This window comes from Anabrus simplex, chromosome 1, assembly GCF_040414725.1.
Source record: "Anabrus simplex isolate iqAnaSimp1 chromosome 1, ASM4041472v1, whole genome shotgun sequence".
In the NCBI taxonomy this organism is placed as follows: Eukaryota; Metazoa; Arthropoda; class Insecta; order Orthoptera; family Tettigoniidae; genus Anabrus; species Anabrus simplex.
Window position 1 is genome coordinate 130,836,294 of NC_090265.1, and position 72,089 is coordinate 130,908,382.

Genomic DNA, 72,089 nt, shown 5'->3' on the forward strand with positions numbered 1-72,089 from the left:
TTATCTTTAGGCCGGTTAGCTACCGAGGCTCTATGGGCAACTAGTAGATTGTGCTGCGTGTGACATTAATAGTACTCTCCGGGTTATCTGATTTGAAGGTGTTTTAAAACTTTTTCTTTAAATTTAGATCAGATATTCTAGGCGGAGAGAGAGATTGTGGTAATTACGTGAAGCTGAAAGGTGTTGTGGTTTCTAAACTTTCTCTTCTGCTGAGATTCTCCTACTTGTCATTTTTCTGTTCCGTTATTCATGGAGTTTAAGGTGATTGGGTAGTAATGTTAAACTGAAACTATTATCTATTCTTGGGTGAATTCTGGTGGATATACCTGTTGTTGATGACAAACCTATCCGGACCCCACCATCTTACTACGTAGAGGTCTCCGACTATGTTTTTTCCATCATCGTCCTAACCTAAAACTATATTCAGACATTACCTTAACCATGATTTTAATTATTTTCCAAGCCTTATAATTCTGTGTGTCGCTGATTTATCAACATTACTGTTGCCTAGTTCTACCTTTTTTTCGCAGGTAGTGTATTGTGCATGTCTGGTGACCAAATTTAGTTATGCTGCTAAATTGTTAAATGTTAATTGTGGTTAATGTTAGGATGATGGGAATTATTGAGTTAACTGATTCGTAGTTCTGCACACCTAAAATTTTATTTATTATGTAATTCTGTTTTCTTTTGTCACTTGTGATAAATTGTGGAAAGCTGTTTCCATGGTCTTTGGGTTTATGATTGGTGACCTTATGTTTGTGGTTAGTGTATTCCTGGTACGGATACTACTCCTTCCCCTTTAAACTGATGTATCTGTGAGTTTCAATGATGTAGTATCTATGTATTTGAGTGTGCCTGTTGACGGGCATGATTAATTATTTTCTTGCATCTTGCGGAGCATGCATTTGTAAGGTAAGTGTGATGTTATGCAAGTTTTAGGTATTTTCTCTACACAACTTAGTTGCCTTGTAGGGTTTGTGCTTTTAATTTTGGTATCCCTTATGTTTTTGGTACATTTTGCATATTTCCTTATGTAATGGTGCGCTCTGAGGATGAGTCAATTGATTTGTATGTGGAGGTATGTTTAAGGTAATTTATTGTAATGAACGTCATGTGGTGACTCGTTTACCTATTGGTGCCCTGTGTTCATTCTTGCCTATCCCTGGGTTATTTTGTGATTTCCCCAACTCGTGGTTTTATATAAAACACGAACTTGCACTACCTTAACGCTGAAATGAAAATTTAAAATTGTAAACAAAAAATTTTAAGGACTCATATCTGATGAACGATCTGTAATGTATAACTACTTGCTAAAGATTGAGATGCCAAAACTGCTAGTGGTTAAGCGGAAAAGTCTGTTTCTGGTTGTAAACATGCTTTGGGTAATTTATGAAAGGTAAAAATTTCCTTATAAACGCTGACTTGGTTCGAATTACATTGAAATTAGTAACTTCTGTTTGAAAATACGTGTGGAAGTGAAAAGGTATTAACTTCAGTGAATGAAAAGGAGGTTGAGCTTGTATCCCTTTAAGTCATGATTTTTGGTGGTAATTGCCGTACTCACTGAACATTGAATTGCTCCTGAATGGTGTGATTGATTAAAGTGATTGAAAAGAATTGAAACCGGGTTTACTAGTGGTTTTGATGGTTTTGAGTGCAGTGGTCATTGTCCCTTATGGACCTTGTATTTTGAAAAGTTAGTTCGTTTCTAGATCACTGTACGGTGAAGAAGATTATCATCTGCTTACCGGGGGGAGGCTGTCCCAGATGGGACACGATTTTAGCCTTTCTCCCGAACATTTTAGGCCTAGGTGACTCACCTTTGAAATTTGTTTCACTTTAGAATTTTATGTCTACTCTTTTAATTTTATTTTCTGTCCGACTTACGTCGCTAAGTTTAATTGCATCTACTCCGTCTGCGGAATTGTGCTCTATCGTCCATATATGATGTATTCTGCTCCTATTCTTGTTATCTGGTCCGGTGTTGGACCGGTTCTGAAGCGAGTCTGTCTCCCGGGGCTCGTTTGCTGTCCAGCCGGGCTCTGTTTCGCGTTGCTTATTGGCGTGAGGCCAGTTGATTGTCGCCCGCCATGAGTGTTGGAAGCTTGATGTGGTGGCTTCTCAGAAGAACGTGTATTTATCTCAACATGCCAGGATAGCGCGTGAAGGATCAGGGCTAACGCCCTGAAGAGTTTATGAATCTTATATTCTTATCTGGAGTGGACGTCCGCTGCTCACCTGCCTAATTTTATCTCTATGGATTTGTAAGTAATCAACATCCCATCTGACGCCATGCGTTAGATTCTACTCAAGGGAAAAATGTAAGTTATCTACTTCAAGATATTATTATTTTCTTTTTCCTGGAGCTGGATCGCCTCGTCTCAAAATCTTAATTAAATTTGCGGATATTGTTCTGTCCTACGAATAACTTTTCTGATTGATTTTCGTCCGAATGAAATTGGAAATTTGTTAAAGTGAAAAGTGTTTGGCGTATTTACTGCTCCTTTTCAAACTTCGTACTGCGGGAAGAACTCTACCGAAACCTGTTTATCTCTGCATTATTCTGCGAGAAACAACTTCATTGTAAATCTTAATTTTCTTGGATCATGTAAAGAATTTGTTAATTAGAAGAGAGGTAAATTTACTAATGAGTAGTCGTTTGCTGTAAAATTGAGACCTCGCGATTTTCTCAGGAAACCCGAATCTTCTTATTCTTTAATTTCCATTCTCCTATTCACCCTTTCTGAAAGCTATATTTATTCTATTTATTAAAAAGGTATTGTTTGGCTCTTGCTCTTGTTTGTTTCTATAGCAACCGTTGCCCTTAGTGATGTGTTGTTGGTATGATGTTGATGATTATTAAAAAAAGAGAGAAGGAGGTGATTGAAGTTGTAATTTGGCGGTTGCCTCATGTTTGAGCTGATGCCTTTTCCCCTTGTTTTTTAAAACTTGGAGTGCTTTCGCTCTGTATTAAAGATAATTGTGCTTGTGTAGATTTAACCCGTGTTTCTGGTGTTTATGTGTTTTACCCCTATTTCTTCAGGGTTTGATGATTAATTTGCAAAGGTTGTTCCCCAAAATTGGTGGTACCTGGCATCTTTTGTGAAGTGTGGTGAATTTTGGGTCCTGTTGGTGACCTGTCTGACTCAACCTTCGTGTTTCTTTTGGGTTTTGAACTAGTACTTTATTCCCTGTCTTACTCTTTTCCGGATTCCCCTTGTGTTCTGGTTTCTTCGGGAGAATCCGTGGCTTCTCATTATTTAGTCTGATAATTAATTAAAGGAGAAGAAAACCTGCAATACTTCGAAAACTAACCTGTTGGAAAACTGTTTATTTTAGGGGCTTTCTGCCAGGAAATAATTTTTCTCGTTAATTGTTTCTTTCTTTATGTTAATGTTATCTTTTAATTTTGAGGGCGTCCCTCTTCTCAGTGGAAAACATTTTGACTTAATCCATTCTTATTTAATTTAGTTTCTAACTTTTAAACTTAAATTTGATTTAGACGGTGCACAGTACGTTTAAGGAAGAACGAAAAAGGTATTCTTTCAAATAATTGTAAGGTTCTTACAAAAGAATTATTAATTAAATTTAAATTTTTGACAAAGTAATTTTGGTGTTTTCTTTCAAAATTAATTTATTTTACACCGTGCTTGTGGTTAAAATTCGATCCAACTATTCTCTGCTTAATGGGCCGTAGACAAACTCCCCGGTGAGTATTTTCTAATTTTGATGTTATTTTTTAAGTTTTTCTGGTCACTTGTTCTTTTTTACTTGTATCAGTTATCACCGGTACGGCTGGTACAATATTTAATGGAAACATAGAATGCAACCGACTACATAAGTGTGTTACGGGCCTTACAAAACATCTATGTTATTCACAACTGGTATGTACAAGAGCGTACGCAAGATTTGTTTTGATATCCAGCTATTGAGATCCATTCTAACATCGATTTGGGTTCTCGGTTAGTCAAACATCATCGGTAATTGTCTGGCTGATGCCCTTCCATTTCTTTTCATTTGTGTTGATCTTAGTAGATACAGCGGACGTGTTTATAATTATCTGCTCAGCTGGGGAGATCTCATATGATCGTTTTTCGTTATTCACGCTGTTTTTGCAATCTTGCGGGGAGGGGGGTGTGTGTGCGCTACTTCGTCCTCTGGCCTGGTCTCCTTTTCACTTATGTTCTTTCCTATACCTACATGTGCCTCTCTTCCCCGATTCTGGAGGAGTTGTTCTCTACGAATATCAACTTCATATATTGCTTCATATCTTCCATATATTTCATTATTCTGAACAGAGTGCTCTCATAATTTCCGAAGTTTTTCATATTTGCTTTACATTCATCACATACCCATGTTAATTTGCAGTTAGTTCGTTTTAAAATGTCGAATTACCCCGGCGTTAAACCAGTACATTTCTCATGATGCCAAGTTTCGTATCCTTCGCATTCCACCGAATAGCAATCACTGTCAAAATCGTTCTGCAGAAACCCTTATATCGCTCTGTGTAGCTATTTCTCTCATGTTGAAAACTGTCTAAGTGGCAGTGGCTACGGTGTAGGCTGTTTACTCTATGTATATCGCGTATTTACTAAACAACCTGATTCGGTGTTCGGCTGTTGTGCAGTGCACACGTCTCGCTCCGGTCACTGGTGCAGCGGCTTTTTCCCGTCTGTAGATAAGTAGAGTGTTTTATGTTTGTGTTTGTATCCTAGTAATTTTTCTTTTGTGTTTGTTTCGGTGCTAGTATAGTGTAATCCCCTTTTGGAGTACTATGTCTGTAGATAGTGGCGGTGGCCCTTTAGGAAGACCTCCTGATATTGGTAAAGATGCCGTGCGTGAGGACTTACACATGGACGCTCGTAATACTGATACCCAACGAGACAATTCTCAAGATACAATACGTGACATGGATCAGCGTCCGCACGTTCCTGTATCTACCTATTCTAACACTCATCTTGGCCCTTATATAGTATTTGTCGAATCGACCGAATCTCAAAATAAAATAGGACATATTCACCCTATGACTCTGGGTCGGATTTTCTACGAGAGGCAAATTGGTGACGTCAAGGCCATCCATAGGAAGGGAAGAAATAGGATCCAGGTTACTTTCATGACTAGTAAGGCTGCAAACGCCTTTCTTTCTCATCCCATTCTTAAAGAAAAGAAATTGACAGCTTTTATTCCGTCCTCGAATATTCAGCGAGTAGGGGTAATACGGGGAGTAGACACTACTATTTCCGAATACGACATTCTCACCTATTTAGACTCACCATATCCTGTAGTGAAAGTACAACGTCTAAATAGACGTTCATCCAAAGAAGGAAAAACTGAATATATCCCTACAGGTACTGTGAAGGTTGTATTCGAAAGTCAACAACTTCCAAAAAGTGTGTCCATTTTTAAAGTCATTTTAGAGGTCCAGGCCTTTATATTCTCTCCTTTATTATGCAAACGATGTCAGCGGTATGGACACACCGCTACTAATTGTCGTTCCAGGGAGCCGAGATGTGGAAAATGTTCCCATACTCACTCTACTGAAGATTGCACTCACCAAGTAGTTAAATGCGCTAATTGTGGCGGAAATCATCCTGCGGGAGCAGAACATTGTGAAATCCACAAACAACAGAAGGAAATTAAACGCATTATGAGTGTTGAAAACAAATCATATTTAGAAGTGAAAAACTATTTTGCCCCATTACAGTCCCTATCCAACCCCCTTCTGATGCCACAACATTTTCCTCCTTTACCCAATAGACCATCTCAATCGGAAGAAACTCTCCCTCGAAAGCGTAAATTTACTATGGTGGTTAGTAACCCTTCCCGCCCACCCGTTAAACCAGGTTATGACAGGGTATCATATCTCAATTTGATAAGTAATCCGAAGACGGTTCCAGAACATTCTGGCACTCCAGTCGTGCGTTTGATACCTGCTACTTCTAACGAGCCTGCATCTACATCACGGAAGTCAAGTTCCCACGGGCAACCTTCGGATTCCCACGCACCACTATCAGCATCTCCCTCTGTCACGGCTTTACACGGTAATTCCAATGTTACTTTTACCGACCAATGTCGCAACTTTTCTAAGAAAATTGAGGATTTAATAGCAGACGTGGGACAAAATGTCCGCTTGAAGCATTTGTTAAAGTCATTACAGGAATATACTCTTCTTTTATTGGAACACTGCACTCCTTCCAAGTAAAACATACGGCTATTGTAATAGAATTGTAGGAGCACTCTCCACACATCCGCCTCCGCCTAAATCGTGTCTGTAAGCTTACACATCTCTCTTGTCATACTCTTCTTGACAGTACCTTCTGTCCATGTGGCCGAGCAGTCAGTACTGTAACTCCCATCTTTTTTCACTGTCAGACATATGAACATCACCGTCGCGAATTCATAGGTAAGCTTTTTCATGAGGGTTACCAACTGCCGTTAAACTTTTCGTGTTTAGTGTCCTAACCGACTTTTCACGTTGTCGACTTAATCATCAATTTTTTCGTTGTATGTAACATCCATTTGTAACCTTTTCCTTTCCTCTAGGTACGGACTTGCACATACTCACCCTTATATGTGGTCCGGTCTTGTTTGTTTGTAGTAAGACGTCGTGACAGACCACACAGACGTGAAGAATTAGAACCCTGTGTCCCAGTGTTTTTGTGTTCTTCCCTGATCGTTTAGCCTATATATCATTGGTATTTTCCTACGTGTCATCATTAACCGTTGCAATTCGCTTCTTTACATAGCTCTCCCTCCTCTTTAGTAGTGTACGACCTTCTTCTACTGTTGGCACCTCTCCGAGACATTAATTAACCCGCAAACCAGTGACTGGACGTAGCGTCTTACGACGATGTCCAACAACTAACCAAGAAGAAGAAGAACTAAACAACCTCTTCTCCTACGACACCGGAATTCACCCAGATCAATTCCAAATTGCCTTACTACATACTAATTACAACTTACTCCATTAATTCTTTATACCTACTGTACCAACAAATACCACCATCACACTCTTCTTTTCGGCCATCATAACAAACCAGCAAAAACCATCTTACCATTATATATACATCAAGAACAGCAATACAAACAAAACACTAGGCCTAAATTACTTACTAGCTTTACTTATTTTTGACTCCTAGTTACTATACCTTCTTCTCTTTTATATATATTCCGCCATAAATCTTTTAGGCTCCTACTTCTCTCTTTATGTAGAACCTTATTTGATTGACTTCCTCGCTCTTATTAACATTCTCACTCTACACAACACATTCACTCAGACTTGGGCTTAAAGGGCCCTCCCCACTGGACTCTCCTCTTATTTCTCTACCTAATTCTCTGGCCCATATTTTCCTTTTCTCACTGTCAGACCAAAACTTGTCGTAACTTTGTTGCCTTCTGTTTCTTTCCTCTGGACTCAATTCCACATTAAGATCACTCAACTCACTGTTTTTATTGTTCGCACTCGTTCCTGGACTTGCCTTTTCTTAATGTCTGTCTTCTCTGACACTCGTTTCAACCTGTATTAATCACTATTCCAAGGACTGAAGTTTCGACACCGTGCAATTGCGGGTCCACTTACCATTGGACACCACCGGTGACTGACCCGTAATATATGCCGCAGACCTTGTATTCTTGCTTTAACCATATGTTTCTCCAGGAGTTTAAAATTTTTATTTCCCTCTCTTCCCAAGTCCGGCTTAATCCATATTTTTCCTTCTGCAAGTTTCCGGCGTTTCTGATTACTATGTCCGCCATTACTGATGACAGCAGCGTCACCTTTATAGGTCTGCGCCCCCTCATCTTGCGTACCCTCTCAACGTTGTCTATATCTACCTCAGTAAAGTTAATGTTCATTATTTTTTTGTATGACATCTACCACCTTATAGATAATGTCCACTTTTGCTTCTCCCTTATCTTCTTGTAAACCGTACAAATATATGGTTTTCTTCCTCCGTTCTAAATTGTGGGCTGCTATTTCTTTCTTCATATATATTACTTTCTCTTCCATATTTTTTATTTTCTCCCTTAGCAATACTATTTCTCCCTCACTTTTTTCCACTCTTCCTCTAACTTCGTTCGAATTTTCCTGAATTCACAGCCTCGTCTTCTCGTGTTCCTTGACTTGCTCCTGAATCATCTGCTTTAACTGTTCAAACTGGCAGATTTCCTCAAGTAACTCCTTTAACACTTTCTTTATCACCTCTGTGTCCTCTCAGTTCATATTTCCACTGCTCTGAGGGCCTGGATTCATTTCCACACCCCGCCCCCAATCACCAAGAGCACCGAGAGCACCGTTACCACCAATAACATCCCACCCTTCAATCCCAGTTCCACACTCCCTTCCTTGCTTCCTGTTGTATTCTTCTTCATTCTTCCCTGCCATCTACTACCCATGACGGCCCTGTATTGTTCTACGCCGATCATCTTCCTTGTCACACTCTACTCGCCCTGTCGGCTCCCCACTCTTGCTCCGCTCACCCGGCACACTCCACACAGCACGACCGTTCGTTCCGCTTACATTCGCTCGACTGGAATTCACCCAGTAGGATTTACTGTGCACCTCCAGGTCACTGCTTCTAATCACAGTTCATTAAACACGCAAACTATACACTACTCTGCTACTAATTCTATCACTGAATCTATGTAATTTCTCTCTGCTTCTCTTTACCCCTTGGGGCACTTAGTAATTAAGCATTCTGTATATTTACACTCTTTGCTGCACTGCGTTAAAATGGAGCTGGCCTTCTCACCACGTGTTTGTTATGAGACACGCAATTTATGGTAATACACCATAGAATTTTCGATTTCACTCACTACACTTGAGCTTACACTTTTAATATACTCTTCACTGCACTTTCACCTGTCATAGTTTCCTAGAACGCACTGAAATATTGTAGTTTTCGCGGAGCTACATTTACATGCTGCCAACCACCAAATCACCATTTTACCATTGGTTAACATAGCAGTTATTGGACATAATTTACCCTTTAATCTGGCCTTGTCATATGCGGACTTTTGGGAATATTGTTAATCACACATCTGTCAGTTGTGTCAATCAGATTGGAGATCTGTGATGGAGAAAGGTCGTCACTTATTTAAAATAATACCAGTGACTCCGAGGCAGGACCGTCGCGTGGGTGGGGCGACCGAGGCGGTCGCCTTGGGCGCCGCGATCGGGGGGTGCCACCGTGGTTAAAAAATATATGCATTTGTAATCTAATTCTATAGACGATTGTATTGGTCTCTGTGTTATACAATAATACAATGGATGCATGGCTGAGTGCACACAGATTCACTCTATGCACAATGCACTGTAATAACTGTGTATACTGAGCACCTCTGTCCTCTGTGGTAGAAGGTGATGAGGGTAGGAGTAGGATCGTGACTCATCGGCGCCGGCGAGTCGACATCAACACCCCTCCCCACACGCAGTCCGATTTGGACACAGTTTACACTTGTCGTGGTAACTTGGTTTTATATTGACATTGATATAGACACGCCGTCGGTGTTTACGCCAATTGCTAATAGTTTATTCTTCCGTGCGTTACGAGCTTCATAAATACTGAACGATGTTGTTGTGAAGTGCATAGTGATAGTTATTAGTGGAAAACTCAAGAATTATGTCGAAGAAGTTATCAGGGACGCAAAGGAGAAAGTTGTACAAGGAAAGTGAGTTACCGGTACTGAATGAGACGTTATTAAAAGTGCCAATTTTTTAAAAAAAACGAATACAACACAAAATGTTGCCGTGGCTGAGACCAGTACGTCTGCACCTAGCTGTCGTTTCTTCTCACAAAGTAACAGTCAAGAGGCCGAAGACACTTAATTTGTACCTGTAGACTACCTTCCCCTTCTGATGATACCGTTACAAGAGTTTGTGACCACAGTGATCGTGATAGTGATAATGGCTATAAAAGAGTGATAGAACTGTCAACAGACACTGAAAGTGAAATTGAATTTATTCCCAAATCGGAGCAGGTGTCGGTGATTACTTTAGATCCTGCAACGTGGCCAGCGCATATTATGCACATTCAGCATGATGAGTTGTTTTGAAAGGGCCGACTGAATATTCTAAGAAGACCATGATTATCCAAAAAGTTACGAAAATAGCCACTTTTCAAACCAATTTCGGTATTGGCTTTTGGAAAATGGAAAAAAAATATCAAGGCGATTGTTGATTTATTCAGAAAAATCAGATTCTGTCTATTGTTTCTGTTGTAGATTGTTTAATCCCTCATCACAGCCATATTTCTGTCAAGCAATGGGTTTTAACAACTGGAAAAATTAGCCAGACCGTTTAAAATCCCATGAGTTGTCACCAGACCATTTCAAAAATATGGCTACATGGTTTGAAGCAGAAGAAAGAATTAAAGGAGACACATCAATCAACCACCACATCATGAAGCAAATTGAAACTGAAGGTCAGCGTTCAGAAGAAGTATTGCGACGGTTAGTGGAAATTACTTTATATCTAGCAGAGAAAACATGGCTTTTCGTGGGTCATCTTCCAAAGTTTTCACAAAAAATAATGGAAACGTTCTTGGACTTGTGCAACTTTTACGAATATTTGATAATGTAGTAAAGAAACACAATTTCATTTATTAAGTATGTCAATACAAAATGAGTTAATAACTATACTAGGTGACTCAGTAAAGCAAAGTATCTTGACTAAAATAAAGGAAGCCAGATATTTTTCCGTTATCCTTGTTTGTACTCCACACAAAAATCACAAGGAGCAAGTTTCATTAACGATTCGCTACGTCACTGAAGATGATGACGGAACATCAAAGTAGAAGAAAGCTTTGTAGCCTATCGAGTTGTCAAAGAAACAACTGGAGAAGCTTTCACTGACTTGCTGTTCAAAAAATTGAAGAATGTGGTTTGAACATGACAAACTGTCGTGGTCAAGGATACGATAACGGCGCCAACATGGCAGGTGTACATAAAGGAGTTCAAGCCGGTGTACTGGCCAACTTCCCTTTGGCTGTGTTCATTCCTTGAGGGTGCCATAGCCTACACCTAGTAATTTCTGATGGAGCAAAATCATCAGTTAAGTCTACATCTTTATTTGGTATTTTACAACGCATCTTTAGCATCTTCTCTAGTTCAACGAGACGCTGGTGTGTAATAAGCGACCATACTAAAGCACTTACTTTAAAGCAAATCCGAGAAACGCGTTGGGAATTTCGCTCAAGTGTTTTTCAGGCTGTTAGATACCAATACGCGGAAGTTAGGAATGCATTGGTTGAGTTAGGTGACAAAAATGATGACCCTCAAACAGCCTCTGAAACTCAATGTTTGACTAATCCGATGGAAGACTTCTCCTTCATCGTAACTTTGATCTTGTGGAATGACATTCTTTTTGAAGTTAATTTGATCAGTAAAAGCATTCAAGGGAAAGTGGTAAACATCAGTGACTGTTCTGAAAAGTTCAATAAGTGTTTGGAGTTTTTAAACAGATTTAGAGAGAATGGATATCTGGACACAGTAATCTCCGCTAAAGGCATAGCTGCTGAACTTGTTATCGAACCTGTTTCTTCCGAAAAAGTGGTTCGTAAACGAAAACGCGTTTTTTTGTGATTCGTCTGAGGAAGTGCAATCTCACCTGAAGAAACCTTTCTGAGAGAGGTTTTTTATCCATTAGTGCATAAAGTTTTGAACTCCCTTAAGTGGAGGTCAACTGCGTTGAAAGAACACCATCAAGTGTGGGGATTTTTGGGTAATGTTGCTCAACTTCCAGGAAAATAAGATCTAAAACAAAAGTTGTTTGGACCTTGAAAGACATTTAACTTACACAACAACCAAAGTGTCTGATATCAAGGCATTGAACTGTATCTTGAACTTTTACATGTAAGTTCGATTTTGGATCATCGAAAAAACACAGTCACACCAAAAGAAGTATTGCGTATGATCAAAAACACAGACATTAAAGATTTGCTTACAAACGTCTGGGTCGCATTAAGAGTGTTACAAACAATACCCGTGACAGTTGCTAGTGCCGAACGAAGCTTTAGTAAGCTTAAGCTTATAAGAACTTATTTGCTCTCTACAATGGCACAGGAAAGGCTGAACTCTCTCGCGATTCTAGCAACAGAAAATTACACTGCAAAAAACTTAGACTTTAGAGAAATTCTGACAACATTTGCTCATGCAAAACCCACGCCAATGCCTTTCAATGTTTGAAGTTTGTATATAGACGGCAAAAAAGGGCACCGAAGGCAAGAACAAAAAATGAAAAATCAAAGACTGCATTTTGTATATAAATAAATCATATCTTAGTATTTGTATATCAAATCTGTTGTGGAGGATGGGTGGTCCGTGATGCTGTTATATATAATAGCTGCTTGTTTTTCCAGTCCGCAACCCGGTGGACCCATAGGTTTTGGATAATGGAGTGGCTCTAAACAGCTAGGATATCATCCCCCCGAACCAAAACTGGAACGAAAAAATATACGAGTTTTACCGGAGTTGGGGGGGGGGGGGGCGCTGATTTAAGCCTTCCCTTGGGCGCCTACATACCACGCGACGGCCCTGCTCCGAGGAGACCTTGGTTCATGATACGCTATTACACGTGACGTCATATCACACTTCTGATCCGAATGCGACAAATCTCATGCGCACTACTTCTTGCCTATTTCGAATAAAACTTATGGATTTGAAATTATGTTAATGTGGAACAGCAATAGGTACTATAAAGCATCTTCTTTGTCAATGTCCACTACTCGAACCGATTCGTAAATGCATCTTGACCCCCACCCCTTTTGTTAAAGAAAGCAATTCTCTCTCCCGACTCAAATCTAGTAATGGATCCTACCCCCTATATCGCTGAATCCGTTTCTATATCTTTGTCCGAAGCTAATATTAGATGACCGGATCAACATCGAGTGGCTAAAATGGAAATTTTCCTCCACAAATGGTGGGTGGGTGGGGGGGGGGGGGTTGCAACTACTCCCCAACACCCCCACCCTATGAGTTGATCCGGCCTCTTTGTGATGTAGATAGCTGCCTTGACGGATCACACAGGTGTGAAGTAGAGGTGTGACGGTCCAGAAATAATATGTCACTGCTCCAACTGTTCCAGTGACACGACTGGAGCAGTGACACGTTGCCGGTCCACTGACAAACCGGTCCAACCACAGATGGAGCTGAGGAGCATGGCTCCGCGGTACACGCTGCCGGTCCAGTGACAAACCGGTCCAGCCACAGATGGAGCTGAGGAGCATGGCTCCGCGGTGACTCGCTGCCGGTCCAGTGACAAACCGGTCCAGCTACAGATGGAGCTGAGGAGCATGGCTGCGCGGTGACACGCTGCCGGTCCAGTGACAACCGGTACAAACACAAATGGAGCTGAGGAACATAGCATATTAGGTTTACGTAGTCAGCGGATGCACGATTTGCTCTGTTCGATTATGTCATGATCACGCCTGTCTTATCTGATTCGATAATGGCACACTGGTGGTAGGTTGAAAGTATCAAAAATATTTTTTATCTTCAATTAATAAATATACACAAAATAATGTTATTTGTTTTACGTCCCAATAAGTACATTACGGTTTTCGGAGACGCCGAGGTGCCGGAATTTTGTTTTGCAGGAGTTCTTTAACTTGCCAGTAAATCTACTAATAATAATGTTATTTGCTTTACGTCCCACTAACTACTATTACGATTTTCGGAGACACCAAGATGTCGAAATTTAGACCCGCATGAGTTCCTTTACGTGCCTCTAAATCTACCGATACGAGGCTGACGTATTTGAGCACCTCAAATACCACCGGACTGAGCTAGGATCGAACCTGCCAAGTTGGGGTCAGAAGGCCAGCACTGTACCGACCAAGCTACTCCGCCCGGCACAATTTTATTTCAAGAAGTAAATTACAAGTAGACTTTTTGGAAAAAGTAATGATTACAAATAATTTTTTAAATGTAATCGTTAAAAGTAATCCGATTACTTTTACCCAGTTAATTCCCAACTAGGGAAATGATAATATTTTGTGTGCAATTCTTCTCTAAGATTCTGACATGTGAATGACCTATAATGTTGTTTAGAAATCGCCGATGATCATTTTGAAATATCTGACGTTTTAAAAAGTATTCAGTGTTGTGAATTTATAATGTTCATTGATCATATTCGCCAGATTAAATTATTAGTTATAGTATTAAAAGTGCCGTTTAACTATATTTTAACTATGTTAAGAAAAACAGTCATTAATAATAATCACAATAAATTATTATTATTATTATTATTATTATTATTATTATTATTATTATTATTATTATTATTATTATTATTATTATTATTATTTGTAGAAACGTTTTAATGCTGAAGTAGATTACTGTGGATTTCTTTCGTTCACATGAAATATTGATCACCATGCCGGTATGTGTCCGTCCTGTTCTTGTCACAACCTCCCTAATGGTACGGGACGACGACGGCTGTCACTGGACCGTTTGCGAATAGCAGTAACAACACTTCCCGGTACAGCAAACTGCGAGTCGCAGAGCAAGACTGTCACAGTTTGGTCACAGTAGCAGACAGAAGTGGACCGGTAGCAGCGAACTGAGAGTCGCAGCGCAAGACTGTCATAGTAGCAGTAGACCGGTAGCAGCAAACTGCGCGTCGCATCGCAAGACTGTCACAGTAGCAGTGGACCGGTAACAGCAAACTGCGCGTCGCATCGCAATACTGTCACAGTAGCAGTGGACCGGTAGCATCACGCGTCGCATCGCAACACTGTCACAGTAGCAGTGGACCGGGAGAGAAGAGTATCCTGGAGCAGGTTGTCACTGCTCCATTCGGAGAATAGGCGACGCGTACCGGTACGCCAGTACCGACACACCTCTAGTGTGAAGAGTAGAGCTAAATACACTAGAGACAATACACGACACTGAGCGAGATATCGAGGGACAGTGATTGGAGCTCTCTCTAGCGAGTAGACCTGAAAACTACTGATTCTGTCATAAGAGCACGTGTATTTGTGTGAAGTTTTTGATGTTATTTATACGTTTTCAGTGAGTTGACATAATTAAATAGTAGCGAGTGTCATTCCTTGATATCTCCTCTCAACATGAGAGGAAAGGTATGTGCTGTGTTTGGCTGCAGTAACTATGAAGTAGAGAAGAATGCGCTGTCTTTCTTTCGCTACCCTCGTGACAAGAAAATGTAAGTAATATTGTGTTTGCATTTATATTCTTCCAGTGACAAAGATATTTTTATAGTACTTCATAATCTTCTGACCTGCTCGAACCACATTTTAACTGGCTTAATACGCATATTTTATTGTATAGAGCAGCAGTTAACCTTCAATACCGATTTGTTGTTCTAGGTGTGATCTGTGGGTTTTGAAATGTCACAGAAGTGAATTACATAAGGTGTACGAGAAAGAAGGGACGTTACACTTATATAAGAATTATAAGATCTGTTCAGATCATTTTACTCTAATTGTACGTAAATATTCCTCAAAGCATCACTATCGACAACATTTTCATACTTTTCTTTCTTTTATCCCTCTTTTCAGATTAAAGCCGCGATTTTATACACTTTCTTTCTGTTAGTAGGCTTCATGTTAAGAGGAAAATTGTCCAGCTTTTAAATGTTAATTCATTGCATCATGTATAATGTGCCGATATTTTTATTGACATGTGTCTTAATGTAATAACTTAATACAATGTTTTTCAATGAGAAAAAAGACAAATCTAACCGTAAAAGTTCAGGAAAGGATGCTAAAGCAAAAAAAGTAATGCATAAATGAAAGATCAACCCATTTCACAGCAGTCCATTTCACATCTTGTTTATATGTCTAATTTCACTTTTTAAATAATAACCTTTTAAATAATTCTTCATTCATTTATTCAGAATTGGTTTAGCAACTTCGAAGTTAATATCTCAATAATACATTCTTTCAAGACGTAATTTATTTATCAATTTTCGTATATATGCATTTCCATTGGTATTTGAATTTAGCGCGACTTTTTAGGTCAAGTCACTACAAGCGCCACCGTCGAATTGTCTCCCATTTTATCAAGGCTAAATCCGGGAGTGTCGCGTATGTCTCTACTGTATTTGGTAGAGCCTTGTGTCCCTGTACATATTCTATCCCTGGTTCCTTTTTGTTTGTTTTTGGAACAGTATATGATACCTATGAATGTTTTTCAGTTAATTACTTATCTGCCCCCCTTCCCTCGCCCACTTTGTATCTTATGCTGATACTTAAGACATGTTTTATTTTCTTAGTGGACATTTCCAATTCGGTGTTGATGATTATGAGAATTGAGGGGTATCCAAGTTGAATTGTGTGTGTGGGAATTGTCTGTTGTCCCATAATAACTGAAAGCCTGGCCACTGTAGACGTTAGGGAATATCCACGATGATATGCAGTTTTACTCTATTTCCTGAAGTTTTACAGTGTATGCCGCGTGTAGCATCGGTTCTTGATAAGGGTCATGCACATTTCTACTTATTCTCTTTCGTACTTTTTTTTTTTTTTTTTTAGGTTGCACACGTGTTGCACACTGTACTTCTGCACTCCACTATCACATTCTCTTTGATCACATGTGTTCATGCGGTAGTAGCACGTACAGTGCATGACATTTGTTTATTGAGGATTTCAATTTCAAAGGATATTATAATTGTATTTGCAACGTTATGGCCAGATGTGAATTATCTTGTAAAATTGGGCCCTCGGTTTTAAATGCTGACCTGTCCGAACTCCATAAAGAGTCTGTTCGGTTACTGGACAGTGGGGCTGACTACCTGCACTTGGATGTTATGGATGGGCATTTTGTGCCGAATATAACCTTCGGCCATCCTGTCATTAAATGTTTAAGACCGAAAATTCCTGATGCTTTTCTTGAAACTCATATGATGGTGTCTAAACCCGAACAGGTATTCGTACTTTATTTCTTTTAGAATTACAGTGGTTTCCCATTTTCACACCAGGCAAATGCCGGGGGGCTGTACCTTAATTAAGGCCACAGTTGTTGGTTAATTTTGCATATAGGGATGCATTTTTCCTGGTGTGGAATTACATTTGAATGGTATATTCATTGTCTGTTATCTGTGTTAATAAGAGAGCTATTGTTTTTGAGACAAGTACTACCACCACCCAGATACATGTGTAGGCTATTTTTAATGCTGCAAGGATCTTCACTAATATACTTTCCTCTGATTTCATGTATTCTTAGCAGAAATCATATTCATTTAGCTATTGCTTTTTATGTGCAATTTCTTGACAGCCCTTTCAGAAAACAAGCGAGTATCATGCCACTTTCCTAATGGTAATAAAGAACAAGAAGCTTCTTCCAAGAAATTTTCCTGGTGTAGTCTGGTAATGGAAAATGGAATGACCTTAACACCATAGATGGAAAATTAAGTAGTAGAAATTGAGGACACATCTATCAAAGGATGTGTCTGAAGTTTGTTTGCCGGGCTGAGTGGCTCAGACGGTTGAGGCGCTGGCCTTCTGACCCCTACTTGGCAGGCTCGATCCTGGCTCAGTCCGGTGGTATTTGAAGGTGCTCAAATATGCCAGCCTCGTGTCAGTAGATTTACTGGCAAGTAAAAAAACTCCTGAGGGAGTAAATTCCGGCATCTCGGCGTCTCCGAAAACCGTAAAAGTACTTAGTGGGACGTGAAGCAAATAACAAAGAAAAAAAAAAGAAGTTTAAGTTGAGCAGTTTAATGTAAGCTGGCTCACAGAAAGCTGACACATAGTTGTCTTCTAAAGTGAAAAGTTGTGTGTATTCACACATGTTGCAAGACAGAACTGTGCAGAGCATTTTTCATGCCTTCATTTTAGAGTTACAACTTACAGTTGTGTAAATCATTGATAGCAAGAAGATGATAATTGTAGTAGTAATTTGTACAATAAGCACATAATATAAAAGCTAACATTTCATAAGTATCACTGGTACTATCAAAAGGAACCATGATGAAGCAGGTTCTTCATCTGCGGCCTCTATCCACTCTTGTAAAAATTATACTTGATCAAGTTTGGGAAGTGGGGAGCAGAAAACTAGAAGTGAACAAGTGCTTGCATTACATGCCATATATTGTAATCTGCTACTGGGATCAGAGACGTGTATGTAATGTGTTCGACAACATTCTTGTCTGGACGGAAGAAGTTGTGTTAAAGAACCTGTGTGTTACTATACCCAGTTCTGGAATCAACAATTAGGAGTATCTTCTCTTCTTTGACCATTTGATGACATTTTCCTTTTCAAGCATTTCCTTGATTTAGTTGAAGATGTATATCTTCTCCCTTTGGAACATCATTGAAAGTTCCATGGTGTTGTAGCAAAAGATGCATTGCTGCCTTAGGATCTGCACATTTCATCCTTGGAAATCATTGTAATTTATGATTATTTGCACTGGTCACAAGCATAGTTGCAAGATTAATTTACACACTCAAAGGCAATAAAGATACAAGGATAAACAACACCAAAAATGTTCAAGTCAGCTGCAATGGGAAACTTAGGGAGCAGTGTTATATAACTTTTGTATGTCAGCCGAAATGGACTTGTGACCTGCTTTCCGTGAGCCTAGTTTCATTTAGCTGCCTCAGCGTATACTCTGTACACTTCCCTTGAAAACCTCAAAGAACTTCTCTTTTTTTTTAAACTCTGTTCTGGTTTCCCATGATTAGAAGTAATCTAGATTGTAAAAGACCGAGCTCGATAGCTGCAGTCGCTTAAGTGCGGCCAGTATCCAGTAATCGGGAGATAGTGGGTTCGAACCCCACTGTCAGCAGCACTTAAGATGGTTTTCCGTGGTTTCCCATTTTCACACCAGGCAAATGCTGGGGCTGTACCTTAATTAAGGCCACGGCCACTTCGTTCCCAGTCCTAGCCCTTTCCTCTTCCATCGTCGCCGTAAGACCTATCTGTGTCGGTGCGACGTAAAGCAAAAAAAAAAAAAAATCTAGAGCATTTACAACAAAGAATGACAAGCATAAAACATATAATTAAAAAAACTATTGATGAATTTCATCTTATTTTAATATCTGCAATGACAGTTGAATAATAATAATAATAATGGCGTATATCCTCTGGAGAGGTCTGGTACAGGTCTTTCGAATGACGTCTTACAGGCGACCATTGTGTCTGGGATGATGGGGCCCTACCTGTGTTGAATTATAATGCTGAAGACGGCACGCACACCCATCTCTCGAGCTGTTGGAATTAACCAATTGAGGTTAAAATACTGACCGAGCTGGGAATCGAACCTGGGACCATGTAGACCAAAGGCCAGCATACCATTTAGCCATGGAGCTGGATATTAATATAGATTATTGATTGATTGATTGATTGATTGATTGATTGATTGATTGATTGATTGATTGATTGATTGATTGATTGATTGATTGTACAAGTTAAGTAGCACACAAATTGAATAACATGAAAGCAGCAAATAATTTACAAAATGGAATAAATATAAAAAGTCAAGGTAAAACAAAGTAGAAATCAGAATAGATGTGCAATACAAAAAAATTAAAAAAATACAAAAACACAGAAATGATGTCAAATATAAGTAAATGCATAAATTAACAAATGAAAAATAAAAACTAAGGACGTCCAGTTGTTGCAGCCACTGAATAGCCGTTGTTGAAGCTTTCAGAAAGTCATCAGTATTTCCGCGGAGGGCTCTGTGGGCACCTGAAGGTGATGTGTTGCATAGTGTGGAATTCACTATGGCAGTGACAGCTTGGAGAAGGTCGAAGAACCTAAGAATGCATCACAGAGCCACTTCTTCCATGCCCAGTGCGCACTCTGATAGTGGGACCCAAACACTCATTCTCTTCTTTTTTTATCTCAGCCTTTTCCTACATCACATAGTTTCAGCGTTGCTTTGGTAGATTCTTCTCTTCCATAAATGTCTATCCAATGCTTCTTCCCTCTTCCAACCTTTTCTTCTTACATCCCCTTCTACCCTGACTTTCCATCTCATTTTTGGTGTCCCTCTCTTCCTTGAACCTTCAGGTTTCCAGTTATTTTCCCCACGTAGTCCGCCCCTCTTCTCTGCACTTGTCCATATCATCTTAACCTACTTTCTTGAACCTTCTTTCTTATGGGTCCCACTTTCACTGATACTCTGATGTAATCATTCCTTTATCGAGCTCGATAGCTGCAGTCGCTTAAGTGCGGCCAGTATCCAGTATTCGGGAGATAGTAGTTTCGAACCCCACTGTCGGCAGCTCTGAAAATGGTTTTCCGTGGTTTCCCATTTTCACGCCAGGCAAATGCTGGAGCTGTACCTTAATTAAGGCCACGGCCGCTTCCTTCCCACTCCTAGCCATTTCCTGTCCCATCGTCGCCATAAGACCTATCTGTGTCGGTGCGACGTAAAGCAAAAAGAAAAAAACCATTCCTTACTCATTTCTTCTTTCTTGTAATTGCACTCATCCATCTTAACATTCTCATTTCTGCCACTTCCATCGTTTTCTCTTGGGCTTTTGTGATCAGCCAAGTTTCTGCACTAAAAAATATTGCAGATCTCACCACAGATTTATAGAGCTTTCCTTTCATCCTGCAACTGACCTCCTTATCACACAGTACTCCACTCAATTTCTTCAAATTCATTCATCCGTTATTTACCCTGTGTTGTATTTCAGCATCCAGATCTCCATCACTTTGTACGTCCATGATAAAAACAGAAAGGTTTCTCCATATTTCGTAAAGTTTGTGACCATTCAGCTGTCGGCTCTGTAAGACCACCGTATGACAGACTTTGAACCCAGGACCCTGAACAATACGTACTGTCGTATGTTCCTCCTTTGTCTATTTGGGAACCTAAGTGTGGATGAGTGCTTTCGTGTTTTTTAGCCATCCAACCTGCAATGTAATTCAAACCTTTGACCTCTAATTCAACAGGATAATATTCTAACTCATGACACATTGTTCTGCACTTCCTCAGCATTTGTGATGAGAGATATTCATCAGAGGTTTCTATTCGCTAGTTCTTGTGTTTCTCTATTTTTCTGGCATTATTTCCGAGAATAATAATCCGAAAATGATAAAGAAGCATTCAGTGGTGTGGTATGGTTGTATAATCCTCCTCGAGAACGGATCTGGGAAAAATTCTTGAGTGAATCTTGGTTCAGTCGGTGGGTTAAAATTTACTTCATTCCTAGATTCTGAACTTCTGAGATCAGATATTTCAAGGGGGAGATAGTCACAAGAATAGCTTTCTCGAACACTTAACTCTTTTCCCCTTGCAGGTCATACTGTTAATAAGGCCACACATTTTATCTAAAATTTCATCTTCTTGTTTTAACTGAAGACCATACATATTTTTGCTAGGGACTTAAGAAATCGCCGGACTGTAGGAGTTCATGAGATCGTACCAATTATTAACATTTTCAGTGAATTCACTTGTGCTTTCAGCAACAGTTTCATCATCTCCCAATTTGAAATTACATGATGCTGTAGTTACAGTGTGTGACATTAATTCTGCAGCTTTTCTTACATTCATCCTTTTCTGTGCCCCTGCAGTTTAGATGACTGACATCGATTTTGTGGCATCCTTTAATTTCGTGGCTGTCATTCTTAACCAGAGCTTCCACAGATTCCTTTGAGACAACTTCACCATCAGAAAATTCAAAGCCAGTGTCGAGAAATCAATTCCTAATTAGTTTCAACAAGTGAGGGGTATCGGGAAAGAAGTACACTTTTTCTGACGTCCGTGGGTTCAAAAACCATGTTTTTGATTCATTGATTCCATATGCTTTCCTCAAGCCTCGATTTGCTGCGCCCATGTCACAGACACATGCCATTACTTTGTACCCTATTTCCGAATGACGAGAAACCAAATTATCCGGTATGTCTTTTGTCATCTTTTTATCGAAATCTGCATAAATTACTTGCTTCCAATACTTAAACAGTCCTCTTTACAGCTTGTAGTTGTGAACTGGAGCCTATAATTTCATCCTTAAGGAGGTCATATTTGAAAGCACTTTTAACGTGCATTTTGTCAAACTGGAGGACTGCAATTTTCTCGTGGTCTATACGAGACAGCAGCAATCTTCATCATACGCAGAATATCTTCCAGGATTCCACTTCTGTTTCGCATGTCAATTTTTGAAGCCCATTTTTCCTGCATTGAAAGTCATGGCAGAGGGTAATGCAGTTTTTGTCTCATATAAATGTAAGTTTTCTTCCCTAGATACCTTAAAGTGAAAGCCGCCGATATGTCTTCATCAGTCCAATTAATGTGTTTTTGCTTGTTTGTGAGTTCGATTTTCAGTAAAAATTCCTTTCAAACCGTTCGCCAGTTTTGTATGGATGCTCTGAATAGAATTTTTTAACCTCCTACATTTAAGTAACTCCTTACACAAATTATAGGTATGCGGCTTTGATGGAATTTGCTTTGTGCTATCTCTAATTTTAGTTTAAGGACATTGCTAGTTTTTCTTTCATCTGTTTTTTTAATCTTTCAATTTCTTCAATCAGGGCCATGGTATTATCACAGACCTAGCTTGGTGGAGTGCCTGGAGAAGGTGGTAAACTTGAAATAGTCGTGTTATGTTTTGAATCTTTTAACAATTTGTCAACCATTTTCCTATTGCCCCTCTAGACGTCGCAGTTATCCTTGTTGTCTTGCGAATCTGTGAAGTGAAGGTTCAGTAGAGCGTACTTACTGAGATTCTGCTTGAAAGTTTTATAAAATGTGTCTGGAGTAATTTTTAATGAAGCTCTTTCAATCTGGATCATTTGGTTGTGCACGGAGGTTCACTTTATTGGCTGTGGAACTTCCTCTTGTTCCACAAATTTCTTCCAGTTTTCCCTGGTCTTCCCAGAGTTCCATCGCAGCCAAGATGTTTGTCTTTGGTCTGATGTGTATTTACAGCCTTAGGTCTACCACACATGCTACCTTCTTCTTATGAGGAGGGTGATTTCACTAGCCATCTTGAATAGGACTTCCTTCAGTTGGTTCCAGTTATTCAGATCTGCATTGTTCAACCTCTGACTTACTTCTTGGGTGTTCTTAAGTTGTTCTGTGTCGAGTTTGATTGTCCTGGGGACTTCATGCTGTCTGGTTTTTCTGGGTTGGTGTCTTGTTTTGATCCTTGAGAGGTAGTCAACTGAATCCAGTTTGATGCCTTTCAATGCTTTTGAGTTTTGTATTTCCTTTTGAGACTTTCTCGATAGTCACATGATCTTTCTGGAGCTCACCCAAGTTAGTGTTGTAAACGTGTAGAGGCGCTGCGACGTAAAGCCCCTAGCAAAAAAAAAAAAAAGAAAAAAAATTAGTGTTGTAAAATGTAACTTGAAAACTTTTCAGCCTGTTGAACACACAAATTCAGTATGAATATTACGCTAAGTTTATAACATACCTGTAAATAACACACTATTGAACAAGGAATGAAAATACATGCTATCAGGCCATGACAAATGTTTTGAAATCTAGGAGCCAGCACTCAAACCTAGGAGCCAGGTATTTTTTATAGTACTCGCATCATTAACATACTGACGTCTATCCTTCTGAAAAATAAAACACTGGAGTAATAGCAATAGGTATTGTGATTTTATAGTTTTATACACTACAACAGATTACCACAGTATGTAAAGACAGCAGGACAGTGAGCTAAATAAGACATGTCATTATGTATACAAATTTATGAAACTACCCGTTTATTGCATACTCATATTTTGATACTGTTCTAAGAAACTTGTAAAATGTAAATAACAAAGTGAATATTGTCAGCAACACCAAATTTTACAATTCTTGTTTATGTATTAGTGTTGCATTTTATAGGATTAATAACCTAAAGTTTAAGCATTATCTACCTACTTATCTAAGAAAAAAAAGTATGATACAAGGAGCAACCCATACTTTACAAGACATCCTTATTATGCCTTTTGTGTTCATGAACATGTGCTGTCAACATACGGAAATAAATCTTCTGAACAGGCCACACTAGATGTAATGCCATGCTACATAAGTGGGGACTTCGAGAATACCCTGCCTGTGATTGTGGAGCCCCTTTCCAGTCAGTGCAGCACATTATTGAGGAATGCCCTCTGAAGAAGTATGGTGGACCAGCCCAATATGTCATCAGTGCTACACTCCCCTTCTTAGAATGGCTACAGCAACTGGACATTGATTTGTAAATGTGAACGCTACCAACATTCTTGTCCTTGTATATAGTGTAAATTTTCTTTTTCTTTTGTATACTTGCCATACAATAAACAATAAATAATACGGAAATAAATTCCATGAGAGTACGTTCTCTTTCACTTTACAATAACAGCTCTGTTAAAATACCAGTAATCAATTTAGTAGCAAAAGAGATTCTGTTTTGATAGTAAAGGAGCATCACAGGATATTATTCGTGTCATTTACATGAGAAGAATATTCAAGTTATTTCTCTGTCGTAATACTTTCTTTTCTCGACACCCAAACAACACATTCATTTTTCTTCTATTGCTTTTATAATGCGGCCTTGATTATTATTTAAAATGGTAATAACGTTAATATCAAAGCATAAATCGCCCATACCTAACTTACCAAGAGCACCACGTTATCTAACCTCATTCTCTTGTTCAACTGAGTTCGATAAATTGTATGGATTGTATATTATTCCATGTGCTTTGCAATAGTTCAGCGACACCAAACTGGGAATTAAATATGTGAAGGGGGGAGATTATACTCAGCTCAAGAAAGAAGGCGCCGAAAAAAGAATTTTAGGCGCCATGGCGACCTGACGCCATTAAACAAAGAAAGACATGTTTCCTTCTTAAAAGAACATCATCAGATTCTATCAAGTCATGCTCAGTATTTGGAAATACTGTATTTGTTAATTTCTATCCAAACACATAGCTTAGCTTAATGTCTCCACACCCAACATACAATGCGAGGCGTTTGAAAAAAATTGCTCTTTCATTGGCCGCCAGTTTTGATTCAAGCCAATGAAAGAGCGGTATTTTCAAACACCTCACATTGTATGCTGGAGTGGAGACAAGGCAGTACTTCGTTAAGATAAGTTCCGAATTTCAATTTCATAGAGTGGATAGAAATAAACAAATATTTCCAAATATTGAGTGTGACTTGATAGAATCTATGATGTTCTTTTAAAAATGAAACTTATCATTTTTGGTGTAATAGTGACCCCTGCGGCTGGGGGACGCACATGTAGAACACACCTGCGGTATCCCGTACCTGTTATAAGAGGCGACTAAAAGGGGCCCAAGGGGCTCTCAACTTGGGAGTGTGGATTAGTGACCACGGGACCCTTAGCTGCGTCTTGGCATTGCTTCATTTAAAGAACTATTATTAGTAAAACTCGAACGATAATGCTATATTCAAGGTTAGGTGTAAACAACAAATTTTATCATGTGTTGTAATTTTTTAATGTGTTAAAGATAGATATCTTTTTAATATTCTTGATACTTTAAACCTAGATGTAAGAAGCAGAATTTCACTTCTAGACATATTACCTAATGTCTATCAAACAAGACATGTTTATTTGTAAGATACAACTGTTTGATTATGTATTCTAATGTGTATGTAAATGACAGCTGAAGATGACTTGTAATAAGTCGAAACCGGTCCTGTTTTAAATAACAACATTACATTTAGTATTGATAAGGTGGATCTCTTTCTTTCTATGACATACTATAGATATCAATACGGAACATCATGAAATTTATTAATCAAGAAATTTATTAATCAAGATTGGCATTGCTTCCACTTACTTGTGCCAGGCTCTCACTTTCGTTTATCCTGTCCAACCTCCCTTGGTCAACTCTTGTTCTTTTCCGACCCCGATGGTATTAGAGCATTCGAGGCCTAGGGAGTCTCATTTTCACGCTCTTCTTGGCCCTTGCCTTTCTTCGTCTGTTACTTCATTTCTTGAAGTGACGGATCCCTTCTTTCTTCTTCTTTTTTCTCTCTCTCTTCCCCCTCTGGGTGGGGGCCATAGACAAAAAATACACCCACGGTATCCCCTGCCTGTTGTGAGAGGCAACTAAAAGGGGTGACCAAGGGATGATTGTCTTAGAACCATGAAACTACTTTTGATTAGTACCATCACGCGGGGAACATCCTGGGTCGCCTTTACTTGCGAGTAGTACTACTATATTAGGTACGAAATAGGTTTGTGATTAGTAGCAGCAGAGAGTGGTTCCCCTGTGGGTTTCCGGTAGTCGTGAGTCGTATCCATGTGAACAACACCACGGGTCTGGGCGTTGCCTGTGAGTTGTACCGCTATATGAGCGACACCATGGGTCTGCGTTGCCTGTGACTAGTACCCACTATGTGAGGAGCACCACGGGAATACCGGCACCCATGACTATTACACCTAGGTGAGGAACCTCATCGGTTTGCGTTGGCTATGAGTGGTGCCATTGTGTGAGAAACGCCATAGGTCTGCGTTACCTGTACGACGTACAATACTTGTGAGTAGTACCATCATGTGTGGAACACCGTGAGTCTTCGCTACTTTTGATTAGTACCCCAACATGACAAATACCATGGTTCTACTTTACTAGCGATAAGTACCATTCTGAGGGGCCTTTGACCTGGATTTTGGACCCCTTTAGACATCAAGCATCCTCGATTCAGGATTGTGCTTTAAAGTGGCCCCTTGGTCAGTAATACTATTATTTATGATCTTTTTTGAGTTGGATCCACTGTTTTTTTGTTTTTGTTTTGAGTTCATGTCCATCTATTCATTTTTCATGACATTTTTTATTTTGGTCAGTGGATGATTTTGAACTTTTTGTTTATCATTCCATTTTGTACCATTAGGGGCCGATGACCTCGATGTTATGCCCCTTTAAACAGCAAGCTCATCATCATGTTTAATAGCGTGTGTTTTAATTCCTTGTTCAATAGTGTGTTATTTACACGTATGTTATACAGTAGTATTTATATTGAACTAGTGTGTTCGACAGACTGAAAAGCTTTTAAATTACATTTAACTGAGTTGACACTGGAAGGTATGGCTTCCTTCTTAACAAGTTAGTGTTGGACAAGATCTAGGTCTTTTTTTCCAACAGTTATTTCCTACACTAGCCAATCTTAGCTCTTCAGAAGAAGCATTAGATTTTGATGGCACTAGTTTGTGCCTGGCAACCGGTAATCAGCGTAATGTCCGTGAACTAGTCAATCTTTGCACTTGTGATTAATGTGAGTGGAAAATACTGAATGAAAGCGGTATTCTAAGAAGTAGATTTGGTGTACAAAATGTCATGAAGGACAAGAAAGGTCCTACTCCATATGCAAGGAGACATATTGAAAGGAATAGGGCTTCATCGTGGTGTCTGTTATTTTCAGAATTTGTACTGAAGCATATTCAAAAGTGCACCATTGAAGCAGCTCACAGACAATTGGAGTCAGATTCATGGAATGGTTCTTTGGTAGAACTTGAAGCTTTTATTGCTTTAATGTACACAAGGGGAGCCATGCATTGTTCTTCGTTAGATGTGAACGACATGTGGTCAAAGTATTGGTGATCTGCAGTATTTACCAAAACCATGTCGCATGGCTGCTTGAAGGAATTTTTGAGGGTTCTCCAGTTTGATAGAAAAACATGTTCGACTTGGCTTATCAATGACAACTTTGCCCTAGCTTATGGTTTCCTTTTTTTGAAAACTCAGCTGTGCTTTACAGCCGGTGAAAACATCACAATTGATGTGTAACCCTTACCATGTAAAGCATGTTGTAAGTTCATCCAATACATGGTGAATAAGCCTGATAAGTTTGGATTAAAATTCTGGTTGGCTGCAGATATTGAATCCAATTACTTGAGTGGTTCCATGTACTTGGGAAAGGATGAAGAAAGGGACAGAAGAAACCAACTTGGTGGATATCGTGGATCTGTTTCTTTATAAGGGGAGAACTGTCACTTACTGACAGTTTGTTTTTACATCACAGAAGATTGTAGACTTCCTGCTGACCAAAGGGACATCTATTGTTATTATCATGTGACCAAATTGCGTAGAACTTCTGCCATTTTGTGACACAAGTGGAGAACTATTTTCGTTAAAGAGATTGGTAAACAGCCAAACATCTCTGACTGTTTAACAGTGTAAATAAAGAAAAAAAAGTTTGCATCCTGAGAACTATGAACAAGCAGATTGAAGTAGCTGTCAGTGACAAAAAGCATCCAGTTACGGTGATATCTTACCAAATTTCTTGATCAAATGTGCTTGTACATGGACTTGTTCAGCATCAGACCATCACAGTCTGTTTCCATCTTCTGCAATGTACAGCATTTTGTAGCTATAAATGACTGGATTTTATTTTGCACATGTAATTCTTTGGAAATTTCTCAGAGATGTGTCATTTTAAACCTCTTGAATGAACTAAGATCGCTACACTGTTGACAAGCAGGTGACCAGCAATCTTTTCTTGTGGTAAAAAGACCACCAGTAAAAAAAAAAGTCACCAGTGCTCATTCTGCTATAACAAAACACAAGATTTTTGTTCATCACGTGACTGGCCAACTTGTGGAAAACGCCAAGAATGCCGCATCAAGAAGGTTCATTGCAAGAAATGTCAGTGACAAATAAAGCAGTAACTGATATGCAAGAAGTGTATCAATGATAATGATAAGCAATAGCTGATGTCACAAATGATGTTCTTTCTCTGAAACACAAGTACCGGTATATCATTTTATGTAGTTACAAAATGGTGTAAAATGCAACCGTTAAAATATAATGAAGGAACTGAAATAACACTGAATATCTTGTAACTAATATCTAATATCTTGTAACTGAATATATGATCAAACCTAATAATAATAATAATAATAATAATGTGTGGCTATTGCTAGCCTGATGCAGCCCTTGTAAGGCAGACCCTCTGACCAGTGTAGGTGGTTTCTACCTTGTATGGGAAACTGCGTGTTATATTAGTGGAGGATAGATTTGTGTGTATTGTGCAAGTTGCAGGGATGTTGGAGAAAGTACAAACATCCAGTCCCCCGAGCTAGGGAAATGAACCATTTATGGTTTAAGTCTCTGACACGGCTGGGAATTGAACCTGGGACCCTCTGAACCAAATGCGACTCTGCTGATCATTCAGCCAAGGAGTCGGTCAGACGTGAAACATAATAAAAAATAAAAACCTGATGTTTGGGTTCTGCGTGTTTATTGTACTTTGGTACTTACAAAATGCGTTGTTGTAAAATGTAATAAAGGAACTGAAATAACACTGAAAATATGAAACCTAATAAATGCTGTAAATACTATGTTTGGGTCCTGTGCAATGTGTATTGTACTTTTCTTACCGCTGCTGTAGTTCTAGGTAGTTTAAAATAACCATCATTTGAGTGTTAGGCAATTGCCACGGCCATTTCCCAGTCCTAGCCCTTCCCTATCCCACCATTGCCGAAAACTTAACCGAGTTACTGTAGTGCAACACTAGCAAGAAAGACATAAATATTATTAGAGATTGTGTACTTCAGATTTCCGTTGATTAATGGAATTGAATGGAGATTCCCGTTATTAGCCATACCTGGAGGCACCTGTTTTTTTTCAAAGCATGAATTTGCAAAATTTTTGTGGAATTTTACCAACAAATGTAAAGTTAATTTTGCCCCCATTTTATGCATGTCCACTTTAAATGTAAATTGAAGGAGCATAGTCCGCAAATTGCACAAGTTGTCTCCAAGATTTTCTCAGAGTTTTCTCTTCTGTATGTATGTATGTATGTATGTTCAGTCTTCAGCCCTAAGGCTGGTTGGATCCTCAACAGCTGTCATAGATGGCCTAGGCTTCACTGAAGAGGCGTACTAGGGAAATGAGGAGTGAGGTAGTTTCCCGTTGCTTTCCTCACCAAGCCAGAAGTTGCTATTACATATCAGTCTGCCAAGCCCACTGAAATGCATGCACCAACTGACCCTATGAGCAACATTTTCACACCATTCATAGCAGGGACTGGCTGCAGAAGCAACGGCATTACTAGCATCGCTCATACCTCAATCACTTTCATATGTCAAAGCCAAGTATAAGATAGACAGATCAATGAAAGTAACAAAATTACTCTTGCCCATACCAGAAGACATAGTGCACTGTAAACACTAGGTCCTGCCAGCAAAGGCAACTCTTCTTTATACACATAGGAATGAGGTGCAGATTTTTTCTTGCAGTTAATTCTGTACTTTTTCTTCAAGTCATTAATCCCAACATTAGATGCATTGATATTTCTTCTTCTAATTAAAAGGTCTTTTAAAATATCCCAGGGTCACAGTCTCATCTTGTCACTTTGCTCTTCCTGCTTTTAAAAATCAAGAATATGTATGTTTTAAATCATCTTTTTATGCTTAACAGGATTTGCCAATTTCAAGTCATGCTGTTTCTTCCACTTGTAAAAGAGCTGCAAGATATCACCGAATGCTACTTCTCAGGACATATGATAATAAACGTTGCTTTTTCGATACCTTCATTCAATCATGATGTTACAGATTTCCTATTTCATAATGCATAGTTAGTAATGTGGAACTCATTGATACTGTGTACTAGAAACATAACTTGAAGAGGAGAATTTATATGATTATTACACCTGCCTTATCATGGGATTTCAGTGATTTGCAACCCAGCCTTGAATGCGAACCTACTAGATGGCTCGCGCTTCATTTACAGGTTTCTCTATCGGGTAATGAAGGTGAGTTGTCACTATCTACTTGTGCCAAGCTCTTCACTTTTATCTTTCCTACCTGTCCTCCTTTGGTCAACTCATGTTCTCTTGTAACCTGAACAGTATTAGGTTTGACAAGCCTAGGGAGTCTTTTGTCATCACCCTTTCATGGCCCTTCTTCTTCAAACTTGTCTACTGTTTCAGTTGAGATTTCGCTTTCTATCATGGGAGCTTGCAATTAAAAGCTGCTGCTGTTTTTTTAATATGACTTTTTTTAGAAATTACCCATTCTCATAGCAATATTTTAAGGCTTGTGTACAAGTTCATTGATAGCTCTTTTTTCTGTGTTTAGTATTAAGAGTAGATGGTTGCCAAGTTATACTTCCCTTAAAACAATAATCACCATCACTAACCAACACTTGCATGTTTAGAACAGTCTCTGAAGAAAGTCTTAAATTTTGTGGGATGATTTTCAATTAGTTCAAGCACCTGCTGACCCATTCCTTTTTCTTTCAAATTATCACCTGTCTTCCTATCAGAAACAATCTACCTCTGTGGTTCAATGGTAGTATTGGCCTCCGGATACCAAGATCGCACATTCAGACCTGGCACAGGTCGTCAGATTTTGAAGGGGGGGAAAAAAAAAAAAAAAATCATTTGACACTCCTTGTTGTATGATGTAAGTGCGTAAAAGATCTTGGGTGATACATTTAGTGTTTGCCTAACAAAATTAATAAAAACTCAGCCATAGACTGCTCAAGAGAGATCTGGTTTATACTCTGCCATCTGGTCAAATTAGCAGAATTCATAACATCTTTCTATCAGATGCACATATAGCCTGGAGGATGTCAAATCAAAATGCCTACACGGTAGCTGAGGTCATACAATTATTATGTTATTTTTCAGAAACGCATGTTGACTGATCTTTCTCCAAAACAAACCTAAGTACAAACATTCTGCTGTAAGTGATTACTCCTACTGCAGCATGTTATACATGTTCCATGTGATTTACACAGTGTCATTAATTCATGCATGCCAACAACTGGGGCTGCCCAAACTTGTCTACTGTTTCAGTTGAGATTTTGCTTTCTATCATAGGAGCTTGCAATTAAAAGCTGCTGCTGTTTTTTTAATATGACTTTTTTAGAAGTTACCCTTTCTCATAGCAAAATTTTAAGGCTTGTGTACAAGTTCATTGGTAGCTCTTTGTGAGTACTGTTTGTCTGGGCTCACTCAAAGGAAGTTTTACCCTTACTCACATTTCTTGTTTTTAAATGCTTTCTATAACACACTTTTTTTGTTAGCATTGTGAAGAAAAAATGAACGAAAACCGACAACCTGTTTTCCAGTCATTGACCGGGTCAGGGATGTAATGAATGAATCATATATAGGGTATTAGTACGATTGGGTCGTCACTCCCAAAGTGTGTTGGCATTGTGTTAAGAGAAAAACGAAATGACAAACTGGAACAGAACAGATTGAGGTAGTTTGGACATGTCAAGCAGATGAAAAAGAAATATTGCCAAGGCAAGCACTGGAAAGACAGATGACAGGGAAGAGAAGATGAAGGGAGACAGTGATTACGTTGGATGGACTCTGTGAAGAACAGCGTAGGACAACGGAACCTGGACTGGAACACGGTGTTGGATGAGAAATGGTGGAGAGAAAAGACAAAGTGGCGAGGAACCATATTTGCCCCAACCCACTATCAGCTGGAAAAGGCGAATTGATGATAATTAGTGATGATGATGATTTTCATATGCACTGCCCGACAAAAAGATTGGAGCACTCAGAAGAAATGGTCAGATATAAATGTAACTGAACATGTACACATCATAAGCAGGTATGTAAATGGTTGGAGTTGCAATTCTCTGTAACAGGTAGAATGGCCAACAGAATGCATTAATGTTGTTGCCAGGCCTGATAGCATATATAAGTGGCATGAACAGCGTTAAATGTTGAGTAATCACTGTGAAGGAGACATAGATGCCGCGTACTCATGTGAGACAGTGTTGTCAGCACGTGACAGAATTTGAAAAGGACCTCATTGTGGGTTTCCATTTGGCCGGCTGGTGAAATCGTGCAGTATGCAGATTTCTGGGGCATTCGGATGTGATAGTGGCCCAGTGTTGGACTGCATGGGAATATGAGGGCAGGCATACTCGTCGTCAAGGTTCCGGTCGACCTTGTCTGACCACTACAGAGGAGGATCACTGTGTTGTGCACCAAGCACATCGTAACCCCTTCACATTTGCGCCTGCCATCCAAAAACAAACGGCTGTGTTTGGAGTGGTGCCGTGCCCAGGAAGCATGAACTGCTGATTAATGGCATCGCATTGTGTTCAGCGATAAATCTTGGTTCTGCGCTTCTCCGGATGACCATCGTCTGCGAGTATGGCGGCGACCTGGGGAGAAGTTCCATTCTTCCAATGTTTTCGAGAGGCACAGCGGTGTTACTTCTGGCATTATGGTGTGGGGAGCCATTGGTTATGACTTCAAGTCGTGAGTGGTAGTGATTGAGAGAACTTGAGGCACAATGGTATGTCACTGACATCCTTTCAACAGGACAATGCTCGTCCACACACGGCACGTGTCTCTACGAACTGTTGCGGTACTCCCGTGGTTAGCAAGATCCCCAGATCCGTTCCCAATAGAACGTGTGGGACCAGCTTGGATGTCAACTCCGTCCCAGTGCCAGTATCCAGGATATCAAGGACCAGTTACAACAGTTGTGAGCTAGCTTGCTTGAGGATAGGATACAATGGCTTTATGATACCCTTCCCAACCAAATCAGTGCATGTATTCAGGACAGAAGGGGTTGCAGCGTCATACTGATACTTGGACTCGTAGTGCCAAGTTGTTTGTAAATTTGACTCGATTTTGTAATCACTGAAGTTTCATTTTGTTTCCTCCTCCCGTTCTGGGTGCTTCAATGTTTTTGTCAGGCAGTGTTCATTACTAATTTTGTCACGTGAGAGTTTGACTTTGTGCCATTCTGAAGACTGCCAGTTTTGGAATTTAGTTTTGGTTCCTTACGCAAAAGTGTTTCAAGCTGCTTAATATGCTGCTCCGTGGTCAAGGTTGATCCTGGTTTAGAATTTTAGTCATTTGTTTGGCAATAATTGAGTTCTGAATTTGAATTTGTCACAATTTTGCAACTATGTGAATACTTCAAATTCTAATTTTTTAAATTGATTCAAAAGTCAAACTATGAATTAAAATTCTGAAGTTTTTATGGTACTCTTTTCTGCTTTACTTATCTTTATTTTTAATTACACAGTGGATCGAACCAATGGCTGATGCTGGAGTCAACCAGTATACCTTTCATGTGGAACCTTGTGAGAACATCCCCCAGGTTTGCAGGAAAGTCAGAGAAGCTGGTATGAAGGTAAGTAACACAGTTGAAATTTGGGAAGGATTACCTCACTTCTTTCACTTCATAAGTTATGAAAATCCACAGCCTGTTTCCAGTCATTTGACCGGGCCAGGAATGGAACGTATGAAGCCCCCATCTACCAGCGAGGATAGGAGTTGTGCCAGCTGCCGAAGCCTGTCACACTCCTCTGGGACAATGATTAATGAATGACATATGAAATGAAATGTATTGGAAAGTGTTGCTGGAATGAATTATGACAGGGAAAATGGGAGTACCTGGAGAAAAACCTGTCCAGCACAAATCTTGCATGGAGTGACCGGGATTTGAACAACGGAACCCAGCGGTGAGAGGCCAGCGCGCTGCCGCCTGAGCCACAGAGGCTCACTTCATAAGTTACATGAGGAGAAATATGCAGATAGAAGCACCAACACAATCCTTTGTAAGTTTCCCCCTTGGGTATTCAAAATTCAGTTTTTATTTTCATTTCTTTCCTAATCCTCTTTTCTTCTGCCTATTAATATCTTTTACTATATTTTTATCCTCAATGTTCTACTATTTTCCTTTTAATATTATCTTGCCTCTCTGATCACTGTCTTCAGATCATTGTCAGAGTTTTCTCTGCAGTCCATCCTGAGGATTTTCATTTGTCAGCATTCTTTTTCCTTCTGTTTTTTTTTTAATATTTGTCTATTAGGGATCTCTATGAACAGCTGACAAGATTGAAAACACTCTCATACTAATTACATTAAGAATATTGTTAAAGAGCTCTGAACTCCCTCATAGAGAACATTAAGAGACCATAAGAGCAGTACTATTATCACACAAGTATATTACAGAGACTATGGACTGAGGAATTTCTCAGTGTCTTCTTTCAAGAACATTTGATATGGCTTGCGCTGAAGAATCAGTTTGAACTGTACTGTTTTTAGATGTTTGGTCTTTCAGGAAAAGTACTTCTTGAGACAGCTGTGAAAAATTAAGTGAATGGTAATGCAAAAGACTGATTGCCATATTGGAGCAAATGGTTTTCCAGTATTTATTTAGGCATGACTCAATGAGTCAGCAAACTTGTGGCTGTGGTGTTGCATTCTCTCCATCATTTACACATGTACCATTGTAATCTGAAATGAGGTATATAATATAATATCCTGTAACATGAGGGGGTGGCAAATAAACACACAACTAGTAGTGTTATATATTTAGCTGTTAGCACTTATATACTACACAGACATACTAGTTCACAGTTTGCACTCCCAGTCACCCACAATCTGACTAGTTCCGCGGTTACACACTGCACAGTTTCCAATATTGCATGTAGTGCACTGTCCGTCACAATAAGCCAGTGTTATTCATTTTTGGTCACTCATTTCAACTGTTTCCGTTCATTGTTCCTCGCTGGCCTCCATCGGACTCCACAATGACATGCAACAACCGGGGCATTCACTTCACGGCAGGCGCTCAACTGGAGTACAGTTCCGCAACTTGATGACTGAGCACACATCTCAACAGTCCACTATGATGACAGTCTCTCAGCATTGACACTTGACTTAACTCAGTACTCCATGGCAGTACTGCACAACACTGACTACACTCGACTATGATAAATATAAAGCGGATACCTACAAGCCAATCAGATTGATGTGTTGCATTTAAGCTCTGGAAAGGCATTCTTTCTGATTATATAAGACACGTCTAGAAAATTACTAACTGGTTTGATAAAAGCAGTTCGGGTTTAAGAAATGTTATCGTAATCTATAAGTTTCATTTCCATATTGATATTATACACAAATACAATGAGAAGAAGACTTCCACCTAATCAATACTTATTTTATTAAATTAAAACTACAGGACCGGTTTTGACCTTTCTAGGTCATCTTCAGCTGGTCACACAATCACATATAACATATCATGCAATCATAAAACATTACCGTACTAGATCTAACAAAGGATGTCATACAACAATAACATGTCAAATTATTCTCATGATTGGGGGCAATTGTCGAATTGGAAACTTGGTATACACTGTCTTTTCATGAGTAACATACATAAAAACACATTTATAAAAGTTTGGATTGTTCATAGGCATGAGTTTTTCTTATATTAGGTGCTAGCTTTGTAAAATATGTATGGTAACACAGAAAGAGCATGTGCATTGGTCACAATTTGTTAGTCTTATGGAATGTTGGGCTTGTGGGTTGCACTTCCTGGTTTCCTAAACCTTTAGTTATACACTGTGATAGGATCTTGTTGCCCAACATTGATTTGCCTTAATTTTTAAAAACTAATTAGCTCTGTCCTTGAAGTCTTGATAAATAGATAAATGAACACTTCATGTTGACTGTAGAGATAAAACGTGTTAAAATTCAATGACCTGCATTGTAGGTCTCTTTTATCTCTACAGTCAACATTACGTGTTCATAATAATGTCTATTTATCTAGACTTCAAGGACAGAGCTAATTAGTTTTTAAAAATTAAGGCAAATCAATGTTGGGCAACAAGATTCTATCATAGTGTATAACTGAAGGTTTAGGAAACAAGGAAGTGCAACCCACAAGCCCAACATTCCGTAAGACTAACAGATTGTGACCAATGCACATGCTCTTTCTGTGTTACCATACATATTTTACAAAGCTAGCACCTAATTTCAGAAAAACTCATGCCTATGAACAATCCAAACTTTTATAAATGTGTTTTTATGTATGTTACTCATGAAAAGACAGTGTATACCAAGTTTCCAATTTGACGATCGCCCCCAATCATGAGAATAATTTGACATGTTATCGTCGTGTGACATTCTTTGTTAGATCTAGTAATGTTTTATGATTGAATGATATGTTATATGTGATTGTGTGACCAGCTGAAGATGACTTAATAAGGTCGAAACCGGTCCTGTAGTTTTAATTTAACAAATAAATATTGATTAGGTGGAAGTCGTCTTCTCATTGCATTAGGAAAGGTTATTCCAGTGAGGCTCAGTTTGTAGTATTCCCGCAAGATATAGCCAAATTTAGATTCTAAAGGTCAAATTGTCTGTATCCCTTTTGACCTATCGTAGGCTTCTGATAGGATAGATCATAGGGCACTACTGATGAAAATGAGGGCTGTAGGACTAGACAAAAATTTGATTGAATGGGTGACTGAATTTCTGGAAAATATACCTCAGAAAATTATTACACTACTGTACTGTATTAAGAGGTGGTGGAGGAGGGGGTGTTTGCAAGGCAGTATTAACTTATTCCTCCTAGTCAATATTATCTATTTTATAGGTTCAATTAAGACTAAAGTTCACACATAAATAGACATGTTTCAACGTGGCATTGGGTCATCCTCAGTAAGACATGTATGATGTGTTAAAAACATAGGAGACACACAAAATGAAATGAAATGACGATGACTTTCCACAGCCTTTTTCGTTTGATTAAATAAGAAAAGCAGTGCGTGCCGCAAATGTTATTTTCAGGGACAAACGTCGACTTGATCACTGAACGATACGACACAAACGCTAGTGTTTGGCAGGCTCAACTTTTGTGTGTTGGTAGGTTGATGTCAGACGAACAAACTGACGTATGTTTCAAATTCATACGCTGCGTACTGTTCACTGGCACCATCTGTTAGTGAAACCGGAAAAGACTTATGTATACACCTGGTATTTGTAAAATCAGTATAAAAGTGTGCACTTTTTGCATATATTGAAATTACTGTACTCGTTTTTTCAGTGGTTTCTCAGGTTAGATTTTTTTGTTGTTTATCTTTTACTATTCTTTTGTAATATAAACACAAGTCAATTTCTGATTCTTAGGTAGATTGCTGCTTATATTTGGAGTAAAATTAAATAATTTATGTTATAATTACCTTTCTTTTTTATGTCTGAAGAAATAAGTACCAGTAATATATGTCAGCAACATAGCTTGAGGGGAATTGGACATCATTTTTAGTTTTAATTGTGTAACTTTCTGTCTGCAATACCATTCCTAAAACAGTGCCCTGCTTATTGTGTAACATCCGTTATTATGTTTACTGATAGGTGGGGCTTGGCTTGAAGCCTGGAACTGGAGTGAGTGCTGTCGAGAAGTACATTGATCTTGCTGACATGATACTTATTATGACTGTAGAACCAGGATTTGGAGGCCAGAAGTTTATGACTAATATGATGGAGAAAGTGCAGTGGCTACGTCAGAACTATCCTAATCTTGATATTGAAGTTGATGGTGGCGTAGGACCCAGCACTATTCATGCTTGTGCAGAGGTAAGATAATAGACAATGTTAGAAATATCATGCTTGTTCTAGAAAATGTTGGAGGGCTTTGAACCTTAGAGTATCAACATTTGAAACTCAATTTAAAAAAATTCTAACCCTCTAATATGCTGTAGTCAGAAAAACTAGAGTGCCCTTTTCTAGAGGCTCACAAATCATCAAATGTGACCAGTTACAAAGAAAGGGACCCAAAGTCGGCAATGAGAATTTTACAGCAGAGCTGAACAACAGTGCCTGGGGTGTAAAAATTGTATCTCTATGAGAGAGAGAGAGAGAATCCACTTACCATAGCTGTCTTAATTCTAGGTAAACCACAAAGATTCAGTCTACTGATTAATCCATAAGGACAGTGAGAAAATATTTAATTAATTTTAATTTTTAAAAATGTTAAAATGTTCAAATAACTTTTAAGTTATACAGATGATTTTGTACTATTTGGAGTGAATCTCTCAAAATTACAGTTGACATTTCTTGTAGAACATTAGTTGGGAGGAGAAACCTTTTGAAAATATTCACTTCGTGCAATACCTACTGGTCTTCTTAATAAATTAAGTTATTGAAGCAGTTTGCCTCTTCACCACTAGGAGTCATGAAAATTTTGTACAAGTAGTAAGAAAATAAGTGAAAACTTCAAATGTGTTTTTCTCAGAATATGGTTTTCTGGTGGCAACAGTTAGTAATATTAATATCTTCTGAAGTATTGCACTTAGAAGCATTAACTTTTTTTTTTAAATAATTTGCTTTACGTTGCATCGACACAGATGGTGGCGATGATGGGATGGGAAAGGCCTGGAAGTTTTAATTGAGAACCTTAATTAAAACCATCTTCAGGACTGCTGACAGTGGGGTTCGAACCCACTGTCTCCCGGATGCAAGCTCATGGCTGTGCACCCCTAACCGCACGGCCAACTCGCCTGGTTTTTTTTTTTCTTTTTTTTTTTCTTTTTTTTTTTTTCTGAGTATCTGATGTCAATTTTAGAACCACAAAAATCTCAAAAGTGAAAATTCCTACTTTAAATCCCTTTCTGCACAATTGGTCGCAAATATGCAGTATGAATATAGCCAAGAACTGCTCTCAGGTTCCAGGGGCAAGCTTGTTTCTTTTGTATTTCTTCTCTGATCTTTAAGGTTCTTTTTTTAACCCTTACATTAACAAGTTTTGAAGATCCTGACTTAGTGTCATTTTCAAACTTACCCGACTCTACAATCTGCGGTATGTTCATCACTTTGCTAGTAAGGTTGCACTGTTGAGTAACGGCCGGTCTCCACTGATTAACATTTAACAACATCATGTTAAATGTTAAAATTATTAACTGGTGACACCATTAACATGTTAAATGTTGAATACTGTTTCATATAACATTGTGTCCACACTTAATAAACATGTTAAACTTGACTTCCTTTTTCTATATACAGGTAGTTCGTTATATCTTTTTGTGGTAATACATTCAATTCAATCAATACTGATCTGCATTTAGGGCAGTCGCCCAGGTGGCAGATTCCCTATCTGTTGCTTTCCTAGCCTTTTCCTAAATGATTTCAAAGAAATTGGAAATTTATTGAACGTCTCCCTTGGTAAGTTATTTCAATCCCTAACTCCCCTTCCTATAAATGAATATCTGCCCCAGTTTGTCCTCTTGAATTCCACCTTTATCTTCATATTGTGATCTTTCCTACTTTTATAAACGCCATTCAAACTTATTCGTCTACTAATGTCATTCCACGCCATCTCTCCGCTGACAGCTCGGAACATACCACTTACAAGTAACTATTCTCGTTTTGGTTCCGTATTGAAGTTGACGTATGTCTCAAGTATTATTACAATATTATAAGTCCACCTGTTCAATACAATAAAATTGTGAAAAACAATCTTTGTGTAGCTTGACTATAGTTTCCTTCTATTAGACTATGATGTGCCCATGTGACAGTTACTCCTGAAGCAAGGAGAATAGTGGTATTAAGAAGGGGAATTTGGAGGGGATTAAAGGGTTGAATTCCTAAAGGGGGTCAAAGTCTTCCTAATTCGATACTAGGAGAGAGACTTCTGTGAAAAAAAGCTCAGAAGAAGGAGATAAAGAAAAATACTTCAGAGATAATAAATAAGATTATACCTCATCGTAATCCCTTACTTACTGGTAAAGTATGAAGGCCCTGATATGTTCCCTCCCGCGTAATATCACGTCATCATTGAATTATAGTTAGAGTGATTAAAGTTAAACCTAAAAATAAAAGGGAATTGTCGTACTGGTGGAATCACTTAATTATTCCTATAGTAGTTGTTATAGCTCCAATAGCACCGGTTAGGGGTCAAGGTCTTGGGTTAACTAAATGATAAGGGTGGTTTGAATGTGTTACCATAGTTTACTTCTCTAGAATAAAGGGTGGCCAATGTAGCGAAGACGTATGATTGAATGATAGCTACGGCTGATTCCAACATTATTAAAAGTATTTGGGCGATAAGTAGAATAGATAGTGTAGAAAGAATTAAGGAAGGCCCAGTATTTCCTAAAAGAGTTAAAAGGAGATGACCTGCAATTATATTGGCAGCTAAGCGAATAGCTAATGTGCCTGGGCGAATGATATTTCTAATAGTTTCAATACAAACCATGAAAGGTATAAGGATAGGAGGGGTACCCTGAGGGATTATGTGGGCAAATATGTGAGTAGTGTGGTTGATTCATCCATATAGTATGAAAGATAATCATAAGGGTAAGGATAATGTGAATGTCAATACAAGATGGCTAGAGCTAGTGAAAATATAGGGGAATAACCCTAGGAAATTATTAAATAAAATAAGTGAGAATAATGAAATGAAGATGAAGGTTCTTCCCCTATGGCTGGTTGGTCCAATTAAAGTTTTAAATTCATTATGAAGGGTATTTGTAATTGAAAGCCAAGTAATTGTAAGACGTGAGGGAATTAATCAGTAGATGAAGGGTAATATTAAAAGTCCAAGGAATGTTCTTAATCAATTGAGGGATAAATTTATAATACTAGATGTAGGGTCAAAAATTGAGAAGAGGTTATTTATCATTTTCAATTTATGGAATTTGAAGTTAATGAAGGTTTACTTGTTGGTGAGGGAATATTATATAAAAAAATATAGTAATTTATAATGGCGAATAAGATAAGAGTAGATGAAAATATAAAGAATAAAATTAATCAATTTATAGGTATTATTTGAGGAATAAAGAAATATTAAAGTATTTAATTATTTTAGTATGACATACTAATGTTATGAATTAACTAATTTCTTCATCAGAAGTAGGTGTTAATTACTATAAAATGGTTTAAGAGACCAGTACTTACTTTCAGTCATCTGATGATGAATTTATTATGTTATTGATTCATTTAATAAATGAGTTAATATTAATTCTTTCAGTTACAATGGGCATAAAGCTATGATTAGCCCCACAGATTTCTGAACATTGACCATAAAATAATCCAGGTCGATTTATAAAAAAACTTGTTTGGTTTAATCGACCTGGGGTAGCATCAACCTTTACTCCTAAGGCTGGGACTGTTCAAGAATGGAGGACGTCAGCGGCAGTGACTAGAACTCGAACAGGGGTATTTATAGGAAGTACAGTTCGGTTATCTACATCTAGTAACCGAAAACCATTTGTAGGTATTTCGTTGTAAGGAAGTATATATGAGTCAAATTCATAGGGAGTAGTAAAGTCTGTATATTCATAACTTCAATATCACTGATGACCCACAGTTTTTACTGTAATAAGAGGGTCTATTGACTCATCAAGCAGATAGAGAAGTCGAAGAGATGGAAGGGCAATGAAAATAAGTGTAATTGCAGGGAGAATTGTTCAAATTACTTCAATTGTTTGTCCTTCAAGTAAATAACGATGTGTAAATTTATTGAATAATAAACTTCCTATAATATAAGCTACTAGAACAGTAATTATTAATAAAATAAAAAGTGTATGATCATGAAAGAAAATTAATTGTTCTATTAAAGGAGAGGCACTATTTTGTAGATTTAAATTCGATCAGGTTGCCATATTTTAATATTCTAATAAAAGGGTGAACTTTATATGTAGAGCTTAAATCTACCGCACTATTCTGCCATATTAGAAATTAGTTAATATAGGTAGTTCAGAATATGAATGTTCAGCCGGAGGATAGGATTGATATCATTCTAATGAACTTACCATGTTTATAGGGAATAAAACAGTTCGATTTGAGATTATACTTTCTCAAATAATGAAAATAAGGAAGATAATTCCAATAAAAGAGATAGTTGACCCTAGGCTTGAAACAACGTTTCAAGATGTATAACTGTCTGGATAATCAGAGTATCGACGTGGTATACCAGCTAGTCCTAAGAAGTGTTGAGGAAAGAATGTTAAGTTTACTCCTACAAACATAGTTGTAAATTGAATTTTTAATCATTTAGGGTTTAGGGTTAAACCTGTAAATAATGGATATCATTGAATAAATCCAGCCATAATTGCAAATACTGCTCCTATAGATAAAACATAGTGGAAGTGGGCAACGACATAGTATGTGTCGTGTAAAATGATGTCAATTGAGGAGTTGGCTAATACAACTCCCGTTAGCCCTCCGATAGTGAAGAGGAAAACAAACCCTAATACTCAAAGTAAGGCTGGGCTATAAGTTAATTGGGTTCCGTGAAGTGTAGCTAATCAACTAAAAATTTTAATTCCTGTAGGGACCGCAATGATTATAGTGGCGGATGTGAAATAGGCCCGTGTGTACGTCTATTCCTACAGTAAATATATGGTGTGCCCATACGACGAATCCGAGAAGACCAATTGCTATTATTGCGTAAATTATTCCTAAAGTACCAAATGCTTCCTTTTTCCCTCTTTCTTGACTAATAATATGAGAGACCATACCAAATCCTGGAAGAATTAAAATATAGACTTCGGGGTGGCCAAAAAATCAAAATAGGTGTTGATAGAGAATAGGATCTCCCCCACCTGCAGGATCGAAGAAAGAGGTGTTTAAATTTCGGTCAGTGAGTAACATAGTAATAGCACCTGCTAAAACAGGTAAGGAGAGGAGGAGAAGAAGAGCGGTAATAGCTACAGCCCATACAAATAAAGGTGTTTGGTCTAGTGATATTCCAGGGGCTCGTATATTGATAGTTGTAGTAATAAAATTAACGGCTCCAAGAATTGATGATACCCCTGCTAAGTGGAGAGAGAAAATTGCTAAGTCAACAGAAGCACCAGCGTGAGCAATCCCTGAGGAGAGAGGGGGATAAACTGTTCAGCCAGTACCTGCACCGCTTTCCACTAAACTACTTCTAAGTAATAGGACAAGTGAAGGGGGGAGTAATCAGAAACTTATGTTGTTTATTCGAGGGAAGGCCATATCAGGGGCCCCAAGTATTAGAGGGACTAATCAATTTCCAAATCCTCCAATTATGATGGGCATTACCATGAAGAAAATTATTACAAATGCGTGAGCAGTGACAATTACATTATAAATTTGGTCATCACCAATTAAATAACCTGGTTGTCTTAATTCTGCACGGATTAATAAGCTGAGAGATGTACGTACCATTCCTGCTCAGGCACCAAAAATGAAGTATAATGTTCCAATATCCTTATGATTAGTTGAAAAAAGTCATTGTTGCGGTAGGGTGGCTGAGATTATAGGCGGTAAACTGTAAATTTATTTAGGAGAATTCTTCTCCCCTTCCAGGCTTTATAGTCAATAATGATATTAGACTGCAATTCTAAAGGAGTAGGTAAAACCTATTAAGGCTTAAAGACACTGTCTTTATTTATAGCTTTGAAGGCTATTAGTTTTATTAACTTAAAGCCTTAATGCATAAAATAGATAACAGAACAGAAGGGTAACCCCAATGTTGAAATTCCAGTAAAGGTTATAGGAGGGGTAAAAAGGTGCGATTGTAGGAACTGACTAAAGTTAATTTTAATTCAGTGTAGGAGAATAGGAATGCAAGGAATGTTAATCGAAGATAATAAAATAGTGTTACTAAAGTTATAATCACTATGATGATGACGATGAATTGATAATTTAGATCAACCAAGGTTTGAATAATCAATCATTTAGGTATAAATCCTAAGAAAGGAGGTAGACCACCAAGAGAAAGTAGGAGGAGGAATAAACAAGACTTTGTAATTTGGTTATTAGTTATTGTTAAGAAGTTTTGGTTGATATGGTAAATGCGATGAACATTAAAATAATAGATAAGGTGAGAAATGTGTAGATAATAAAATATAGTTCCCATATTATTTATCAAGGTGACTTGGAATTAGTAATATAATATGTAGCCGGCAAAAGTCGTGCCAGCCGCCGCGGTTATACGTAGGGTTAAAGTGAACATTATTAGTGTAGGAGTTAGTAAATTTTTAATAGACTTGAATGTAAATTTTTAAGGTAGAATTTTGAATTTATTTGGGGTTTAGAATTAGTATACGAAGCTTTGAAAATTGGGCTATAAACTAGGATTAGATACCCTATTATTCCAGTTGTAAATATCATTACTTGAGTAGTAATAGTTATGTTCTTGAAACTCAAAGAATTTGGCGGTGTTTTAGTCTTTTCAGAGGAATCTGTCCTGTAATCGATAGTACACGTTATAATCGACTTGATTTTGTTATCAGTTTGTATACCGCCATCGTAAGATTATTTTTTAAGAGTGATAATTTTCTATAACTCTTATTAGAGTAAATGTCAGGTCAAGGTGCAGCTTATGATCAAGTAAGAGATGGATTACAATAGAAAAATTTAAATGGATCTTGCATTGAAAGGTAGTGCGTTTGAAGGTGGATTTGAAAGTAATATTGTTATATTATGATAATATGATTTTAGCTCTAAAACATGTACACATCGCCCGTCGCTCTCATTATAAGGTGAGATAAGTCGTAACATAGTAGATGTACTGGAAAGTGTATCTAGAATGCAAAATAAAGCTTAAAGTGAAGCATTTCATTTACACTGAGAGGATGTTCGTGCGATTCGAATTATTTTGAAAGTATCAATTTAAAATTTGATGAATAGGAAATTTTGATCCAATTGAAATAACATTAATTATGTATGTTTTAGTATAGTAATAGAACAAATTTATTTATTTATAGCGGAGTAGTACTGTGAAGGGAAATTGAAAAAGTTGAAAATAAATTTTTAGAAAAGTAAATTGATATTGTACCTTGTGTATCAGGGTTTATTAAAATTGAAATAGAGATTTATTTTTCCTGAATTAAAAAGAGCTAATTTGTTATGTTGGTTGGTGTGGTACTATTATCAAGAATAGCAAATTTGTAATGAAATATTAGTCGGTTTTTAAGATATCTGGTTCTTCAAGAAATGAATTTAATTCATTATTTAATAGTAGTTTTTATATTAATATATTAACTGTTAATTGAGTATAATATTTTAAGGTATAAGCTTTAGAATAGAACTTATAATTATTATAAGAGTTATAAAGAAGTGTAGGCTTTAAATTAGCCATCAGTTGAATAATGTTATAAGTTATTTTATTGTAATATGATTTTATAATAATATTAAGTTGAATATTGAAGTGATTTACGTAATATAAATGTAAATGTAATAATGATAAAATTAGTATATAAAAGTGTAAGATATTTAGTATATGTAAATTTACATGAAGGAACTAGGCAAATTTAATGTTCGCCTGTTTATCAAAAACATGTCCTTTTGGGATGAATTTAAGGTCGGGCCTGCCCCCTGATAGTAGAATTAAAGGGCCGCGGTATTTTGACCGTGCAAAGGTAGCATAATCATTAGTCTTTTAATTGAAGGCTGGAATGAATGGTTTGACGAAACATTAACTGTCTCCGTGTAATAAATAGAATTTAACTTTTGAGTCAAAAGGCTTAAATGAGTATGAAAGACGAGAAGACCCTATAGATCTTTATATGGAATTGTACATATTTTGTTTGGTGGTATTATTAATATGTATTTTACCGTATTTTGTTGGGGTGACACAAAGATAAATGTAACTCTTTGTTTTACAAACATTGATTTATGAATATTTGATCCGTTACTAGCGATTATAAGATAAAGTTACCTTAGGGATAACAGCGTAATTTTTTTTGAGAGTTCATATCGACAAGAAAGATTGCGACCTTGATGTTGGATTAAGGAATATGATTAGGTGTAATTAATAAGTCTGTTCGACTTTTGAATCCTTACATGATCTGAGTTCAGACCGGCGTGAGCCAGGTCGGTTTCTATCTTTATAATAAGTGAATATTTTAGTACGAAAGGACCAAATATTCAAAATAATTTTTAATATAGGTGATAAACATTAAATACTACTTTGGCAGAGAAGTGTATTGAATTTAGAATTCAAAAATGTAAGAGTATTACAGGTAGTATTGTTAATGGAGATTTTAATAAGAATGTTAGGAGTTGTTATGTTGATCATTTGTGTATTGATTGGGGTGGCCTTTCTTACTTTATTAGAGCGGAAGGTTTTAGGTTATATTCAAATTCGTAAAGGGCCTAATAAAGTAGGGTTTATTGGGTTGCCGCAGCCTTTTGCTGATGCAATTAAGTTATTTTCTAAGGAGGGAACATATCCTGTAGCATCAAATTATTTAATATATTCTTTCTCTCCTGTTTTTAGATTATTTTTGGCTTTGGTGACTTGAATAATTTATCCTTTTTTAACAACTTTATTTACTTTTAATTTGGGAATTTTTTTTTTAGTATGTACGAGTTTAGGAGTGTATACTGTAATGATTGCGGGGTGATCATCAAATTCTAATTATGCACTATTAGGGGGGTTGCGGGCTGTTGCTCAAACAATTTCTTATGAGGTGAGATTGGCATTGATTTTGTTAAGATTTATTTTTTTAGTAGATAATTATTGTTTAATAAGATTTATGAGTCTTCAGGGCTATGTGTGATTTATGTTTTTAACCTTCCCTCTTATGTTAGCATGATTTTCATCATGTTTGGCGGAAACTAATCGAACTCCCTTTGATTTTGCAGAAGGGGAGTCTGAATTGGTTTCAGGATTTAATGTTGAATATAGAAGTGGTGGGTTTGCATTAATTTTTTTGGCTGAATATACTAGTATTTTATTTATAAGAATGTTGTTTTGTGTCATTTTTTTAGGTGGAGATGTTTTATCAATTTTTTTTTTAAGTTTACCTTTTTAGCCTTTATATTTGTTTGGGTTCGAGGAACTCTCCCACGATTTCGGTATGATAAATTAATATACTTAGCATGGAAGGCTTATTTACCTTTATCACTTAATTTTTTATTATTTTTTTCTGGGGTTGAGGGTTTTTATACATTCTTTACTTATTTAATGGATTTAATTTAGTAAAGTTAATAGAAGAATTGAACTTCTGTCTTATGTTTTCAAAACATATGCTTTCATAAGCTTAATAACTAATTTACTAGGTTATCTCAAATATAAAAGATTAAAGGGTTTAAGATGTAGTAGAGGAAATATAGGACGGTGAGGATTTGACCGGTTAGAATATAAGGATCTTCTACAGGTCGAGCACCAATTCATGTTAAAAGGATGACAATAGAAACTATAGATCAAAATAGAATCTGATTGATTGGATAAAATTGGATTCCACGGAATTTATTGTTTGCAGTAAAGGGGAGAATGAGGAGAATCGCAATAGATATTACTAATGCAATTACTCCACCTAACTTGTTAGGGATAGATCGTAAAATTGCATATGCAAAAAGGAAATATCATTCGGGTTGAATATGAACAGGTGTAACTAGAGGGTTAGCAGGAGTAAAATTATCAGGATCTCCTAGTATATAAGGTTCGAGAAGAGTTAATAATAGTAGAATGGCAACTATAATGATGAACCCAAAAATGTCCTTAAAGGTGAAATAAGGATGAAATGGAATCTTATCCGAGTTTCTATTTAAACCTAAAGGGTTATTTGACCCTGTCTGGTGTAGGAATAAGAGGTGAATTATAACTATTATAGCAACAATGAATGGTAGAACAAAATGGAAGGTGAAGAATCGAGTGAGGGTAGCATTATCAACTGCGAATCCTCCTCAAACTCATTGCACCAAATCAATACCTAAATAAGGAACAGCTGACAGAAGATTTGTAATTACAGTTGCTCCTCAAAAAGATATTTGACCTCAAGGGAGAACATATCCTATAAAAGCTGTTCCTATAACTAAAAATAAGATTACAACACCTGTAGATCAAGTGTGTATATAATTGTATGAACCATAGTATATTCCACGTCCCACATGAAGGTAAAGACAGATGAAGAAGAAAGAAGCACCATTAGCATGTAAAGTGCGTAAGAGTCAACCGTAGTTGACATCACGACAGATGTGGGCTACACTAGAAAAAGCTAAATCTACATTAGCAGTGTAATGTATAGCTAAAAAAAGACCTGTGGAAATTTGGATTATTAAACAAAGACCGAGGAGTGACCCGAAGTTTCATCAAGCGGAGATATTTGATGGGGCAGGCAGATCTACTAAAGCGTTATTAGCAATTTTAAAAAGAGGATGTGATACTCGTATAGGTATGGCCATTAAAATTTTTGTCGCAAAGGACCTTAGAAGATGTTTGTAATTTTTACAATTACGATTAAAGTAAGAAATAAGTAGTTTACTAGTATTAAGGTAATGAGATGGTTGGGTTTATTATAAAGTTTAATTAAGTGAGGGGTGGCCTCTGTATTTAAGGAGTAATATATTAGATCAATTGATGTAAGGTCCATATTTTTAGTAAGTATATTGGTAAAATATGGATCTCTTATTGATGAAATCATTAGAATTAATGTTATAAATAATAAAGTAATGACAAGGGTTTTTATAGAAGTATAAAAGAGTTCATTGGAAGCCAAACTAGTGATGTAGATAAAAAGAACTAATATACCTCCTAGGAAGATTAAGAATAGGACGTAGGAAAATCAAAAGGAGGAGGATATTAATCCAACAGTTATGGAGATAATACATGTTTGTACAATAATGATGAGGGTTATAGCAAGAGGGTGATTAGCTTGTATAAAAATCATACTATTAAGAAGATTGAAGACAAGAATTCTTAAATTTAAAATTCAGAGGGTAGTTTAAATATAAAATATTAATTTTGGGGATTAGTGAAAATAATTTTTCTTTCCTCTGAGTTTTAGAAGAAAATCTTAATATTGGTTTACAAGACCAGTGTTTTTATTAAACTACTAAAACAATGGTAATAAATATAAGTTGAGTTGTCTTGATTTTAGTATTTTTAATAGGAGCGTGAACTTTTTGTTCTAAACGTAAGCATTTATTGTCTATATTGTTGAGTTTGGAATTTATTGTGTTGAGTTTATTTGGGTTACTTTATTTATATTTGAATTTTTTTGATTATGAATTGTATTTTAGTATAGTTTTTTTAACATTTTCTGTTTGTGAAGGGGCTTTAGGATTATCTGTGTTGGTTTCTATAATTCGAACTCATGGTAATGATTTTTTTCAAACATTTAGAGTATTACAATGTTAAAATTAATATTTATGATCGTATTTTTAATCCCCCTATGTTTTTTAATTGATTATTGATGGGTGGTTCAGTCTTTGATATATTTTATAACTTTTATATTTTTTATGGGTTGCACCCTACCAGGTGATTTTGGTAATTTAAGCTATTGTTTGGGGGGGGATATTTTATCTTATGGACTAATTTTATTAAGATTTTGAATTTGTGCACTGATGATTACGGCTAGAGAGTCGGTTTATCGTGTTAAATTTTATAATCAATTATTTCAAATTTATGTTTTGTTTTGTTATTGATATTATACTGTACTTTTAGAAGAATGAGTATATTTTCTTTTTATTTATTTTTTGAAAGCAGATTAATCCCTACTTTGTTTTTGATTTTAGGCTGAGGATATCAGCCTGAACGACTACAAGCTGGGGTGTATTTATTGTTTTATACTTTATTGGCTTCCTTACCCTTATTAGTAGGATTATTTAATGTGTATAGAATTTATGGTAATTTGGATTTAAGCTTGTTGAGAAGTGTAAGTTTGTTTAATGTTATGTTTTACTTGGTTTTAATTTTGGCTTTTTTAGTAAAGATCCCAATATTTCTTGTTCATTTATGATTACCAAAAGCACATGTGGAAGCCCCAGTATCCGGGTCTATAATTTTGGCAGGTGTATTATTGAAGTTAGGAGGATATGGACTATTCGTGTTTATACAATAATGGTTTCTTTGGGATTAAAGTATAATTACGTTTGAGTTGCCATTAGTTTAGTAGGGGGTGTATTAGTTAGTTTAGTATGTTTATATCAGACGGATCTAAAGGCTTTAATTGCTTATTCTTCGGTTTCTCATATAGGGATTGTCCTGGGAGGTTTAATAACATTAAGAGTTTGAGGGTTTAGAGGAAGTTGCACACTTATGATCGCTCATGGATTATGTTCTTCTGGTCTATTTGCTTTAGCAAATATTACATACGAGCGCCTAGGAAGACGAAGAATGCTAGTAAGTAAGGGTTTAATGAATTTTATGCCTTCAATGGCTATGTGGTGATTTCTCCTTAGTTCCTCTAATATGGCTGCGCCTCCTTCTCTAAACTTAATGGGTGAGATTAGTTTATTTAATAGATTAGTTGCTTGATCATGAGTGTCTATGGTTATATTAATGTTATTATCATTTTTTAGAGCAGTGTATACCTTATATTTATATGCTTATAGTCAACATGGTATGATATATTCTGGAATTTATTCTTGTTCCAGCGGCTATAGTCGTGAATTTATTTTACTTCTGCTTCATTGATTACCATTAAATATTTTAGTATTAAAGGGAGATTTATGTATGTTGTGATTGTGTTTAAATAGTTTAAAGTAAAATGTTGGTTTGTGATACCAGTGATGTAGGTGACTACTTTAAACCATTTTATGGTCATTATCTATTTGTTTTTTATTTTTGTTTATTGTAGCAATAATTTTGATAATTATAGGATTTTATTTTATTAGATATGATTTAGTGATTTTTATTGAATGAGAAGTATTAAGTTTGAATAGAAGTTCAATTGTTATAACCTTTTTGTTTGATTGAATATCACTATTATTTATAGGGTTTGTATTGTTTATCTCAGCTTTAGTAATTTTTTATAGAGATGAATATATACATGGTGATTTAACTATCAATCGATTTATTATTTTGGTATTAATATTTGTATTATCAATAATATTTTTGATTATTAGACCAAATTTAATTAGAATTCTATTAGGCTGAGATGGATTAGGACTTGTTTCTTATTGCTTAGTTATTTATTACCAAAATGTTAAATCTTATAATGTGGGCTTATTGACAGCTTTATCTAATCGGATTGGGGATGTAGCATTACTCATAGCTATTGCGTGAATAATGGCATATGGGAGTTGAAATTATGTGTATTACTTGGATTTTGGTAAGGATTCTTTTATTATAATATTAATTAGTACTATAGTGGTATTGGCTGCTATAACTAAGAGAGCTCAAATTCCATTTTCTTCTTGATTACCAGCGGCTATGGCGTTGATGGGACTGGAATTTCTGGACGGTTGATCCAGGAAATCGTTTCTTCGAGGAACGGATAATGCGGGACTTTTACAACGTGATTAAATTACGTTGCTCGCGGGACCACGTAATTTGAACGCATATTCCGGGAAAACGTATTTTCCGGGAATGGATAATCGAGGTTCCACAGTATATATATTTCTGCTAATATTCCGGAGGCAGGAGATCCCATAGGTAGGCCTTGTTGCTGATATATGGTATCATGAAATCTGAAGTAGTTATTGTTTATGGCAAATTCAAGTAGAATCATGAATTTATCTATTTCTAGGGTGCTCCAGTTGCTGTGTTTTTTAAAATTAGATTCTATTGTTTTGATTGCTTTTTTAATAGGAATATTAGGGTACATGTTTGTAATGTCAAATGAAGCAAGGGTATGGTGTTGTTCGATCTTTAGTTCTTTGGTTCTGTTGCAAAAATCTATAGAGTTTGTATTGTTTTGTTTGCTAAAAATGAATAATGCTTTTTCAATTTTTTTTTAATGAATTGCGATAGTTTATAGGTTGGACATGCTCTACAGTTTATAATTGGTCTCATGGGTACATTTTCTTTGTGTATTTTAGGGTAGGCTTTTGCGGATGGTAATTGGGGATTCATTGTTATAAGTTACATTACGGATGTATTAGCCATGCGTCTTAGTAGGTGTGCTAGGTACCAAATGACGAGCCCAACCTAGCACACGAGGGCAAAACGCTGGCAACCATAAATGAGTTAGCTGGAAAATTTATAATGTCCAATAACGGACCATTCATATTGGTATTATAAATTTACTCATTTGGGACAAATATTTCAGATTCCCTATGGGAATCAAGATCTATATCATGTATATGGGTACTCGTGCAGCAGATTTGAATGTAATAGTATTAACTGGAACTTAGCTTCACCCAGGGGTGTATGATTAATGAAAAAATTAGATAATTTCAATGAGATCTGAGAGATAGGAGAGGGGATGATCGTTTACTGTTCGGAGCTTACTTATTGGGTCGATGCATAAGTTCGTGCAGTATTCTTTTGGGTTGGCAACAATGCGACGTGAAGGGATTGCTTATCGTTATTCCATTGTTTTAACTGAGTTTAGAGTTTATGTGTTGTGAAACATAGGTTTACTTGATTGTGAACGTATTATTTGTGTATATTTCAGACAAACGGATATGGAATGTCAAGTTGAGAAAAGTGAGCATTTCCGACACATTTTACTCGTTGAGTTTATTTGAGAATCCAGTGCAGCAGGAGCTCCGAGAAAAATTTGTGAAGTGTATGGAATGGAGGAATTGCTGAAAGAACAGCACAAAAATGGTTTTCCCACTTTCGAGCAGGACGGTTTGACTTGTCTGATGATCCACGTTCTGGAAGACCTTCAGATTTTGACGAAAATCACTTGAATGAGTTGCTTCATGAGAATCCTCGTCAAACAACGCGGGAAATGGCGCAAGTTTTTGAATGTGATCAGTCAACTATTGTACGCCATTTGCATTTGATGGGTAAGGTACAGAAATTGGGTATATGGGTACCACATATGCTAAGTGAAAGTAACAAAAATCGAGTAAACATCTGTTTGTCATTTTTGGCCCGGCACCAGTTGGCTTGTGATAGGCATTCGAACATTGTCACTGGTGATGAGAAATGGTGCTGGTATATCAACATTAAGAAGAGGAAAGAGTGGCTCAGCCCATCGAAAAAAGCAACTCCCCGTGCCCATCCACAGAAAATCATGTTGTGTTTGGTGGAACAAAGATGGCATTGTTCACCATGAGCTTCTTCCAAAAAAACATAACTATTACCTTTGCTGTGTATAGTGACCCGGTAAGAAGGCTTGCTGTTGTTATTGACAACAAAAGACAAAGACAACAACTAGCCTTACTGCTCCTTGATAACGCTCGTCCGCATACAGCGCAACTGACCAAAGGTGTGATTGCTGAACTTGGCTGGGAACCTCACCTCTTCCTCATCCTCCATATTCCCTGACCTTGCTCCCCTCAGATTTCCATCTTTTCTGCTCTCTTTCTAACCACATTCAGGGGCAACTGTTTCCTGGCGAAGCTTCTCTTGACCAATGGCTAACAGATTTTCTTCCAGTCAAAACTAGAACAGTTCTACAGGCGAGGCATTCAACTGCTACCTGAACATTGGCAGAAGGTCATAGAGAGTGGAGGTGAATACATCACTGAGTGATTGTGAGTTACAGTGCGTGACAGTGACAGTAAAATAAAATATAAGAACCGCACACAAATTTATGCTTCGACCCAATCATTGCCAGGCTGAGGAATGTAACCACCGGAAATGCAGCGTCAGCCAGTCCGACTGAAATTTAGTGGTATCTCATCATCATTACCATCATTTCCCTTTATCCAGCTGTAGCCGGGTAGTGGCAAATATGGTTCCTCTCCACTTTCCTTGGCCTTTCCACCACTTTTCTTTCAACACTGTGTCCCAGTCAAGGTTTCTAAGACTGCGTTGGATTGTGTCCTTCCATCCCAGTCATGGTTGTCCACGGCCTCTCCTTCCTTGCATTTGCATTTCCATCACCTTTTTTGGCATTTATTCATCACTCGTTTGCTTTATGTGCCCAAACCATCTTAGTTGGCTCTTCTCTATTCTGTCATTCATTTTTTCCACTCCAATTTCTTCCCGGATTTTCTCATTCCTTATTTTGTCTCTTCTACTCTTCTGTATCATACTCCTCAAGAGCTTCATTTCGGCTGCCTGTATTCGACTGTAGCGGTATCTATCTTCCTAAAAACATTGTCATTACATTCATAGCACATAAAACACTTGTTTCAAAACTGGAATTATGTAATTGATGTTTTCACTTAAAGGACAATTATCAAGGATGATCGGCTTAATGGTACCAAGTATAAAGATCTATCGGCACCAGGTAGCTGAGGCCATAGATGATGATGATGATGATGATGATGATGATTCTACAAACCTACTAGGCTATGCTATTAAATCTCCACATGAAAGAGCATGAAAAATAGGTCCTTTGAAAAAACTGAGATCATGTTTGCTGATCCACCACTGGTAAATAAAGTAACAATTGATGGACAAGAAATCAAAATTCTTGATAAATTTAAGTATTTAGGAAGAATTATAACTTATTTTAATGAGAAACCAGCTTGGCATAATAGAATAAATAAATTGAACTAAGCAAATTATATTACCAAGACTATTTATATAACAACAAAAAAGGTTATCGATAGCAGAAAAATTAAGACATAAAACAGTCACACAGCCTAAAATAACTTATGCTAGTGAATCCCTTTTAAAAACTACTAACTCAACTGAAACACAAGATACTTGAGACAGAAAGAAGAGGAGTTAGAACCTGCCTAAATAAACAATGTGAAGTTAATGGACAGTGGAGAATAACATCAAATAAAACATTTTATAAGGAAATTGAGCTGGTATCTAACACAATTAGAAAAAAAAACATATATCATTCTTTGGACATCTTATCAGAACACCTGACACCAGAATTAGCAGAAGAATGATTTTGAAAAATTATGGAATGGTAAAACCAAGATTAAATGGATTACGGAAATTGAGAATGATGTTAAAGAACTCCAAATAACAGTAGATGATCTTAAGAACAAAACAGAAAAGATAAAGATACTTCAAGATACACGAGTTTTCAGTCGAAGAAAGGAAGGCATCATTCTCTTAGAATGAAGAAATATTGGGTTGATAGAAATGCAAAAAATCCTGTGTATAATTGGCTAGAGTGGTCCAATGAAAGCCATAAAATGTAAAATAAATAAAAAAGTAAATAAATCAATACTACTTTAATTATGATGTTTTAAAAATCAAACAGGATGCCTTAGCTAATTATGCTGTTTTTTACCTTCTCTGGGTTCCTGGTTACGCTGCTTAATAATGTTCCCTATTTTGCCTAGCTTCACTACAAATTATTTTCCACTTTGTGCAAACAGTGGACATAATAAGGGCAGAAAATGTATTCACAGAGTCATAAAAACCTAATAACCCTCAAAGAAAGCTCTCTGGAAAAAGTAAAACCCATGAGAGTGAATGATAACGGTTTACTGAGAGCGCAGATACAAACTGACACCAAGGCAATGTCAATGAGACCGGCAGTGAATGAATTAGTTGTTCATTTTATATTTTTTACCTTTCTATAGTGTTATTACGTATTTAAAGTATGATTGCACTTGGCCATGTCAGGAACTACTGCTTGTTTACATTCAGTGCTCTGTCATCTGGTTGTGCCGCCTTGTACACTAAATCTATGACTGCTCGGTCAGTCCTTGGTGATACAGTGGTTCCTTTTGCTCTAACTGGTTTTTTGTTGTTGTTTTTTTTAGTGTATTGATCAAAAGTACTAGCCTCAGAATGATAAACACCCAGTGTCAGTAATGCAGTACTGTTCAATAGTATTTAGAATAAGTAGTAATATGTTTCATTTATTTTTACTTAACTACACTAAGAAAGTGTAATTGTTTGGTGTGTTTTGACTTACGTTACCATGGGGAACTCTTCATTTAGCAATGCTGTAAATGGGATATGTTTGGGAACTACTGCCATCAAACAAAATTTATCTTTCTAACCACAGCATTGGTAATGAATGCAAAGCCCAAAATTCTCCTGTCCTGTTTGTAAGGAAAGTAATTAATGATTGAAAGTGCTTCAGTGAGATACTTTATGCACCATTAAAAAAAAGTGAAGTCACTTCTTTGTTAGTTTTTATCACCAATACATATTGGACATCAGCATTGAGGAATGAAGTACTTGTTTATACCTTCTTCTTCTTCTTCATTCATGGGGTCTCTTTACAAGTTCCTTTTTAGCGTCGACCTCGAAGATCTTTCGCTACCATGTGTTTTCCTTCATTCCCATCTAGTTATCCCTGCTCCCTTCATAAAGATGCAGGTTTTCCTTATTGGGTCTTCTTGGATATTTCTTCTCTCTTCACCAGGTAATCCCAGTGTGGAGATAATGATTCTTCCCAGCGCCTTACATTCAGAGTATGTATTCGGCTGATTCTTCCGAGTCATTGCATTTCCTACATACTTTGTCTCTTTTTACTCCAATTCTGTGTAGGTGCTTTTTAAGATGGCAGCGTCCAATCAGCAGTCCTACTATCCATCTTATATTTTCTCTGCTGAATTCCAGCAGTTCCTTAGTATGCTTCTTGTTTGGGTTCTTCATTAGTCCCTTTACAAGCCTGCATCCTGGAGCATTTTTCCAGTTTTCCATTTGTTTCTTTTGTACCCATTTCCTATGTAAGTCGGGCTTATCTATAAGAGATCCACCTTCTTTCCTTTTTTTAGTACTGTTATTAACAACATGGTATATGAAATACATAGATACAATACATAGATTATACCTTGTGAATACAGACCACTGAACATTATATCTTGAGTATATTACATTGTATCTGTACTCAATGTAAAACTTTTCAGGCTGGAGCTAACATGATAGTCTCGGGAACAGCTGTTATTGGAGCTCCCGACCCCTGCAAAGTGATTGCAACTCTTCGTGATGCTGTTGTCAACTCTATACAAAAGTCTCAACTTGAAAGATAGCACTACTTTAAAGATGACAACTTGGGTCAGTATATTAAAATACTGTCTACATTCCTTCATTTGAACATTTTAGTAGTCGACGTTGAAGAAGTTGATATATGTGCTGTTATTCTTGTAAGTGGAATTTACAATTCTCTGACTGGAGACAATTAAAGGGAATGTTTTATTTTTGGATAGAATGATCATTTGTCTTTTACACCCATATAAAAAACATTTAAAAAATTTGTTTGCAGGTGATTTACTGCAGTTACATTCTGTCTGTTAGATTATCAGCCCAGAGGCGGTTGGATCCTCAAATAGCACCACCTAAGTGTATATGGTTATAGGGAAACCACAAAAACCACAACAAACTGGTGGTGGTGCCAGAATGAGGTGTACTAGGTCAGGAGAGGGATGGTTTGCCATTGCTTTAATCACTGTGCCAGGAAATGCTATTACAGCACAACCAGCCCTATGAGTAGCACCTAAATCCAGACTCACTAATCATACTCTGAATGTCATTTACTTGCATAATTGACTTTTTTAAACTAGAAATACAATATAGGCAAAAAATCAGGCTGGAAAAATTAATTGCTCGCCACTTCATATTGGACATGAGCATTGAGGAGTGAATTACTTGTTTATACTTTATTACTATTATTAACAACATGGTATATGAAATACAAAGATATACCTTATGAACGCAGGCCACTGAACATTATATTTTGAGTATGTTGTCTTTTACACCTTTATAAAAGGCATTTCAATTCTGACTTACAAAAAACTGCAAAAAAAAAAAATTGATAAATTAAATATATTCATAATCATTAGAAAAAAGCATGAATGATTACCGTTTGGTACAATTATCATATCAGTTTTCTTCTAAACATTGAAGAGCATAAGTTTACATCTGGCAAGTCAAACAAAAGGGTTTGAAGTAGCTTAGAAGTACCAGAAAGATTATTTTGTCCCTGCAGGCTGATAATAGCACCTGAAGCAAAATAAATACAAATTAGCAAAGTACCAATCACATCCATTTACAGTGGTATACAAGCAAAGAGAAGAAAATCCTTTCCTTTATAATATGCTATTCATCATCGCTACCACGGAGAGAACTACTCTTGCCATTACCACTTCCATCTTTCCAGAGTAGATCATTAGAATTGAGGAATGAAGTACTTGTTTATACCTTCTGTCTTTATTACTGTTATTAACAACCTGGTATACAAAATACACAGATCTAACTTGTTTTAGATTCCCATTTTCTTAAAATTGGTTTCAAATATCTCCAAAGAAATCATGTCGTGAGAAATGGCAAATGTATTGTTACGCAGTGATATTAACTTAATCCAGAAATTCCTCTTCTACTTTCAGAAACTTACCAGTTTTTGGGTTGAAAAATGCTTTTGACATTTGTTGGTAGTTTGAAGTGCAATTTTCTCTTTCCGCCAGTACTGCATATTGCACTCGGACATCAAAAGATTATGGCCCACTGCCCTCTACCTGTGAATTACAATGTAATTGCTTACCACAAGTTTGTACGATGCAGTGTTACTTGAATACTTGATTATTGTGGATTTAATAACATTTCCAAGATTACAGAATACATGGAACACATGCATAGAGTATAATAATAGACTGCACAGAGCATTACTGTAATAGGTCAGCGCTGACTCATACCATGAATTAGTCAAGGGTTGCAATTTGGATATACTAGTTTTTAAAAAAAGAAATAGAAACACTCCTATTTGCCACATGCATTTTGCAATGCTCATGGAACTGAACAGTTAATACTCTTGAAAATAGGTGTATCAACTATACCAACAACAAAAAAATCCCTACTTTTAAGTAAAACAATCAGGGGTCCCAAGTCCGGAATGAGAAAGGAGGAGGGTTTGCTGGTCTGGCACCCAGCTGTAAAATTACCAACGCCGAGTGTTGGGCGGCGGGAAATAACCTGACTCCCTAAGGGGGCCAACGGCTTCGGGCGAATGAGCCCCTTTGGGTGGGGTGATGGTCCCCACAGTGGAGGAAATGCCACTGGAATTCATTATGCAGCGTTTGTTCTCCAGGTTAGGGGCGGCTGCACGAGGCGTCTGTACTCCAGAGGAGCGGCCTCATTATCACCTCACTGGATCACATCCAGAGTTGTAATTCGGGACCTAGTCCCACACAGGTGACACCTTGACAGTCAACCATGGAAGGTCTTTTAAGGAATACTCCACCGGCTGAACCAAGAGTTCAGAGAAGGCAGCATTCGGATACGGTGGGCTGCCACCTGAAAGATACCATGAAGTTGGAGGCACGGAAATACCCCAGTACTACATACACGAATGAGACAAAATCAAGAATCAAACCAAAGCAGATAACATACTTCTCTACACACAACATAAACTCACTCATGCAAACCGGTAAACTAAAAGTGATCACCGACATAATGGACCAACACAAAATTCTTATCATGGGATTACAGGAAATTAGAAACACTGACCAGGATGCCTTGGAATCTCAAGGGTACAGACTTTATAAAGGTATACCCGGGAAGAGAGTGATGAAGAATGTCCCACAATTTGGAACAGGATTTTTGGTCAGCCTTAAAATAATAAACTCAGTTCAAGAATTCAGATCACAGTCTCCACGACTCTCAATGCTCATCTTAAAGGCATCTAATAAAATCTATACTATAATAAATGCCCATGCTCCCACTAATGATAAAAACAACTCCTCAAAAGACCAGGAGGAAACAGGAGAATTTTGGGACCTATTGGACCAGACCATAGATAACATCCCCAAACACCATATAAAATCATTAATAGGCGACTTCAGCGCTCAACTAGGCAGAGAAAAAAAATACCGTGACATCATCGGAAAATGGCCAGCACACAAGAAAACAAATAAAAATGGAGAGAGACTAGTTGACCTGTGTAGAAACCATAATTTAATCTCAAAATCTACATGTTTTAAGAGGAAACCTCAAAAACTCAAAACATGGAAACACCCTGACTACACTAAAGGAGAATGGCAACTGGATCACGTCTGCATGGACAAATACCACCACAAAGAGATCTATAATGTCAAAGTCCTCCGAGGAATAGACAGGTTCAGATCACTACCTAGTTAAAATTAAAATTAAACTCACTCCCCAGAGGAGACAACAAAAGCAAGCCCTTAAAACTAAAAGAAAAATAGATCCTACCCAGCTAATCAACAACAAAATTACCAGAAAGCAACTGAAAAAATAAAAATCACAGACAGACTTGAAGACTTAGTACACAACCTTAAACAAATTGCAGAAGACCTAGCTCCAATTAAACCACGTAAAAAACACCAATGGTGGAACAGTGAATGTGATGAAACAGTGGAGAAAAGACATCAGGCATGGCTATTACATCAGTCCCAAAAGACAGAAATATCCTATCAAAAGCTAGTAAAACAGAGAAAAGAAACTACCCAAGTCTTAAGAAGAATAAAAAGACAACATCATAAGGACACCGTGCAGTTAATTGAAGAACAGTTCAGTAAAACTAAATCAAGGGACTACTACAAAACCTTCAGAAAACAGCTCCAAAAATATGAACCCCCGACCCTACTGATGAAGGATGAAGATGGTAAGCTGGCCCATAACAATAAAGACAATGCAGAAATTCTGGCTAAACATTTCAACAAGCTTTTAAATTGTGAGGAACCTACAGAACTCCTTCATTTGGACACCAACACCCCAATAAAAACATCACCAGAAAACATCAATCCCCCCACAATAAAGAAAGTCTACCAAGCTCTGAATAAATTAAAAAACTACAAAGCGCCAGGAGAAGATCAGACCTTTGCGGAAATCTGGAAATATGCAGGAACCTCAGCAAAAGTTGCCCTCCATCAACAACTTGTCTCTATCTGGATTAAAGAAGAACTACCAGAACACTGGACAACAGCCCTCATTCATCCTCGGCACAAAAAAGGGGACAAAACCGACCCTAATAACTACAGGGGAATCTCGCTCCTAGACATAACATACAAAATATTTTCAATAATCATCCTTAATAGGATAAGTTTACAACTTGAGAAAGAACTAGGAGAATATCAAGGAGGTTTCAGACCCTGGAGGAGCTGTCCTGATCAGATCATGAGTCTTAAGTTGATAATGGACTATAACAGGAGAAGAAACAGAGATATGGTGATAACATTTGTAGATTTCAAGAAAGCTTATGATTGCATCCATAGAGAATCTCTGTTCAAAATTTTAAGACACCTTGGACTACACCCCAAATTAATAAACATGATAAAATTGACTCTCACCAATACCAAGTCAAACGTGAAGTTTAGGGGTGAAACATCAGAGACATTTGAAATTAAAACTGGACTACGGCAGGGAGATGGGCTCTCACCACTATTATTTAACTGTGCTCTAGAAATGGTAATGAGGGAATGGTTTAGAAAATGTCCCCCCAAAATAAAGATTGGCCGAAAAATCAAAACAAATTGCCTGGGTTTTGCTGACGATTTAGCATTACTAGCAGTGGACATAAAAGAAGCAAAAACCCAGATATCAGAACTTCAAAACATTGCAAATAAAATTGGCCTCAAAATATCATTTGAAAAAAACAGAAATTATGCCCCAAAAACCAACACAGCTAAAAGAAGTCACCATAAATGGTAATAAAATTAAAATAGTAACTCAGTTTAAATATCTTGGAGAAGTAATAACACATAACTTAAATGGAAAAAATCTCAATCCAAGTAAGAACAAATAGATTACCTAAAGCACAAAAATTAACATGGGATATCTACAAAAAGAAATGTCTATCAATAAATACAAAAATAAAACACTACAACACAGTTATAAAACCGGAAGCTACATATGCAGCAGAAACACTCTTTTACCTGAATAAACAATCAAAGACTGACAGACTTCAGAAAATTGAAAGGAGGATTGGAAGAACCTGTATCAACAAAAAATATCAGAAAGATGGACAGTGGCGGTTAATACCTAACAAAGTCGTGTACAAAGAGCTAGAACCCATTACAGATACTATGCGTAAGAGGAGACTGGGATTCTTTGGACATATCATGAGGATGCAGGACTCGAGACTTCTGAAACAACTAGTACAACACAATCTTGTCTCAAAAAATACCACAACAGGATGTAAATGGATCAGAGAAGTAAGAGAGGATCTGAAGGAAATAGGCCTTACAACAGAAGACACCAAAAATAAGATAAAATTGAATACAAAACTCAAGAATACAAACCTCCGCTTTACCCTTACACAAAACAAACCAACAACACGCACATTTTCAACTGAGGAAAGGGCACAAAGATCGGAGCGTCTGAAGAAGTACTGTGAGGACCGCAAAGCCCGAACAATCCCTTCAAAGAGACCTGAACGACGGACTGACTAAAGTGATCCTATGTGGTCATAAAATAATAAGAAGAAGAAGAAGAAAACAATCAGGGTGCGTAAATTATGTGATGGCAAGAATTATGCAAGTAAATACAATACTTGGCAAGTGGCTGTGCAGTTTGGGTCACATAGCTATCAACTTCCATTCAGGAGATAGTGGGTTCGAACTCCACTGCTGGCAGTCCTAAAGATGGTTTTCCATGGTTTCCCATTTTCACACCAAGCAATGCTGGGGCTGAACCTTAATTAAGGCCACGGTCACTTCCTTCCTACTTCTAGCCCTTTCCTGTTTCATCGTCGCCATAAGACCTATCTTTGTCAGCACAACGTAAAGCAGACTGTAAAAAAATGGGCATTACTTGGCATCACCCATACCTCAGTAGCTTCCATACTGTCACTGAGACTTCGATGGAAGCTACATTTTGCTCTGGCCTGTGCCAAGACAGATGCAAAAATGTTGCATCCATCAAGATATAGCAGCAGGTATGGGTTATATTCTATGAATCATGCTGACTGCTGTCATAACAGAGATAATAAACAACGTTATGGAAGCATGAACTTCTACACCGCAAGCACTGTGGTTATTGTGGGAAAATTAGTACTAGTATTTTGAATTTTTTGGCAGAGTGTTGAACATTTTCCATTGATCAACAGTCTGGCTCCATGGCTGAATGATCAACATCTTGGCCTTTAGGCCTCGAAGTCTAAGTTTGATTCTTGGCTGGACTATAGGATTTTAAATCTGGATGGTTAATTCCCTGGGCTTTGGGACTGGGTGTTTGTGCTGTCCTTTATGTTCCTTTAATTCAGTGACAATTACAGCAAGCTATTAAGAAAGTGGAACAGTGGACATTAGAACATGGCTTCTGGTTCTCAACGGACAAGACCTTTGTTGTCCACTTCTGCCACAAGCACACTCCCAACCTGAGCTTTATTTTGGAGTGGGGAAGGGTTCTGCTCTTCCTGTAGTAGGCACATACTGATTCCTTGAGTTCTTAATAATAATAATAATAATGTTATTGGTTTTTCATCCCACTAACTCCTTTTAAAGATTTTGAAAATGCCAAGGTGCCATAATTTTATCCCACAGGAGTTCTTTAATGTGCCAGTATATCTGCCAACACAGAGCTAACGTATTTGAGCACCTTCTAAGAGCCGAGATTGAACCTGCCAAGTTGCGTTCAGAAAGCCAGCACCTTACCCGTCTGAGCCACTCATCCTCGCGCTTAGGTTCTTTTTCAATAGTAAATTATCATGGGAGCCACACGTCAGTTAAAAGTTAAATGCACTAAGAAACTCAATATTTTGAAGTTTCTTAACAACTCAAAGTGGGGGGTGCTGATTGCATGGTACTTGTACATTTTTATAGGGCACACATTTTACCCAGATTATTCTGTGGCAGTACAGCATATGGATCAGCACTGTTCTTAATAAACTGAATGGCATCCACCATAGGAGAGTTAGGCTGGCAATGGTAGCTTTCTATATAAGTTCCATAACTGTCGGCATGCTCACAGAGTCCATTGTACCTCCTTTACACCTGAGATGCAAGCAAGTGCTGTTGTCTAATGCTGCAAATCTACAGCAGATGTTACTTCATCCAAGCTGGCCGTGTGTATTCCATAACCAGATTTGCCGACTTTATGCTGATCCACGAGCAACACTGCCAGTTGAAATATGCTTAGATAACATTTACAAAATGTTTGTGTACCTTTGGTTCCTTGTGTTGTCAGGACACCTAGCAATGTGCCTCCATGGACAGTACATCGACCTGATATTATCTTGAATTTGCACACCGACCCAAAAGCTAGTACGGGCACCTCAATACATTGGAGGCGTTATAGGTCCTTAGTAAGTCGGTATCCAGAATCAGCTGTGCTATACACTGATAGGTCATGGGAAGGTAAACTGTTCGTTCATTATCTATGTGTTCCCTTTATTCCATATTTCAAAAGCTTTCTGGACCTTCATGGTCACAGAATGCCGGGCAGATATTTTGTTTCAAAAAAATATATAACCTACATAAATTACATGTTTACCGAGTGAGCTGGTCGCATTGTTAGGATCTCATAACTGTGAGTTTGCATTCGGAAGATGGTGGGTTCATCTCCCACCATTAGCAGCCCTGAATGTGGTTATCCGTGGTTTCCCATTTTTGCACCAGGCAAATGCCGAGGCTGTACCTTGATTAAGGCCATGGCTGCTACCGTCCCATTCTTGCATTTTTCACTGTGTTAGTACAACGTTAAACACCTAGCAAAAATAAATTATTTGTGACCCATTGCACAGAAAGGGACCCAAAATTGGCAATGAAAATTTTACAGCAGAACTGAACAGAAGTGTCTGTGGTGTCAAAATTGCATTTCTATGTTTTGACTTCTTGCGCTACTTGTGGGTCTTCTGAACATACTACATTACGCAGCAGTTCGAGCAAAAAATGCCTTTCCCAAAATACTAAGATACGTCACTATGAAATGGTTCTGAAGCCAGTAGTTATGTATACATCCGTAACCCTATCCCTAAATGCCAATGGAGAACTTAAAGAACAGGAGAAAGAGAAGTGCTGAATAATTAGGAGAATCATGAGATCCAACTACAAGAATGACATCCCAAAAAAAAAAAAAAAAAAAAAAAAAAAATCTATAATTAAATAAAGAAAATTACAGACACGATCCGCAAAAGACAGGCACGATTTTACGGTCACCCTAAACGAATGGACGGAAACAGGTTGACCAAACAGATATTTCACCTATTTGACTCAAAAACTAAAACCATGATGCCTTGGTTTAGGGACACCAAAGAAGACCTTCAAGTGCTACAGATCAAACCGGAAGACACCTTTGACAGAGGTCTTTTCCGAAAAAAGACAGTGACAACAGTCTAAATCAAGACGAACAACCGAAAAGAAGACACAGTGTCCCTTGGACAGAGGAACGCAAGCAGGCCCACTCAGAAAGAAAAAGGGAATTCTGGGATCAAAAGAAAGCAAAGTTCACTGCCAAATGTAACAAGACTTAGCGTGTTCCTAGATGGCCCCAGCAAATAAATAATAATCAAAGACATAACCTGATAGCAATTATTAGTACATGTTTCATCCACCTAGTGGACATCTTCAGCTACAACTAAACCATTATTACATTTAGATCAATAAAAAGAGAAATCTGGAATTAAAATATCTATAGGGTAACTAATGCATGACCCTTTAAAATATTGTGGAATGAACCACCGAATTAAAATACATGAAATAGAAACTACATCTATCGTGTCATAAAAACATAAAATATTTTTTGCGTCGCAAACCAATCTCATGAAAATCTTTATTCCTTGCTATATTAATACACAGTGCCTTGATGTAAAGGGAAACCAAATTAAGCTTGTCTCATGTAACAAAGTAGCTTAAGATGTCCACTAGGTGGATGAAACCTGTACTAATAATTGTTATCAGATGATGTCTGTTACCTGATTAAATAGTGTATTGAAATGGTGAATCCTCTACAATTGTGTGTATGTGCAGTTCAAGTCTTTACCCCTCAATGTCGTGAAAACTTTGTACAATTGGTAAGAAAATTAGTGAAAGCTGCATTTGATTTTTCTCAAAATACTGTTTTCTTAATAAGTCAGTAATAACTTCTGAAGTATTGCAACCAGAAGCATGAACTTTTTTTTTTAATGCTAAGTATCTTATGCTAATTTTAGAACCGCTCCCACTACAATCGCATTTCTTTCCATATCGTTTCCTACATAGCTGATTATCTTATCAAATAATTCTGAATCTGTCAGTGCTACCCTTTCCTGGTCTGTACACTCCAAATATATCAAGTTGCCTATTATCTTTAGAGATGAGCCTTACACCTAGAATTTCATGTCTCTCATCTTTAACTTTTTCATAGCTTACAAATTCTTCTTTCACCAGAATGAATACTCCCACTCCCACCATTCCTATCCTATCTCTACGATACACACTCCAGTTATTACATGTAACTAATCTCATGATTAGATCCGTATTGAAATTTTCTATAAATGCTTACAATATAGTGATTATTTTAATCCACCTATTCAATACAAATTGGTTTTGTGTTGCTAGTTCATAATACAAGAACACAAATTTACAGGGACATGTTTCCTTTTATTTACAAGCATCTTCATCCTACATAATTGTCTCAAGGTCATATTTGGATTGTTTTTACAAATTTTTTTGCTTGAGTATAAATCCATGTTTAGTAATAATATGTAAAAAACATAGGAATTATGTACACATTAAAAGTATGACAATATGAATTACAATGTTAATTTGGTTAAAATTGTTTTCACAATTACAATGTTGAATTGGAGTAACCCTTAATTCTAAAATACATTGACGTCCAAAACATAGTAACTACAATTTAAAATTTTTTGGGCTAAAATTGTTTTCACAATGCTGTGGTTGATTGAATCAGCTGTAATATGGCTTTAAATTTGAGTCATAAATATAAACTGAAGGTTAAAATATAGGAGCCATTTTTTCTAAAATCCATTGATTTCTGGAACACAGTAACTTCCGATATTGAGAATTTGGTTAATAATTGTGATCTCAAATGCAATTATTTAAAAACAACTATGATTTGACTCCATGTGTAATTTGAGTCAATGATATTCTAAAACTTGGAACCGTTGGAGACCAGCTTCTAGAATTTTCGAGGCTTGCTGCAGTTTTGTGATTTGATCAGTGAAGGTATTAGAATAATTAGTTCTTGTTTATTGCGACTTGAATATCCATTGGTAGCAGATTGTATTAATGTAGTTGTGGTTAAAAGTGGGGGGGGGGGCTTCTATCCAAATCTTGAATAGCTGGTTATGTTTCTTTCGAGGTAATAGAATGAGTGAAGCATCCCTTTGACTGCTGCTGTGCACGTCGAGCGAGTTCCTGTCAGTGACGGTAGTTCTGTCCCAGTGGAACGCCACTGACCGGGGTGAAAAACTCCTGTGTCAGTGGATTTGTCTGTTCACTTTCAACAGTTTGTTGTTCAATTTCTTCATCCATCCCATCATCTTTAGGGCTGATAGCTCCTGTAACCTGAAATTAAAAGACAATCAGTAATTTACCGGACTCACTCCTCTCTATGTTTGTGTAAATGTGTTTGTATGCACTTGCAAATAATTTAGATTGTAGCTAATATTTCTTTTTTAGGTTCCGCAAACATTAGAGGAATGGGTGAAAATACAAAAAAAATTTGAAACAAAATGTAATTTTCCTTTATGTTGTGGTGCTATTGACGGAAAGCATGTGGCCATAAAATGTCCACCTGGGAGTTGCTCTGAGTTTTACAACTACAAAGGAGGTTACAGCGTTATACTTTTGGCATTGGTAGATGCTGATTGTAAATTTCTATACGTAGATGTGGGAACCAATGGAAGAGCCAATGACGCAAGTGTATTCTGGGTGACTTCGCTTAAATCAGCTATAGACAATAGTAAGCTCAATTTTCCTAATGACAAATTTATTTTGGGTGATGACGCGTTCCCGTTGTCACCGAATTTAACGAAGTCCTGTTCAAAAAGAATTTGGCATTACTAGAACGTATATTCAACTATCGTTTATCGCGTGCACGCAGAGTGGTGGAAAACGCATTTGGTATAACATACTTCTACATAAGGATTTTAAAAAATCTAACTTACCGAATTCGATGTGGACTTCCTCGTGATGACTACATGTCTCAAGAAACTGTCTGCTGCAGTGAACCATGGTAGTTTCGGTACGTAGACGTCGTCCGTGCCCGCTCCACTTCCTTTTGATTCATTCACTTTCAGGAGTTCACCTTTGCGCGTGGCCTTTATACGGGCTCTCAAAAAACTCAAGTCAGGAACCGAGACCCCCAGTCCTATTAATTCACTCTTTAACTTTATCACTGAACTCTCCCTCTTTGCCTTCTTGGCATAATCAGAATGACGAACGTTCCATAGTAGTTCATAGCTTATGTAAGTTTCTAAAAATGTACCGATATTGTCCGCACTCCATTTTATTCTAGCAGTTGGTTTTGTCTTCACTTCTTCAGATTGTGAACACATTTTGCAACAAATGTAAATACAAAAGTAAATCACAAAAGTAGTTCCTCCCTCAACAGAGTCTAGCGCTCTACTGGTGGCCAGTACCTTTTAAGACACGTCCAATAATGGCTGCCACTAGGTCACGTGACCCTGTTACTGGCCCTCTGGCGTCCAGTAAACTCAAACAGGCTTGAGTTTGGTGGCCGCCAGTAGCCAACTGGACGTTGAAGCTGAAGTACCCCTGTACACGGGGACAGTAGAGGGATAATGATTGGCGGCCATTACTGGCTAGTACTACTGGCCACCACTACTGTCCCCGTGTGCAGGGGGCTTATCAGCTGATAATTCTTTGTAAATAGCATCCTAACGGGTTTATTCCTAGCTATGAAATGATACATTTTAGTTTAATTACTGATAACACATTAATCCGGGTACTAAACATCATGCTTCTATCATGTCGGGGTCACCAAAATGTGTGAAAATTAACAAAACTAAATTGTTTCATTAATCCATTTTGTAATCCAATTTGTATAACTTTATGTAAATTGATACAGTATATGGTATAATAACAAAGTTATTGATGTTATTTTCGTACTATCAAAATAAATATCTTTATCACTTGTTTCTGAGAGCAAATACAAAAAAGCAGAGAATAAACATGAAACTCCCCACATATTGATTCAGATACGACTTAACGTAATAAACATTGAACTGGTCTTAGTTGAGCTTGTTTAGGCAGGCCCACCCCTCACATTAACAAATCAAGTTATTTTGTATAACTTTAATGAACTCTTGCAATTATCTGGTAAAACTAGGTGAGCTCTATAGAGAAACCATGGTATTACTGATCATGAAGCTACTTTTGTTGTAGTTAACAGTAAATGTGGTAGAAAGGAAGGTCTTAAAAGTAGGACTATTAGGCAGTAGGCCTACCATATGGATAATTAGATAGGTGTAAGGGAGTTTTTAAAAAGTAATTATGATCAGTGGAAAACAGTAAATAAAAATGTAAATAAACTGCAGGATTGATTCAAAGCAATTGTTAAGGAATGTGAAAACCTTTAAAGGTGATAAGGAATGGTAAAGACCTGCTATATTATAACTAGAGATAGGAATTTCAGGTGCAAAATTTTGGTTAAAAAATTGCAAGAAAGGTTGAAAAAGGTGCAAATTTTAAATGTAAATACTCACACAAACATCACCAAGAACAATTTTACACCATATAAAAGGACACAAAATTCACTCATGTTATCATGTATTAAAAATCTGCTTAAACAAGTCCCAGAACACAATGTTATTAAAATCACATGTCCAGAAAACTGTCAAAACAGGTAACATTTCAATGTTATTTTCAGTGAGGTTGCATCTCTGGTCACTAAGGAAATACTTATACATAGAAAATTAAATGCCTGTTTGTTGCCACATCCTTAACATCAGGGTTTTGGCTAAGCTCTGTTCTAGTATCTGCTTTGCAATACCATCCAGTGCTTCCTTCACATACATCCCAGCAGCCCATTTAAGAAATTTCATATAGCCTCCTTATTCTTCACATGTTTTACCCTAGCTATATACTGCATAACATGATTACGTTGGTGTTCCTTTTCTGTCACAAATATTGCACGTCAGAACTGACCTGCTGCTCTGAATACCATCGGCCCTAAACTGTTAATACTATGACATATTTTCTTGGTGTTCATTTTCTGTTTCAGCATACTTGATACTGATACTACAGTAATAGCAAATAGGATAATATTAAGCTGTTTGCTAGTAGGACAATGGGTGGTGTGAATAAATAGACACTCGCAATGAGGTGAATAAAAACTGCCTGTCGGAAGCCATCACTCACAGCAGACCTGTACCTTGAGCACACATTCCAGTCACTCGAGTAGCAGAGCGGGCGCTTTAGATTTCTGGTGAATAAAAATAAAGCAGGCACTCATTTCCGTTAGCGCCTGCTCGTGTTTCCTTGAGCTAGTTCAGTAGGTGACTCAAAGCTATAGTGTCAAGTTCAGTACCATGGCAGAGTTTATGACAGTGGTTAATCGGAAAAGGAAATTATATAAACTTTGCAGAGAATCATCTCAACTTATTATAAAGTGTTATATAGGTTCAGTAAGGAACATGTTAAATGGTTAGTGGAGCATTTCCTTGGGCATTCCGAAGAAGCAAGAGGTGGTGCACTAACAAACGAAGAAAAAATGAGAATCTTCTTGCATTATGTTGGTGACCCAGGATTTCAAAGTGGAGTTGGTGAAGACGTCGGTGTAAGTTGGAGCACCGTGTCAAAAACATTTTTGCAGGTTTTGACTTCAATAGAAATGAAAGCAGATTATTGGATAATATTTCCAACAAATGTTGCTGAGATGCAGGAAGCACAGGCTGAGTGGCAAGAATGTTTAGCTTCCCTTATGCTGTTGGAACTGTAGACTGTACTCGTGTACAAATGTACAAGCCACATTTTCATGGGAATGACTTTATTTACAGAAAAGGCGTCCCTAGCATTAATGTACAGGCCACTTGCAATGGAAAGGAAGAATTCAACCAGTGTCGATGTACCACGGCCTGACTCTGTCTATGACTCCCGAATTTGGACGAACTCCAGTGTTTGCAGAGTTATGACGCCTCTGTTGGAAGTCGAAGAGATGCCAACTTCTGCAGATCCTACAACTTGCTTTACCTCGCACCGACACAGATAGATCTTATGGCGACGATGGGGTAGGAATGGCGTAGGAGTAGGAAGGGAGCGGCCATGGCCTTAATTAAGGTACAACCCCAGCATTTGCCTAGTGTTCAAATGGGAAACCTCGGAGAACCATCTTCAGGGCTGCCGACAGTTGGGATCGGACCCATTATCTCCCAGATGCAAGCTCATTGCTGCGCGCCCTTAACCGCACGGCCAACTCATCCGGTCCTGCAGATCTGGCTCCTTAAAAATTATATTCAATTGTCAATATATATTATTTTCATCATAATTAATTTTTGTTGTTTACGTTAGACCATTTTCCTCAATTTATTAATGTAATATTCAGGCTAAGATTTCCTACCTTTCAGACGGCCGATGGTAGGGTTATTCTCCCCCTCCATCAGAATCATCAGCCGCTTCTCCCATCATTTTAACAGTACGCATTTGTTTCCCGTACGCTTTAATTCTACTTTGCGTTTCAGTCTTGTTTTCATGTTTTGTAAATTTTTACGAACAGTTGTTGGTCAGAAATTCGTCTTCTACCGCTTTACCCACCTCTTTGGGGTCGCGGGTGACAATTGTGCCACACATATGGTGATTTGGTCCTGTTTTACGGCCGGATGCCCTTCCTGACGCCAACCCTACATGGAGGAATGTAATCGCTATTGTGTGTTTCTGTGGTGGTTGGCAGTGTAGTGTGTTGTGTGAATATGAAGAGGAAAGTGTT

The 72,089-nt window shown here is 37.5% G+C and overlaps 1 protein-coding gene across 1 annotated transcript; it reads left to right on the forward strand.

Moving 5' to 3' along the window:
* Nucleotides 1-16,536: 16,536 nt before the first annotated feature.
* On the forward strand, nt 16,537-57,448 carry Rpe (Ribulose-5-phosphate-3-epimerase). The gene is made up of 4 exons (XM_067139136.2): nt 16,537-16,882; nt 33,858-33,965; nt 37,979-38,200; nt 57,158-57,448. Exons 1-4 carry the CDS (start codon nt 16,643-16,645, stop codon nt 57,278-57,280), a joined length of 693 nt encoding a protein of 230 aa, XP_066995237.2. The 5' UTR covers nt 16,537-16,642; the 3' UTR covers nt 57,281-57,448.
* The last annotated feature ends 14,641 nt before the right edge of the window (nt 57,449-72,089 follow it).

Coding starts and splice junctions, on each gene's coding strand:
- Rpe (XM_067139136.2), top strand. CDS start 16,643: ATGGCCAGATGTGAATTATCTTGTAAAATTGGGCCCTCGGTTTTAAAT. Junction 16,883..33,857: donor TGGTGTCTAAACCCGAACAG/GTATTCGTACTT, acceptor TTAATTACACAG/TGGATCGAACCAATGGCTGA. Junction 38,201..57,157: donor CTATTCATGCTTGTGCAGAG/GTAAGATAATAG, acceptor AAAACTTTTCAG/GCTGGAGCTAACATGATAGT.